Raw genomic sequence first — 61,716 nt, 5'->3', positions numbered from 1 at the left:
TTGCACATAGAAGACACACACACACACACACACACACACACACACACAATAAAGCTAGGATTAGTGGTCAGCACTGATGCCTCACAGCAAGGAGGTCCTGGGTTCACAACCCATCAGGGACCTTTCTGTGTGGAGTTTGCATGTTCTCCCTGTGCGTGTGTGGGTTTTCTCCAGGTACTCTGGTTTCCTCCCACAGTCCAAAAACATGTATGTCAGGTTGATTGGTGACTCTAAATTGCCCATAGGAGTGAGTGTGAGTGTGTGAGGTTGTTTGTCTCTATGTGGCCCTGTGATGGACTGGTGACCTGTCCAGGGTGGACCCCTGCCTTTCACCCAAAGAGAGCTGGGATAGGCTCCAGGAGATCCCTGTGACCCTGGTTAGGAATAAGCAGGTACAGATGATGGATGGATGGGCGAGTCGAAGGCGGTTTAGTAGCTCTTTGATGCCAGCCTTTCTCTTTATGATCATTATAATAACTGTTCAATGACTTTTGGTCAGGCCTTTGTTTAGTAAAGAGTGGAGTGTGTAATCTATTTAAAACAATATATAATGATGTGCACACTGCAGTGGGGGTGTGTGAGAGAAATAAACCGTGCGATTACACAGTACAACATGTGTATAAAGCATATGTGTGCCCCCCCCCCCCCCCCCCCCCCCCCCCCTTATCCTAATACCCTAATGAAATGCACCCTGCATTACTGTGATTATTATTATAGTCAAGTACCGCAAATTGACCAATGACCAGATCTATCAACACTACAGTTTTTCCCGGGAGTCTCCTGTGAAATTGGACAATTGGTCAATTTGCTGTCTCTCACCCCCTCCCATTTTGGTATTTCTCCTGGGAAGCTCCAGTAATTTGTATGGCCCAAATTTCCTTATATAAATAATCACATCAATATAATTACAAGGTTCTCCAGTTGCCAGATCTTGTATAAAACGCATCATACTCATGTCGTCGACACCTCATACAAACTTCAAACCATTTGTGATCTCAACCTGGCAACCCAGTTACGCTATTGATATTTGCGTAGGTAGAAGATGTGGGAAGTTGGATTAAGCATCACTGTTAGAAGTGGGAGGAAAAACAGAAAAAAGGAAAAAATAAACATCCAAATTTAAAAACAGCTGGGTAACAATGGCAAATTGACAATGTCCAGGCCTTTTGCCAAGTGTGTTCCACTGATTTTAATATAGGATATGGTGGGAAAGCGGGCAGCATGGTGGCTGAGTGGTTAGCACTGTTGCCTCACAGCAAGAAGGTTGTGGGTTCGCATCCCGGCCTTTCTGTGTGGAGTTTGCATGTTCTCCCTGTGCTTGTGTGGGTTTTCTCCGGGTACTCTGGTTTCCTCCCACAGTCCAAAAACATGTATGTTAGGTTGATTGGTGACTCTAAAAATTGCCCGTGAGTGTGTGAGGTTGTCTGTCTTTGTGTGTCTATATGTGTCCCTGTGATGGACTGGTGACCTGTCCAGGGTGTACCCCTGCCTTCCACCTGAGAAAGAGCTGGGATAGGCTCCAGCAGATCACTGTGACCCTGAGCCAGGAAAAGCGGGTATAGAAGATGGATGGATGGATATGGTGGGAAAAATTATGTTAGTCAGTACATTATATCACAAAGACAGTGGAGGCACAGGGCACACTGACCATTTCAACCTTCATCACTAAAGGACAGACAGAGGAAGAAACAATGGTTTAAAAAATACAATTTGTTAAAAAAAAAAAGTAAAAAGAAACATAAGTCATATTATTATCATAAGCTAACCCCCATCATATGTCGACTCCTTTTCAAAATCACCAGTATTGGTTTAAATAATCAAATTACATTTCTCTTTTGAAAGTGATGTTTTCTTATCATATATTCCACATCATATAACCTCAAATGAACAAACATAAATAAACAATAAAACAAATCTCACAGATCAGTAGACTAAAGGGTTGTGTGTCAGACACAATGTTCTGTAATACAGGGGCTGTCCTCCAGCACAATGGCCTCCAGCTCAATAAGAGTGCGACCAAAGAGTTGGTAGTGGAAATAAGCATGCCCAGATACATCCAGAGAACATCCAGGAAGTGGACATAAAGACTGTTCGTGCATCTGTATGTTTATCTAAATAATAATTTGGTCTGGACAGACAACATCACTGCATCACTATATAACAAAGGACAGAGTAGACTACAGGTGCTGAGGTCACTAAGATCCTTTGGCATGTGCAGTACACTTCTCAGGCTTTTCCATCACTCTTGGGTGGCATCAGGTTTTTTCATGCAGTGCTCTGCTGGGGGAATAGTATCACAGCAGCACACAGAAATAGACTAGACAAACTGATTTTAAAAAGGCCTCCTCTGTTCTGGGCTGCACTCTCAACTCAGTGGGGATAAAAGAATGAGGTTCACACTGTCAACCATCATGAACAGCACTCCCCCGACCCCTGCAGGACACCCTGAGTGCTCTGAGCAGCACCCTCAGCAACACAATGCTAAAATTAGCCATTCTATATTTCAGGCTATCATCCAGCAATAGTAACCAGTAAGATAGATAAGTTTCTTTCAAACAAGGAAATTGCTTGATTAGTGCAACTGATATGTCATCTATTTGGTGGTTTTCAGGATATACTGTACGCTGGAAAATCTCCTCAGCCAGCTTCTCTAGGATGTCAGATTTCAGCCCTGAACTCATCTGTAATCAGTCATGTGCCAGTTTTTCTGAAGCTCTTATTTCCACGTTGAAGCTGTAACCTGACATCATATGGAACGCTAGGAATAGGAAATTCACGTGGCCATGGAGGTGCTCTTAGCTTTCTGTCTGAATGTGGCAGAGTCAGATGAGGACAATTAGGAGACAGAGTTTTTTGTTTGCAAGCTGGTGGCCCTTTGAATTCCAAATGCTTCACAAAAGGTACTTTGTAATTCCACCAAAGTTTCTGGCATTCCTGGATGGAAATCAACGTCTTCTGAAGTCATCATCTTCAACAATGACCCTAACCTTCATATGTTGTGCCATTCTTCAGTCTAGGTTTGAAAGGAAACATGAAACAAGGGTATATTGAGATTTGGTACTGTTGTGTGACAGTTCTTCCTGAATTATCATAAACAAACAGAGAAGTAAAAAAATAAAGAGATAGATTGAAAGATATATTTTATAGACTATGCCATGTATTCCTTTACATCCACAGTTGTATGATAACTGGCAATTAGCACAGGAAATGTTAGCAGAAGGTTTTTATTATCTTAAAACTAAATTAATACTCGGGCTTGCATTTAGTGAGCCCCTTTGTTGCCATAGGTATTGTATTAGTATATGAAGTCCTGCAGCACATGAACACTATGTAAATTACCATGATCTAACCTTGTGTATGAATGAATCTTTTTAGCATCAACATTCAAATGCCTCCAGTCCTCTAATTTGTGAATAGGTAGTGGTCTACCAAGGAATCAAGTTTAGCGAGGAAGACATGATGTGGGACATAACTCAAATGCTGTAAAATGCTCCCTATACCAAGCATCCAACTCAACAATGAAGTTCAAGACCCTCCCCAAAAGTCTTCACATCTGTTTCTATGGAAAGTACTTCAAAGTGATGATCACAATAATGCATCAGTAAAGATGATCTAATGATACAAAAATACATGAATATAAGATGTGCACTGCATACCTTTGTACTTTAACTTAAGTGACATTTTAATGCAGACGTGAGTATTATTTCACTGTAATATTTATACTTTTACTTAAAGATTCCACTACTATTAAAGTTTATCTATCACTTTAGAACCGGTGTTTTCACAGGACTCCCTGTGATATGGATCTGAATCCACTCCCCCTGTACTGCTCTCGCTGTCTCTTCAGAATCCCTGCTGCTAAATGTCAAACTAATCATTTTGTAGCATTTATTTCCTCCTGTGTGTTGGGATTTTAAATAATTTCTGTATTTTTCAGAAGGTTCTTATGGGTTTCAGCTTCACTGTTTATTTATAGGATTAAATAACACACTAAAATCTGAGAAATCAGCTTGATTCAAATGTGTAACATTTAAAAGTGGTTCAAAATCATTGTGTTTTCTGTGTGACTGTCTCTATATTTCAATGAATATATTTGGGCATAAACTATAAAGTTAAATTGCCTTTTTCTAACTACAAGCATGACCTCTAGTGCCATTTATCAAGAGTGGTACCTTCAGAAGTAACATTATAGGGACTACATTGACATAATGCAAAAGTTAAGCACACCAAAGTGATTGCATGTCTGCACGGTCCATACAGGCAAGTTTAGCCAGACTGTTCTGTTGCAAGAGGGTGCACAGTGACATATGAGGCCATTTCAGAGAGAGAGATACAGGTTCAAGATTCAAAGTGTTTATTGTCATATGTACATTAAGGAAAACATGTTTCCCTGTACAATGAAATTCTTTCTTTGCTGCCCCACAGTGAAAGTAATACAAGGTATAAACTAGATAAATAAATAGAGGCACTATGTACAGAAGGAAATAATAAAATAAATAGAACAATAAAGAAATAGAAATATGGGCTATGTACAACTGTAGTGCAAAGTAAGTGTGCAATATTGGCTTATGTGCAAAGTAACCGATGTGCAAATTGAATAAATGTCCTCTGCCTGACTGTCTAAAGGCTCACCGCTCCTTACCGCCTCCCAGAGGAGCATAGAGTAAATAGTCCAATATATTCGTGAAGGTTGTCCAGTGCGCGCACTCCTTCACTGTGCCACAGTCATCAGTCCATCTCAGACAGTGTCCCCAGCCTCACAGTTGGCCATATTCTTCATTTAAACCTACCATGAGAGAAATACTTTTGCTTTACGTCCATGCAACTTTGGCTAAATTAAATAAAGCTGCACCCGCCTTTGTTCGGACATCTTTTTAAATATTAACAAGTTGTCATGTCATATCTGACTGGAAAAGGAGAGAGATTCCCTGCTTTGGTCACAGGAGCGCACTGGGTAAGTCCAATTTATATATGAATGCGATTTGTTAACATTTGTGAAAGGATGGTTTAGTGTGTATAGACTTCCACATAGGCAGAGTGCTGTTGGACTGATAAAAACACTGGGTGTGGTTACAGTTGTCTACGTCGATTCATATCTAATTTCCCACAGCCAAAGCCCACATGCATCCTTCTTATGATGATTGATTTCTCAGAGCGCAGAAGTGCAGCATCACTGTGAGCCCGTCGGCTTCCCTGCAAGTGTTACAGGAAAACACTGCCAGTCCAAGGAGCGCCCCACTCCTGAGGGTGCCGGAGGGTCCAGCGGCGACCCACATCGGAATATGTGCCAGAGAGCAGACGCCGTCCCGTCCTACATGTCCCTCCCTGGATCTGTAGCAGACCGTATCAGGAGTACCATGTCGTTTGGTAGTGGGAGCGGGTGTAGAGGATCTGGGAGTCCCGGCTTCGGGAAGTGTGATAGGAAAGTTGTGTGCTGTGAGAAGTGTTCAGCGACCCTTGTTGCTCTGAAGAAACAAGCTCTGAGTCTGGCTGTTCACCATCACTTCTCCTGCAAGGTCAGTAACCATGATGCTCTGCACGGGGCTGACGAGGGATCAGTGCGCACGTCTGCTCGTGTTTTAGCTGATGCAAACCTTTTGGAAATCAGGAATCAACAAAAGGAAATTGTTAATAATAGTAGTAATAATAATTGTATAAATTGTCTCTGGGCACAGAGAAAACATGACACGCCTCAGGACTTCTCAGCAGGTGGTAGTTAACAAAATAATAAAATATCCTACCACTGTACTTTGTTTAACGACGCGGTTTTATTTATCGACAAAAATAAATTAATGAGCTTGTATGGATGTTTCTGTTCAACTAATATGAACAGATTTAAGCATAGTAGATATACAACAATAGGCTACTACATATAAAACAATATGAATCAATTACCGGCCCAGTAGATAGTAAGTCAGGAGCAATTTTATCATTTAACAATTAAAGTATCATTTACTGCTTCCAGCCTTTTAAATGTGAGTTTGCTATATTTCCCACTCCACTATCATAATAGGCTAAACTGAAAACCATGAACATGTGAACTTAGCCTTTGAACACGGCAACAGGCATTATTTATATTATATTAAAAATATATATAAAACCAGTCATCCATTGTAATCATATGATCACACGCTTCAAATAAAACAGCTTCTTATAACACACTTCTGACAATATATGTTTACAACAATAAAAAAGTGTGTCGATGATCATGTGGGCACATAGGTCTTCCTCTGAGAGGAAGGCGTGCCCACACATTTCTGCATCCATCTGTACATCTGTCACCACTAACATCCAACAAACACACTAAAATCGACGCAGCAAACCACTGCCAGTCCTGCGCCAGTGGTTTCAAATGGGCATGAATATTTCATCTCAACATCACTGTGTCATCTCCTCCGTCCTTTCCACTGAGGGAAGACTATTTATTTTTGTCCTCTTCAGTGGGATGGGGGGCAGCTAGCGTCAGGTTCTTTTTCGAGGAAGACAGTGTAAGCAGGGGAGAGATGCGTGGTCAGTAGAAATCATGGACAGCTTGTAGGTTTATTGATCTGAAGATGCTTTATCAAAAGCCTCATCACTCTATCATGTCATCTTTTTTTAAATGGGCATGCAGTCTGACTAAAATGGAAAGTCTGGTTGCCCATCTGACCACTACACTTGCAGAAATGTAAGGCCCAAACCTGAAAACCTTAAAATGAAAGTTACAAGTATAATATTTATTTAGTTCATAAATTTGATATGAAATAAAGAGAATATCATATTAATATAAAATATTTATATTTGTCCTATATCATATATATACTACATGACGTTATACATGAAGAAACATATGTAGTCCCTTTTGTTTCAGTACCTTTGGAGTTTGAATGATTTTGTTTCATATAACATTTGGGAGCTCGTATAGTATACCTCTGGGAGAATATGGGTCACTGGCAATGTGTGCTGGCAGCTTGCAGGATGGATGAGGTGGATGGGAGGGGAGTGAGTGAGTGTGTTGGATGGTGGTAGGTGTCAAGGGCAGACCAAACAGGGATGTGATAGCAGAGTGTCTTTGTCAGGATGGAAAGCAGGACGACGGTTTGATGGTCATTTTGTTAAATTTGACAGTCTGGGTCTGTGCTGAGAAATCATGTTTTGTGGAAATGGAGCTTAAGCCAACTGCAGTCTAGTGTAAACTGTTCAGTTATTTTAAACAGCTCACTCAATTTTCAGTTTTTAAATATAAAATGTTGTCCAATTTATTTTTTTTAACTCTGCAGGATTTCAGTAACCTGTCAGCATTTCTAAATGCCAACCTTCGTGTCCATGGTCGGTCCACCATTGAATCCACGGACAGAGAGAGAGAACAGGGCCAATGTGGAGCTTGTGGTATAAACGTGAACCAGCTCAAACAGGAGGCCATTCACCTGGCTCTGAGCAGGGGCCAGTCATTAGCTAAGCCGCCTTTCAAACCCAGCCTCAGCACTGGCACACTGCTGGGACAAAGTGAGACAAAGCATGGGGACTGGGCTCCAAGGGAAGCTGCAACAGCTGTGACGCAACCACACAGCCAGACCCACAGTCCTCACAGCCCGCGGAGCCCCAGGACACCTCAGAGGACCCCACAGACTCTCAGGAGGAGGGGACCCAAGCCTCCCAATCTTGATATGGACCGCTGGGTAGAGGAGCAGCAGCAGCTGGTTGCCTCTAAATCTGTGTCCAATGCTGATCGTGTCACCATCTACCCCTACCATCAGGTACCCCTAAAAGCTTTCTCTTACCATTATGTCCCACATAACACATCCCTTAGTGACCACCCCCCTTTTAATGAGTTATATGGGTAATGTACATCTTTGCTGGTGCACATGTCAGCAAGGCAATGATTTATAGTGCCTAATCAGAGTTTACATCCAATGGCTGAGGACGTTATTTAAAAGTACATTTGCTAATGGAACGGAATTGGGTCATGATTTACCCCTGTCATAAAAGCTAGCCAGTCAAAATGCACTTGTGATCAATATGTGGATGGTCATATTTAACAGGATGGCTGGTGAAATATGCATTACTGTGATGGAGCCCCTCAGCAGATTGAACTCGTCCTCCCTAGTCCCCAGTAAAAAAAAGCTTCTAAAGTAAGACCTGCTTTATATGGTGTTGTCAGGTCCGTTTTAGTGGAGCGTTTACTGCTGATCCTTACGGGCAAGAGGGAAACTCTGTGACGTGGTTAATGTCAAACCGTTTGCTAAACCACTGCTTTGAAGAGCATTATTTCACTAATAGCCTTGCAACTGTATGCTGGCTTTGTCAGATTTCTCTATATATTAAGGTGTTCTGCATGGGGCTATAGTAAGAGTGATGCTCCACATACAAAGCACTTAAAGGGTGGTATTTTTTTTAACCTTTTCAAAACCAAAAACACAGTAGCAATAGTGCTTGTCTATCTGCCCTAATGTAAAGCCCATATATAGGAGCAACCAAACTCAGTATTACTTTCAAGGCCAAGGAGCTTTGTGAAGTGATAAGTTATGCTTCCTATAAATAATCCTATATTTTTTTCTCGTCACACTATAGAATCTGCCCTGTTAACATGCCGTGCTGAGCAAAATCTGAAATCTTGGCAGTTGCAGCAACAGTAACTGAAGCGAGGAGGGGCTTAGAAAAAAGTCAACTGGACTGAAAATGTCTCGCAAGCAATATTATAATGAACCTGTTATTCTTAATGGACTTTTCTAATTGAATCAGCAGCATCTTACTCTGATGAAACTTTCCTGGACTGTGCGGGAAAGTATCTGAAATTAAGGAGAGGAGGAAAGGAGGAAAAGTGGATTGAAGAAGAAGAGAAAGTAAATGTTTCAGATGAGTGGGAGAGAAGAGGAAAAAACAAAGAGATAATCAAAAACCCACATGAGAGCAAATACAGAGAGAAATCAGAGCAGGAAGAGAGAGAGAAAACTAGTGAAGGGAAAAAGGATATGACAGAAGACTGGAGTCATCAAGAAGAGAAGAGAGGAGGGGAAGGGCATCTGTACATCATTATCTGACATTATCTTATGGTGTATATACAGTATTATCTATCTCAGTATTGCAGTTCTCCTGCCTGTCTCTTTCCAAACCAACTATTATTGTAGTTTTCTAAATTGGCACCGTATGGTTGGATGAGCTGACATTGTTATCTTGCGCTAAAAATGGCGGTGACATTTATGAGACGTGGAGCTTGAGAGCAAGGTAGAAGAGCTAAGACGTGGGCTCTGGGGCCCGTGCCAGTGAGTCATGACATCATCCTGAGCAGCAGCAAACATATGCTGAATGGGTCATGTTTCACACACGCACACAGCAGTTATGACTATTAGTGCAAAACACACACTGTGAATCTACAGCTGAGGAAGTGTCGTGAGAACTTTAAATAAGGTGGCTGTCCTCTGAATCATGTTTAAAAGTCAGACAGCAGTCACTGCGATCACACACTCTTCCTTACATGCAATACACAGTTAACCAGATATATGACTAATGATTTATGCTAAACATACCATGTGCTCGGCCTAGATGCCCTACTTAGACACATGCACTTCATCTTCCTCCTTGGAGTAATTCCTGTGATAGCAGCTCCTTTTGGAGTTAGTGCTTGAGTGAGGGTTGTTATAATGAACCATCTCTCCTGGCAGGCTGCGGATGATGCAGCACTGGGCTGCAGTGATGCTGGGACTATACAGACAAGCTCAAAGATCCCTCACATCTCCAGAGTAATGACCATTGCCAACACTGCTGCTATGTCCTTTTTGGCCAGGTAAACATATATATGAGTACATTCAAACTGAAAATGTGTGTAAAAATCAGCTTTATCTGCAGCCTGCCTTGGCTGGTTACACCATAGGTTTCAGTGGCATGACATACCACCTTCCCACTTTCCCGCAGGGCAGCTGAGAAGCTCAACCTGACATCCAGGAAAAAAGGCCAGGCTTCTGATCCAGCTCCCACTAATTTTTCCACCTGCTTCGGAGAGATCATCCAGAAAAATCCACCACCCGTCCCCTCCTGCCTGCTCCAAGCTGCCACTAGGACAAAAGACTCACCCAATGTTGGCAAGGTAGACATCAGGGCTTCAAATTCCGGTAGATTTACAGGCTGTTTTTTTGCTAACCAAATTTGGCTTGGAGGCAAGTTGTCTTAAAAAAAATAGTAATTCTTCCATCGTTCATCCGTCGTCCATCCATCCATCATCTATACCCCCTTATTCCTTAACCAGGGTCCCAGGGATCTCCTGGAGCCTATCCCAGCTCTCTTTGGGTGAAAGGCAGGGGTCCACCCTGGACAGGTCACCAGTCCATCACAGGGCCACATAGAGACAAACAACCTCACACACTCACACTCACTCCTATGGGCAATTTAGAGTCACCAATCAACCTGACATACATGTTTTTGGACTGTGGGAGGAAACCAGAGTACCTGGAGTAAACTATTTGCATTGTAACAGTCAATATTTGTAATACTTACATTTAAATTTCCAGAGACTGATCTACAGTTTCATGAAGCAGTCATGTGACAGGCGGGAAAATGTTTCTATTGATGCTCATGCTGCAGCACAAGGTTTTTGCAGGAAGTGGGTGTTGGGGGATTGAGTTTTAGGAAGATAGATTATGGGAGATATTACATTTCAAATATTACTTAATTATTTTGGGAAAGAAGCGTATTTTCTTTCTAGCTTCACTTACTGCCTGTCCTCATGTTTACCAAATATAAACAGGAGTGGAACCAATCCCCTCACCGAACTCCTGGCAGGAAACTGAATAAGCAGATTTTCAAAAAGGCCAATTATGGAGTAACAGAGACAGGATTCTAGCACCAATCACAATCTTTGACTTGAAAAGCATTTATGTAACAAACCTGACAGCTTAAGCTGAAGCCCAAAACAATTTTGATAACAAGGTTGATCCATTATCATGATTATGGCTTGAAACACATTCATTTATCCTCTGCTTCAATTGCAACACATGTGGTGGCCTTCTGCCATTAGCTGTGCTCACAAAGGTCAGTGCAGCTTGAGTTCAAAGTTCAACACATTTGAACTCCTAACTGTGCGGGTGGGCTGCAAATCTCTTATCTACCCAGTCCTGTCAGCACAGGACAGTCACAAGGAGAAAACATACCACTTAGTTAATAATGGACAAGGCATGCAACCATTTCTTTCTGGGGTAATCTGTAGCATGCATTATGTGCTGTATGCTTTAAAGTAGACACTTCACATCTTAATATTAAATAAAATAGAAAATATAATTAAATACTCTTCCACCAACAGTAATCTTTTTACAGTCACTTGATGCAGATCATGTATCTTATATTGCCATGCATAAACACATAGAATAGGTCTGGATTGGTGGTGTATCTTTGAAAGAATATACAGTACCACCATCCTCACCCACACCTTGGAAGTGTTTTTACCACCCGTGTAGCCAAGTAAAGAGATCACAGTCAATTTGGAGGAGATCCTATATCACTCCTCCTTCATGATACACTGTAATGTGGTGCTAATGTCTCCATCTTGTTCCTCCCATCCCCTCTACTCCACTTCTCTGGGGGAAAGTGGGGGGATCAATATGGCTGCCTGCCCTCCTCACGTCCCAGATACATGGACTCTTGGGTTTAGTCTAGAGTTACAGATAAGGGCTCAGATAGATCCTACTGCCAGCCACACCTGCCCAGGCCCTCAGCACTGTCTGCATGCAAGAATATATACATGAATATGTGTAACAGGAGGGTCCTTCTCTGCCTTTAAATGGATCTCTTGAATAATTTAACCATCATAAATAGAGTTTGACACATGTTCAATAAGGTTAGTGAGCCACTTTTAGTATAAGGTATTAAAATTATAAGGAGGGGGAGTGGAAAAAAAATCCTTCACACACAATGGGCAGATGGACTTTCAGGTTTTTAAAATGTCAACGAAGGATGATGTCATCGTGGTGTAATGCAGTCCTGCACAATTTCAAGAAAACCACATTCAGTTGAGTGTCATGGCACACAGGGTAATTGCATTCTCACAGACCTGAATCATGGTTATGAATAACATTAGAAATGGTTTATGTACTGCAATACAGATTATTGTCTTTTGTCAGGTAGATGTTGTCTTATCTTTAGGTACTGAGATCTATGAGTCTTGCTAAATGGCTGTCAGAGGCTAACTTAATTTAGGACCTTAAAGCCACTAAATCCTAAGGCTTCCTGTGGAAAACTGCATTAAAGAATTCATGGCATGACGTGCAGGTATGCATCGCCATGCAGCTTTAGATGCTTGTATAGTTTCTGCACTAACAACATCAGCTGGCTGTCCACTGCAGACGCATGTTTTTGCCTCTAGTAAACAGTATGGCAATGTACTGCTCATTACGAATCAGTAGGTGGCTATGAAGCAAAATAACATGTTGTGAAGTGATTTAAGTTGCAAACACAAGAGCAAAGTACAGCATCTTCAGCTCAGCTTCCCCAAAGCTCAAATCTAATCTTTTCTGACATTTGATGCCAAGGCTTCCCTTTTCCAACTGAGGTTTCCTGCAACCTACACTGCATAAAATAGTATCTCAGCCTCCCATAGCTGAGTAGCCGGGGCTAATGTGTCCTCTTTCATATAACCACATTTGATGTGAGTTGAAGCCTTGCTTTGGTAAGACTAAAGTCTTAAACCACATTTATAAACAGATGTATAAAACACACAGTAGTTTTCTCTCTCTATATATATCCCACATCTCAACAAGGTATTACCTTTGTTTTTGGTGTGCAGGTCAAAGTTGTGTTGAGAGTGGACCCAACATTGTCAGGGGGCCAAGGCCAACCACCTGTTCTCCGGATTGACTCATCCAAGAAAACAGTCATCATAATGGAACCAGTCAGTAAATGCCAACCGCACACTACAATGACACTAGGCAGGGATGGCAAAAATCCTCTGAAGACCTTCGGCTTTGACGCTGCTTATCCTCAAGAATCAAGCCAGGTTTGGTTCTGATCCAGATCACTGTTGACCACAAATTTAAATATGGATTGAAAAGTTTTTATTTTTTATTTGCTTAATACAGTTTGACAATGGCATCAGGAAGTATCCAGACCCCTTGTGAATGGCCATCTTAAGGTGTTCTAGGGTTTTAAATCTGGACTTTGGCTGGGCCCCTCAAAAACAGTCAGAGACTTGTCCTAAAGCCACTCCAGCATGTTCATAGTTGTTTTCACTTTGTTGTTATGGGATTCACTGTAGAGTGACAAGAAAGAATGAAATTCAAACCATTTAGAATTAAATCTAATTAAATCTAAAAGGAAAGAGGTCTGAATACCTCCTGAAGCCACCGTATCTTAATTGATTTGATTTACAGATATTTGATGGTGTGACATGAGTCTAGAGAATTATATGTTTTCTCAAATATTCAAAATGTATTCTTTTACCCTCTGTACACTACACACTGCACTTGGTTTGCTATCTCTGTCTGATGACCTGTAAACTGATAGGGCCTGGATAGCTACCATAATTACACAGTCCATCAATTATATTCAACTTTCTCCAAGCTGTGCTTAGACTGTCTGAGCCTAGGGAAATCTACAGTATCAGCATGCAGCCCTCCTCTGTTTCAGTTCTTCAGTTTCACTGGATGCACTATTTCAGTATAGAGATAAACCATGGGATGCTGGTTGTCCTTTGTTCTCTCTGGCCAGGCTGAGCTGTGTGCAGGCGTCTTGGCTGATGTCATCCGTTGTGTGCTCAGTGGCAGCGATGGATGTGTTCTGGGTTTAGGATACGCTGATGTGGGTAAGTAATCGGCTACAGGTTAAAATCTTGAGATGGGATCGGGAAGCTTTTATCTATGCTTACAGGCCATCCATCCCCCTCCCCCTGCACCTCTGTCCCACTCCTGCTGTCATGCTTATCACTCAAACTCCCTCTTTCCATTTTTTCTGTTTTTTTATCAGCCTTCTTCTTTTTCTTTCCACAGTAGTGACAGAAAAGTGTTGCCATTTCAGCTCTGCACAGCTTAGTCATTCATCTTTCACCTGTAACTTTTTAAATAAAAGCCTTTTTATCAATTATTCAACATATGTGCTTGCCATTGTCTAACAGACATTTCAGCACACTGCACAGAAAACACAAATGTTTTATTTTGCTGAAGTGCACAACTCAGAGGGGACTGTAAACAAAAGGGACTGTAATATGTTGCTATTAGAGAAATAGAACCTTGCACTTAACATCAGTGAAGGGGTTTAATAGGTTTGCAGTAAACACACACACACACACACACACAGAAAGGACAGGGTCTCCTTGGAGCTGCTTTTTCACATGACGCCACTCTCCGTAAAACTGATTGAATTAGCTGGCCAATACAGACTACATGTGGCCCACAGCCAGGGGGTATCAATCTCCCTCACAGAATACTATTCTACTATTCTCCTCTCTGAATAACGGCCGGCAACTCGGTCTTTAATTGGAGTAAACCAATTGTCTTATCCTCATTCAATTAGAGTTTGGATAAAGGTATAACAGACCCATAACTCAAAACTAATGTGGGGTAAAACTGCACAAAGAGATACAGTATGGCACCAGTCTATAAGAAGATCTGGGTGGCTGTTGGTGTAAATCTTCTTCATTTGTGCATTCTTGAGTTTATGTTTTGTGTATAAGTACAATTTTGTATCCTAAAGCTCCATAAGCATCCCCATGAACATCACTGTTGTTTTAGTTGTTGTACAGTTCAAACAAATATCTCTCGACTGCTAGCTAATTATTCACCCAAGTTCATAATTCTGAATGAGGCTATCAATGGAACAAATCTCCTATACCATGAGAGCAAACGTTCTGGAAGTTGTGATGCATGTCTCATGATAAGGAGCCATTATGTTTGACTGTGTTCTAAAAAACGCATTTGATAATTGGCGAGCTCGGTATGTAGCATGGTTATATCTGTGTTCTCTGTTGTTTGTCTCAGGCTCCTGGTCCAGCATGGTAGGGGGTGATGAGAGTACACACAAGCTTGGGCTGATTCCCTGTGCCATCTCCTGGCTGTATAGTGCCATTGAGCGGCGGAGGGAAAAGACCTGGACTGATCTGACTGTATCAGTGTCTGCTATAGAGCTCTGCTGCGGAGAGGAGGACACCCTGAGAGATCTACTGGGGGAGGTCACCCCTTCATTAGGCAGTGTCCAGGACAGCCCAAAAGCCCATATCAGAGTCCAAGAAGACCCCATTTATGGAATACAAGTTGAGTGATAAAGTTGTTTTTTTTTTGTTTGTAGAAGAATGGATATTGTAAAATATGCTTCTGCTCCTGTTGTGGCTTCCTTAGTCTATTGCTGTTTTTTAGTGCAAGAACACAAGGGTTTATTCACCCAAACTGGTAGCGTATTCCTCTGAAGAACACAATCAGCCCTAAAAACACAGAATTTAAGTAATTACTATCGGCACTGTTATGTAGAGACTAATCAATCTCTGTAAAACAAGACTGCCCCAAATCTTGAAACCATGGAGACTGTGTGTGACAAATTCTTGGCTACACTTCACTGGCAGTGCATAACACACTGAATTTGAGCCTTAACACACAAATAGGTGCTAATCTCTAGAAAACAAACAAAACAAACCCATTTAGAAAAGCGTTCTCATTGATTTTCAGTAGGCACCAGTAATAGCGTATTGTATGTGTGGAGTCCTTCTAAGTTAGAGTTTAGGTCCTGTCTGGTAGATATGGTATGAGTAATGTGAATTTTTAATTAAGCTCAGTTTGTATAGTGGAATACACTGTATATGAGAAGATAAAGCTGGCAGTGAGTGCAACCCACTGGATGTCATTAAAGATTACATCTGATTTAATTATTGTGCAGCTCTCTTCTCCTTCACACTAATGTTTGCCAATTACAAGGCAGTACCACATTAGTGTAGGTGTGTATTAATCTGTGTTTCTTCATTGACACGTACTGTATGAATGGATATGATATGTCCAAACTTTCCATTACCTGGACAAATGATATACCAGTAAACACAAGGAAAGTTAATAATTGTATTTATTTAGTTCAATGATCCAGCATGCAGATCAGGAAAATGGCAGATCATTTTTATTTAAGTAGCTTATGAGATTTTACAGCTATCTTTTTCTTTATTTCCAGCTACGCAATCACAACCGGGTGAAGGCCCCCACTGCTGAACGTGCTGCTTCCCTCCTGGATGCAGCCATTACAGCCCGTCGACACAATGATTTCATTACGTACCTGTGCCACAGCTCCATAATGTTCTTCACTCTCCATGTCCAGCCCCCTCGTATGGAGAGCAGCACTATTGGCAAAGGTTGTAAAGAAACACTGGGAGGCTTGTCCCTCATAAGTTTTATGTGTTATTACTTCTTACTGCTTGTGTTAATCCTAAAGTCACGGATGTAATGCTGTTAAATCTATTTATCTTATGATTTATCTACCGTTTATTTGCATATTTGAAAACATGCAAAGCTTTTTGAAATGACACTCTCCTCTGCTCTCTGCTCTTTGTCCTTAGGGTCACGAGGCCCTACTAAGCTGACCATGATTGATGTGTGTAGTGGTATGATGGGTAGAAGCAAAACTAAATCCCATTATTCTGAACTGGGCCCTGTTGTCTTGTCTCTACTCAGTGGACATAAAACCACCCCCAGCAAGTAAGAATTAAAAATATTATTGGTGTAAACATTTTGTCAGAACACAGTCTAGAGTCTATTAATACTTTGACAGTGAGATAAAAAGAAAAACTGTACATTTTCTAACCTCCCTATGCATTTTATGCTGCCTAAAAACCAAGGCACTGCAATAATAGCCACAGAAAAAATATTTTGCTGCTTGGAAACTGAAATGACTGATGCTTTTGCTCTGTTTCTGCGCAGGGGAAGCAAATTGACTATGCTCCTTCGAGAGTCCTTGGGTAATACGAATTGCCATATCACAGTGATTGCTCAGGTTGCGAATTCATTGGCAAACCTTCAAGAGACCTTTTCCACCATCCAGCTGGCTTCCCGAATCCGTAGGACACAGAAGAGGCCAAAGGTACTGTACATGTCCTGAAATGTCTTTTGATTAAAACAACACCTAATAACGACTCAGAGTTGTTGTCTTTTTGTAAAGATGTTTGTAACATTTCATCTGATTGGCATCATGTCCTGTTTTCCTTTCGCTCCTATGAATTACTGGTTGATTTATGTTATGTACTGCATTTCCAGAAATAACACCACACTTCATGTTTATTCAACAGCAGTCCACTTCATGCTCTCCTTGTGGGAGGAGTTTGACTAAAGAAAAAAGAGGGCCTCCGTCTTTGTCCTTGCGGGCATTTCACTCCACTGATGAGGTGGATCTCGACATCTGCCCTTTACGTGTGCGTGGTGAACTAGACGAGCATTCCAGTAGTGACCAGTCCTGTGACACAGTCATCCAAATAGACTCAGATGGACTGGTCCAGTCCAAAGTAGCACCAAGGCTGGCGCAACCCAAATTTGTGCCCATCATACCTTCTTTGAATCCTAACAAGGCGGACCTGGATGATCCAGAGTTTACTGCTCTCCTCCAAGAGCTTCTGAGAATTCCACAGCTGCAGGGAGAGAAGAAGAATGAGGAAAATGTTCATGGGCATTTTGAAATGTTGAAAGCAGACATGAAGCCGCCAGAGAGGGACTGTCTTAAATGCGAAACATTTGCTGAACTCCAAGAGCGTTTGGGCTGCATTGATGGAAGTGAGATGACAATGAGTGTGCTCAAATCGTCTTTAAAAGGCCCATCCATAAACAATGTCGCAACCAAATCACAATCCCAGAAAGAAACAGAGAAACAGAAAGACACAGAATCATCAGAATCAGCACAGACGCTGAATCTGGGGTTAGGCTTCAGTCAGACATCTGGTGGATTAAAACAAACAGATGGCGCCTTCCCTGGAGACAGTTTTCAGAGAGAGGATTCAGGTTTGTACGACTGTGAGGAGTGCAGTGCAACCAGCTCCAGTGAGGAACTGCTGAATCAAACTCTCAGTCTTAACATGAACTGTCAGTCTGATCTCCCCAACACTGCAACTCCTAAGTCAGATGATAAGCAGCCTTCTCAGGACATTAAAATGGATGCTCAGGGCATGGGTATCACTGGTTCGCTTGAACTTCAGCCTACAAGCAAACAAGAGATTTCTGCAACTGCTGATTGGTTCAAACCAGACAAAAGGACCTCACCAGTTGGCAAGAGCTCCCCCATGTCACCTGCCTCCTCCTGTTCCTCTTCACACTCCCTGGCTACCAGTGTTATATATGGGGGGGATGTCTTACCTAGTGGCCCCGCAGAGGATGTGAAAGAAATGAAAGCCACTATCACAGTGACTGTTCAACAGCCACTGGACCTAAAAGGTCAAGATGAACTGGTCTTCTCAATGGTAGAGGAAGTGACCATCAGTGGAGCTTTGAACAGAGCGAGGACAGGTGGAAACATCATTTGTATCAGAGACACTGCCCAGTCACAGGAACATGTTCAAGACTTTGCCAGCTCTCAACCAATCAGGATAATCAGTAATGTCAGTGATGAAGCTGCATCTGTAGGTTGCTCTGATACAAACAAAAGCTGTGTTGTTCAGTCTGAGGCCACAAAGGCTAGCTCTGAAAAACCCCAGGATCAATTCAGAAGGGAAAAAAGGTTCTTACCTTCATTTATTAATCCCATGCTGATTAATACAGATGGGGATTGTGATTTGGATGGTGTAAAAGAAAAAGAAAGTCCTCATGACTCTTGTACCAGTGTCAAGTCAGGGTCTGATGTCAAAACAAACAATGTCAAATGTCTGGAAGATAGGAAGAGGACTGGAGCTTTTGAAACTGAGACATATATAAAAAAGGCTAATGAGGTATGCGACTTACCTTTTAGCAACATTTCTTATGACCAAATGGTCTTGGAAGATCCAGCTTTCTGTGGGGAAACAGCTGAAAACAGTATGTGTGGAAAGAGACCAAGAAATACAGACAAGAGACACCCTAGACACAAAGAGCATGTTTATTCCACTAACACTCAAAGGGGCTCAGAGGGGGGAGAAATTACCTGTACATATGTTGGAAATGCTCCCAGGAGAACTGGTGTTTCACCTGGTTGCCAAGAAACCACCTCTGCCTCCTTTAAAACGGGTAGTTTACCTAGAGGCTGGCAAAACGCCAGCCACCATGAGAGCTACCATGGCAGTCACATGGCAGACAACCACAGAGACCCAAGAGGGCTGATATCATCCACCCCATGTAGCCCAGGGGTAACTTTGGAAAGGAGGCAGGGCAGACAGCACTCCCCAGCGAGCCACAGCCTCCACGTCTCCTCTCCTCGGAAATATGGAACAGAAAACAAACAGGGTGATAGTGTTGCTCCCAAAAAGGGGGTTGCCTCCTTGTTTGATTCCTCAAGTCTAAGAATAAAATATGATAATATGAATGGGAGGCCAAATTCACCCACTGAGGGCAGTGGGACTCTTTTCAATGCCAAATTGGAGCAGTTGGCTTGCAGGACCAATTCCCTTGGGAGAACCCCAAAGGAGTTCCCAACTCTGGATAGAGGTAGTAGCAACACCTCTATGAGCTCAAAGGGGAGCTCCAAGGGAAGCACTGAATGGGCTGGTAAGAGAGTCTATAAAGGAATTAATGAGGGAGACTGTACCTTACCAAGGGCTAGCAGGAGCCCTAGGAAGAATCCTCGGTCTGATCATCATTTTTTCTCTTCTGAAGTCCCTCTAGCTCAATCTGCCAGGCACACCCATTCTAAACTCTCTGCTGTTGGGAAACTTAAGATGGCTAGCCCCAGAGTTCGTCGATTGTCTGCCCCCAGCATCAAGAACCTCACTCTGTCCCACAAAAGCCTGCGGCAGTCCAGTATTAACCGCAGTGCCAGCCTTTCCCCAGATGGTAAATGTGTTAGCTTTGAACGGACATCCTCCTTTCTCTCCTCTTCCCCTCCACGGTCTTTTCACTCCATCAGTAGGACTCCGAGTCAGAGCTCCACATGCTCATCCACTAAGTCTGCCATCCAGGGGTTTCTCAATGGTCGGATTTCAGACCTCCTCAAGGAAAGGGCTTCCAGCCCCATTTCAGGAGGAGTGGAGCAAATCAGTTCTCTTCCTTCACCATACAGTCAAGTGACTGCTCCCCGCGTGCCTGATGACCACCTGAGCGGGCACGCCAGTGACACTACCAGCGTGTTGAGTGGTGATTTGCCACCAGCTATGGGAAAGACATCCCTATATTTCTCTAACAGGAACAGCATGTTGAGCAGTGGATATGACAGCATGATGAGGGACAGTGAAGCCACAGGCAGCAGCACCTCCAACAGGGATTCGGTCAGCGACAGGAGCGGCTCTCTCCTCAGCGTGGCCCGCAGCAGCCGATCTCGGAGAAAAGGCAGCACGGGTAAAACACCTGGCCCTTTATGAACTGAACTTGGTAACTTCTCTTATGGAAATATCAAAACATAATCCAAGTGCTACTTGCTCATTATGTGTTTGATTCTAATTAAATTCTAGACTGTTTTTTAAATATGGGCATTTTAGATGAATGCCTTTATCCTACTCTAATGCAAAACAGTGATTTCCATTAATTCATAACATAAATATCAGCTGGCAGAGATTTAAAACTGGTAAACTGAGCAAACAGATTTCATTTTTATTATCATCAGTACTTAGTAATGCAGTTGACATTTTTTTGTAATAGGAATTTTGCTACAAATCAATTAAGATTCTTGCTTTAAGGTACTGAGAATCCTACTTCATGTGTAAAATGTTATTAATAATTTCATTCCACTTTTAAAGTAAATTTTTTTGTGGTAATAAAATAAATAACTTCTTATGGCTTTATATCTGACAGACTTTGCTTAAATCTGCCATCATTTCTTCTCTAGACATGATTTTTTATACACAGCCATAAATAATTTTTTTATTTGAAAACTGACCACATTACGTTTTAATGTGACATTAATTAGAGATGACATACATCTGTATGTTCCTGTCAGATCTAGTTTCCTCACTCGCATAAAAAGCCCAACTGTAACACATTAATAATATAAAGCCAGTGAAGCCACTTGTTAATGAAAGTGTAACTGCATAAAATTAAAAGTATTTATTTGGTAAAGTAAATTAATAAGATGGGCATATGCATACTAACACTTGCTAATGAAATTTTACACTGAGAAATGTTTAATAACTTTATCATCTTTTGCTGAAAACATGGTAGTGATACTGCTAATAGAGCAACAAATACAGGAGATTGCTCCAGGCGCAATATAAACTAAACTGGGCGATTTAATTCTGTCTGTGCATAATTTCCTCTTAAGTGTCCACTTATATAATCAACCCATCTACATTCAAATAAAAGCTGTACATGTACATGTTCTTAATGTCTAAAGGCCCCCGCGTCATCTTTTCCTGTATTGACAGCGTCAGCCTTAAAAGGCTTAGAATTCATGTCTCCTGTGTAGACTTGTATGAATAATATAGTAGCCCTGGCAAGCTGCTTTTGTCCTCAGGCAAATTATATTCTCAGCCCCAGAAGTGCACATGGCCTGGGCGTTGAGAACGTTACTTATTGCTACAGATGCAGCAATGCAATACTAAGTTTCACTAGCTCCACTGGTAGCCACCTTGGAGATTGATGGGCACCAGTAGTGGCAGTGAACTGTTGCAACTAAAATATAACACTAACTTTAAACACACAAATACACATTAAGAATATCTCAACAGCAGAAAGTTTCAGAAAGGGGGGAAGTCAAAGAGAACTAGTTGAGATACAGGATCTCACTGCCTCGCTTTGTTGCAGGTTCTCACCAGCGCCGTCCTTCACACGACGCACCCCTGTCCCTAAGACGCTCAGCCGGTGGTCTGCGGTCTCGCTGTGTGGATCCGGGAATCCCAGAGGCCTACGAGATCAAGGTCTATGAGATCGACAGTGTGCAGAGGATGCAGAAAAGAGCAGGTGCTGGCAAACAGGTGCTGGGTTAATTTTGAATATTTCTGGAGGTTAAAGGGCATTACATGTTATATGACCTTTACCAACCTCAGCTGCCCAACCTCTTCTAGGGTCTCTAAAGTCCCTTTCATCATAGCAGAAAACATTCAGGTAACTTAGAAAGTGTCTCATTTTCAGCCATCACTGGCTGTTGCTTCACTGACTGAGATTAATAAATACCACAGTTGACAGATTATATTTGCTTAACCTGAGGAAGGGTTGTTGTTACAAGAAGAGTGGGTATGTTTCAACTTTCTCCAAATTGTGGCCAGTTTGACTATGGGTCATACCAACTTGTCATCTTTGCTGACAGATAACTAGCAAAACAAATAAACTGGCTTCCCAAGGATTTCCAAATAAACATTTATATAATCATCAAACTGTTTGGAAACAAAGTAAACAAAAGTCAGTCCCTTGGATTCATACAGGGTTTTACATCAGGGCCAACTAGCAGAATAACCAAAATAGCTTGTCGTGTTTAAAGCATCTAGACATGTTATTGTTATCAATGAGAGACCAAAATGTCAGTGCCAAAAGCCACCACCTTACATCACAATTACTGCAGTGCAGAGGACTGTGGTTGTACGGACGCTCATGCAGATTTTGGCAGTACATAGTAAAATGAACACAGGTACATAAATGCTAATCAAAGAGCTCCACCTAGCATTTAGGGTTGAAATGTGCTTGAAAACAAGGTCAAGTGCATTTGATAACGTAATGTCCCCATGACGACGAGGTCTGGTCTCATGAGACCATTCTCCACCTCCTCCAGTCTCTGGCACAGCAAGTTTGATACAATTTTAATGACCACATGGGGGAAATTGGGTTAATGCTGCAGAACAAAGAACACTGAAAGTAGAACAAAAAAAAAAAAAAAACCACACTGAGGTCAAAGATAAGAGCAGATTTAAAAAACACATATCAGCGAATATTAAAATAACTATCACAGTTATTTTCATGTCTTTTATTAACTCTTTATAAAAACAAACAAACAAAAAAACACCAGATGCACAATTGTACAGTTGCGCTGCATGCTTGATATTTTGAATTCCTCCTTCATTTCTCGTTAAAATGTGCATGTATTGGCCTTTGAAACGGTCCCTTCTGTGTAATAATAAGGTTAGTGTAATCTGAGAGTAATTCCATTTAGTAGCCTACAGACCTGTCTTGTTTCACTCCCTTGAGAGGTTGTCCCTTCCCTTACATGGTGTTTATGATGTGGTGTGTGGAGAGATGGGTGGGGGTTGCTTTTCCTCATCCAACCTCTGTGTGTGTTTGTGTGTGTGCTATAGAGCAGAGGTTTTTAAACTGCGAGGCAGGGGGCGGGGGGTGGGGGGGTGGGGATATGTAAAGTAAAAACAGTGTGAGATAATGGGGACTGTAAACTGTAAACAGGAAACTGGTTATTGTAGTTTGGAAAGCAATTACACACGTATTTTTAGATTCAGGCTGATTTAAACCTTCCAAAGATATAAGTATTAACTCTGATGGCCATGTTCACAAATCTGCTTCGAAATCATAGAAAAAAGATGATCCTTTTACCTGAACCTGATTGAGGATCATCTTGTTTTTAAATTTTCTTCAGTATCACAGCAATCTGGTGAAAGCTGACTACATTCATGGCTACACTGAGGGAATGGCTGACGGCAAATTTGAAATACTTTAAATTACGCCAATTTGCCAACACGTAACGATATGGTTTTATGCTGATACAGAATATGAATGTAAAGTATATGATTATTATTATTAATGAGAAAATAATTTGTTTTGGAGGAGGGATTACTTTAGTCTGCAGAATATTTTCTGTACTTTTTCCACAAATGCTGTCTCACACCCTAAATAAAAATTCAGAACTGTTGTCTTTACATTTATAAGACTGGGTAATGTCTGTAGGTTGGAAACAATAATGGAATCGCCAAAGCTTGTTGGCATCTGGTTATGGAAACAACAGCAAAGTATCCTGCGCAGTTTATTTTGGGGCGTTCAGTGCCTACTATGTGCTATATGAATAGAAATAGAAGTAGTGAAATGTGTGTGTATGTGTTTGTGCCTTCAGGGGCCTGCATGCTTCAGCGCCAAGCTAAAGTTCTTGGAGCACCGTCAGCAGAGGATCTCAGAGGTCCGAGTCAAATACAACAACCTGAGGAGAGAGCTGGAGCAGGTCAAACATACCCTAATGCTGGACCCCGCCAAGTGGAACCAAGAGTGTCAGTCTAATGACTCTACCTTTGCAAAAGAATACTTGGCATATCACTTTCAAACATGCATTTTGTAGGGCCCATAGTAACATGTGCAGTAATATATTGTTTGAACAATAGCTCAAAAGTCGTATATTGAATTGAGGATGTGTGGTATGACAGCATTCTGCTATACTGTGATAATATCCAGAATCCTCACTGTCATCATTCTTATTATCCATAGCACTACTTTGATGTTACACTAGATGGGACCCTATAACCAAGTGTAGGACAGGTCAACAAGTTCAGATTGGTTAGTCTGACTTCCCTCACAAAGCACATTAGTGTTAATCTCACTGTCCTCCTCCAGTCGACCTGTGGCAGACATTCGAGGTGGACACCCTGGAGCACCTGGAGGCCCTTGAGGTGGTGACAGCTCGGCTGGAGAATAGGGTCGATGTCTGCAAGGCCAACATCATGATGGTCACCTCCTTCGATGCCACCAAGAGGAGACGGCATAGGAAGAGGCGACGGAAAGCGCCAGAGCAGAGAGCCTTCAAAGGAGTCTGAGCTGAATGAACTGAGACGTGTACTCCTCAGATGCTGATGTTTTAGTAAACTTTCTGCACACTTTATTTCTTCTAATAATACATCACACCTGATCCCTTTAAATGAAGCAAGTGTGACAAATTGGAGTGTTGTACAATACGTGTCCAACTGCATGTGCAAATTTTATACCCATGCCTACCTATGCAGCAAGGTCAAAGGTCAGAGACAGTGCTATAGCCCTAGAGCTGACAGGAGTTCTTGAGACACCTACAAAGGGCTGACACTTGTACAGTCCAATTTGTAACAACTCTTGTACTTTTCTGACATTTTCTTGCACAATTTCTTGCACTTCAGACAGTTTGATATTCATAACCATATATTTGAGTCTTTTCTGTTACCAGACATGAATCACACTACAGACATAGTTCTCTAGTTATATAACCTTAACAGGTAACTAGCTTTCTTTTTTAATTCAAAGCAACCACTTCAAACCAGTGCAGCAGTGAATGCTAACAAGACATTTCTAATGTAGCTACAGGGCAAATGTAACCTTTCCGTTCCATGTGAAGTGTTAAAAACATAACTTTGTTTTAAGGTCATGAACCAAAAGACTTTACTTGGTTCTTGGTTCTTGGTTGAGCAAAGGTTTCCTCTGGATTTAAGACTTTACAGACAATATGCTTGATATTATAGAAGCTTATACACTTCTGTGCAGGTCTGCTCTAGTCATTAAAGCACCAAAATTAAGGACTTCTGTAAATTTGTAAATGCTCAGATTTCATTGTTTCAACACACTATTACTCACACGGACTGCTTTTTTTAGACTTACAATACAATTCACTGCAAACATTATACTGTGATTATTGAGTGTAATGTTGAAATTGGTACCGATTTAATGATCGGGTAGCTAAAATCTTTTCAGTACGTCTGCATACATAACCCTGTGTGCCATTTGAACACTGAACTCTGTTTTGCAGCAAAACTTAAATCGATCTCACAATGAACGTATTAGTCGGCTTTAATGTTGTCTGTTCTTCAGGATGGTCTCACCATCATAGTTATTTTCCTACTGAGTGTTCAAAAGGGAATACCATGCTACTCCTGATGCCATTTTGTGTACAACCTTTGGTGCTAAATGCAATTATGAAAATAAAATTGTGTATTTCAGATCTTTTGAAACTAATGTAAAAATACTTTCAACACTGAAAAGGATCTTGGGTTGAGGTAAATGTTTAGCAGTTTCAGTAAAAGATGAGTGAAGACACTGAAGGACAAGGTTCAGGTTCCTTGAAGTTACTAACAGAAAGACCACTGTGAATTTTTTCCCTCTCTTCAGAGGATGGACGTTAGCGATCAATAAACTGGCTGCTAGTAAACAATTAGGGCCAGAATAAAAAAATATGGCTTCTACTTTTAGTGTAATGGAGGAGTAATTACGTTAAAGATATAACGTCATTGTGTCTGAAGAGCCTTGTGGCTCTGAAGCTATTGAGCCAATCAGAGAGGCTGCAGTGGTATCGATGGACAACTTTAGTTTTTCTTTAAAAGGATTGATGCATTTAAACATACAGGCAACACAAAACCAACGACACACACACACACACACACACCCTCACACACACACACACACACACACACACACACACACACACAGAGTGAATTTAAACATTCAGGAAAGACAGACCAAACATGTACACTGGATGTTTGTTTTGTGAATCCTATTAATCAGCATGTTGTATGTCATTGTTAATAGATGTCCACAGCTCTCAGCTGCTTTTTGTGTATAGAGACGTTACAATCTGTGCATCCTTTGGTTTGCAAACATTAAAGTCAATGTGCTGTTCCTGCTTGTGCTTCCATCGCACTTGTCTGTCTACACATTGATCTGAGAGTGTATTTCATTTTCTATGTACGCATGTTTGTGTGCTCAAATGTGTGCGTGCAAACGGAGAGACACAACAAAATTCTCCTGTAATGTTATGATGCAATGTAAGAATAACAGCATGACATTTCATGCAAGCACTATCCGGTCCTAAAACAGCCTAATTAAGTTGGACACACACATGTACTTCTATCTTTGTGAGGACATTTATTGACATAATGCATTCCCTAGACCCTTACCCTAACCCTAACCATCATAACTAAATACCTAACCCAAACCTGACACTAATTCTAACCTTAACCCTAAAACCAAGTGTTAACCCTGAAACAGGAGTTTGAAAAAGAGAAGACCGACTAAAATCTCCTGTGATAAAAAGATGCTCAAAATGGTCCTCACAAAGACAGATGTACAAGAACACACACACATGTCCACAGCTAATTTAAACTAGAATAACGTGTGTAAACATATTAGTTTTAAAAATAACAGGAAAATTATTTTTCCCTATTTGGAAGTGTGCATGGTTCTGGAAACACAAATGCCACAGCCAGTTCAAACTTTAGACATGCTATTACAGAACTGCTCCAGTGGAGATTACACAAGAAGATAATTGCCCCCATCATTTTAAGGAAAAAAGTAGGAAAATAAGGTCTGTGCCATTTCTGCCTCAGAAAAGTTTGTACTTTAAATCCTTAAAAGGTATGTACAGCACAATTTATGTCTCATAGATATCTGGGATAAACCTAAAAAAACTGCAAAAAAAAAAAAAAAAAAGAAGACATCAGGAAAAGCTCCCCATTAGCTGTATGCATAATTTAAAATTTTTTGAATTTTGACTCTTCTTTATTAAACTACCCAGACTCGGAAGGTGTGCACATTTTCATTATTCTGTGATCCAGTGTCCGGTTTATCAGCCGTCACACAGCCGCCTCATCTGCTGTTACGTAACCGCGGACACGCCGCAGGAGCCGGTCTCTGCCAGAAGGGGGCAGCCTCGGCCTCCCGCTTTAATAAATAAATAAACAGGCCATGCAGGGAAATATATCTCGCAATGAGGGGAAGCGGAGAAAAATCCCCGGATTGGGCCGTAAACAAGAAGCATGAGAGAGAGTGTGAGAGCCGGTGGACAGATGACGGACTAACGGTTCAGGCGGACCCCGCTGTGAGGCCGACGGACACCGCGACGCTGCTTCGGGGCGTCGATGTTCACCGAGAGACAACATCCAGCAGTGAGTGCACCTCCACATCCCGTGTCCTGTGCGGTCTGGTCCGACTTATGGCGTGACATCAAGTCGGCTGTGCTCCTAGCTCACCAGGAGGAACTAAGACAGGCTGACACTGGACCTTGTTGATGTGACAGCTGGACTAGGAAGTGGGTTACCGAATATAAGAGCTCAGTTACAGGGGCAGGAAAAAACGCGACAGGCTCGACCCTTCAGACAGGTTTGATTAGTTATTACCTATATGATAAATGTGATAAAGAAATTAACCTGATGTAAGCTTAAAAAAACCTTTAACTGAGCGCGAGGTGTCGTCAGCGGCACGTGCCTCCGACGCACTTGTTCACTTTGCCTGCACGCGCACAGTGGGGCCCACGCGAGACAAGAAATGAATGGAAGCCAGTGGAAAGACAAACAGTGGGAGAGATGGCAGAAAGAAGCAGCTGTTCGGGTGAAGGGGTTTGCATTGCTGCTTTTTTTTTTTTTTTTGCCCACACATCAAATCTCATCAGATGTGAGCTGCTTTTATTTTTAATCCCGAGCTGATTTTGTTATTATTTCATGAAGAGTGTTCTACTTAACATTAGTAAAGATGAAACCAAACGTTTCTCACTGTAATGGATCAGCATAAATAAAAATAGAATAACTGGGGAATGGAAATACTGACGATCAATGTACTCGTGTACTCTGCATATGAAGCAACTGCCCATGATCACTGCTAAATAACATTTTGTATCTTGTTTATTTAATCTGTACAAAAAGGAAAAAAGTAGACAAACAATATGAGGCTGCATGGAAGTTAATGTGCTTGACTACTGGCTGGGTATAGAGACTTTATAAAATTAGCTTAAGACAGAACTAGGCTAGAAGGCTCAGTCTTTAAACTAAGACAACCTTTGGATTCATATTTATTGTGTCAAATGTCAAACTATTACTTAACGTCCCTACAAGCTGACTGTCTCAGTGGAGAGAGATGTCTGACTAAAAGCCAGAGACATTTAAGATAGCACTGGAAATCAGACAGTAGTAATCACAAGTATATGCAATTTATAGTAAATAGGGGAAAAAACTGGTATTAAGTATTATTTTCAGGTAAGAGACAGCAAAGACTATAATAAAACAGTCAAAGTAACATAAGGTGCAGGAAGTCACAGGAGAAACTCAGAGATTCAAGAAGTATTTAAATTTTCTACTTAAGTAAAACTAGCACTAGTAGAAATATGCTGTTACAAGTAGAAACCCTATTTTCAAAATGTTACTTTTACAATAAAAGTACCAGAGTATTAAGGTCTCATTTTCAGAATAACGCATACTATAATAATTAGTATACAACATGTTAATATTGCAGCTTCTAAATATAGGACTCATTTTAAATACATGATATACAATACTACTGTTCAGTATTTCAACCAGAGCCATGTGGTGGAGTATAAAGTATTTTTAACTGTAAATACTCAAGTGAAGTACAACTACCTCAGTACAATACAATACAGTACAAGAGTTAGATACTTTCCACCCCAGCTGGAAGCCGACAGAACAAAGCCGTAACTACATCATACGTTTCAGCACATTGTACACAGCTCGTCAGCTTTGGTCTCAGCTGCATCATAAATTTTATCCTACACATCCTTATGAGTCATTTCCTGCTGCCAGCACTTGTACTTTGTGTCAGATTCCATGTTTCAGAGTTAAACATTCACATGCCTGCTGATGTAGGTTTCATGAAGCAGAACTATATTTATCTACAGAACATCAGCCGAACTAATTTGTGACAGTGGAGAGAGGATTCAGTGTTTGCAAACTTGTGCAGGAGCTTGAGGATAAAACTACACTAATATTGCACACCTGTTTGGGTATCTGAATCTCTGAAGCCAAATTCAAGAAAACAAATTCATGTAAAAATAGCTGAAAACACAAGATAAAAAAACATCACTAGGCATTGATGCTGCATTCCTTCTTTGTCTGCTTCAGTGCAGTGTATAGTAAATAAGATCTCATGAGGTCTTGAGGTCAGTCATTGAGGTTGAACATTTTGTTTTAGGTGCTAAATTTAGAGACAAGTAAACAGTTTACACAACACTGGGGGAAAAAGTGTAAGTCCAGGTGGACTTGACCTAATGAGAATAAACAAAATAGCACCTGTTTAGTCTCCAGATCTTCATATTTAATCTTCCCCTCTAGATAAGTTGTAATACCACTGGTCATCCAGTGCCATCATTAGGTGCAAATTTTAATTCGACCTATACCTAATTAACCAATGACATTTGTACCATTATGAATTCTAAATAGTGTCCATAGTTCTGTCTGTGCTATAACATACTCACTGCTAACTGCTGGAGTTTTTCACAGTGGGCCACTCTGCCATGCTCCAATGGACAGTCATGATTTAGGCACAAAGACAGCCCTTTCAGTCACACACATAACTGCTATTTTTACTAGCACTGTTTCTTCTCTTTGGCTTCAACTCTCTTCTTTCTCTGTTTGTGTGTCCCACCCTCCTCAGAACATCCTGCATGCATGAGGTATACATCATGGTCTGTTTTTAAAATGCATCTCATTTTTTTGACAGCGTGCTGGGGACAGGGAACAAGAAGCTACATTAACTTCAGCAAATAAAGACAGAAAAGAACCAGCACAATAAATCACAGAGAGGACTGTGGAAAGTCAGCAAGAACTGGGAACTACATAGTCCACAGCCCAGCCTTCATGGACTATGGTGAACATCTCTGTTCTCGGCCACCCAGGAGGATTAAATCACATGCTCTGTCGAGAGTGATCACAAACTGAACCTGTCGACCTCTTTTTTTTTTTTTTTTTCTCCCCAGGAGCTTAGAGCAACACAAACTCTCCCAAATAATTTTCTTGTCTCACACAGGTACTCTGATAAAGGCTAGGAACATTTTATGCTTGTTCAGTGAGGGCCCAAAAAACAGACCCAGCTACAGCTGACTGCAGGGTCTCAGAGAGGTTTTTGGGGAACACTCACTTGAACGAGAATATTGTGGAGGTGACAGCGGTGATGGGAAATAAGAACATCAGCTCGCCGAAAGGTCCCAACACTGGACCTACACAGAAAGAAGAAGGTGTGTTCATTAATAGTGCCACAGGTAAAATATTTCTCTCCATCATATTTTCATACAGCTGCTGTGTGCTTTTTGTTTTTGTGCACTTCAAGGAATTTAGATTTTTTTTTTTTGCAGTGACATGGATGCTAATGACACTATAAAATATTCAATTCACAACTCAGTCTTTATTAATCTGTCAGCATTATAGAGTAAAGTGATAACACACAGTAACACACACGTTCAGTAGCTCACTTTAAGATATTCAGAAAACATCATCCATCTATGGACCATGGTTTTCCCACAAACTGTTATCTAGCGCCGGAAAAAAACAAAGCTTAAGACGATCAGGATGATAGTAAGCTTTGAGGAGGCCACAGCCAATGAGATGCTTATCATGTATAATACAGCTGGAGTTGATAAGCTGTGTTATGTAAGAGTTGTGCTGTAGCTAAAACTAATATAGTGACTGTCAGAGCAGTCGCTGCAGGTGAGGAGTGAAGTAACAGCTTGTTTGTCACTCGGCTCTAATACGTCCTCTCAGGCTGACACCCACACCTTGGTCTTTCTACAGCTGTGAGGACACTCATTGACATAATGCGTTCCCTAACTCTTTACTGTAGTCACAACTGAATGCGTAATCCCAACCCTAACCCTCATCCAAAGCTGAGCCTACTTCTAACCTGAATCCCAAGTGTTTACCCTCAAACAGTACTGCAAAGTTAGGATGACCAGCAAAAACATCCTCATTATGATGGCCTAACTATTCACAGAAATCACAGAAAATAGAGAGAACAATATACTTTTAGCTTTTGGTTTTACAGGTGTTAAGTGCTATATGCCAGGAACAGTAACAGTGTGGTTACCTGTTCCTGACTGTCACAATCAATTGAAAAGCCAGTGTCTTTGAAATTCTTTCTGCAGTACAAAAACTCCACAGCAAAGAAGGTATCAGAGGTTCACAGACTCTAAGTGAAATATCTGAAACAATACACACACTCCTGCACTTCTTTGTTTTTTATGCGTCTCTAGGAATGGTCTCAAGAGATGGACCATCGGGCCCCAGCCCAGAGCTACTGGCCTCCCTGCAGTCTCTTGGAGAAAACAGTACAGACTACACACTCCTGCCACACTCACTGCACCAGGTGTGTGTCTGTGTGTATTTGTGACAGATGGGGAGTGGGGGGATTTCTTTCGCCCAAATCCAGGGGGAATATGTGTCTTTATTTAGTCACACAGAACAGCTTTGGGTGTGGGTGTGTATGCATCTAGCCTGTATACAGTATGTTTTTGAGTTTTGTAAGCTTGTATCCACAGTATGTGTGTGTGGGAGTGCTCCTGTGTGACCTGATTCTAAAGTCTGGTTTCTGTATTAGGTGAGACAAAATAAGAAAAACATCTCATCCCTGATCTGGTGTGTGTCAAACAAAAATAGCTTGTTGTATTTTTACTATTAGCCTGCAAATGCTCTGAAACAGCTTGGCTTAAACTTTAAAAAGGTCAGCTGTCTGGAAATTGGAAATGTTTTCTGTAAACGTACTGCTCAGGGAGACATCAGGAGTAGTTACTGAAGCAGAAGAGAATATTTATGCAACTTCTTGAGCCTGCAGGTGCAAGAATTTGAACTGGGAACCCTCTGCGCTTTTGTTCCCCTCCTGCTATATCCCCCTGCCTCTCATCACAATTACAGCATCCAAACAGACATGCTAATTAGAGGTGTGATAAATACAGCTACCCGTGGCTTCTGTGTTTAGTGAAAAAGGATTGTGGCAGTGGTTTCATGTTGCAGGGTACCATACTTTGTAGACCACAATTTCCTAACAACATCTAGACAATATGATGAATTTGTCTTAGCTATTCCAGAGCCTTGAGAAACCTGCTAGTTTACTTTGCATTGCTGCCAACTGCTGTGATCGTGGAACAAAACAGAGCTGTTTTCCTTTAAATACTAAGAAGGCGAAGAAGAGACAAATCAGTGCAATCAGGATCTGACACATTTGACAAAAGCAGTTGTATGACCTGTTATTGTAAGAGTCAGACGCATGATCAGAGTTATTATTACACAAACACACTCCACTAACAAGGGTTCATTGTTAGTGTGAGTGGTGCTACACTCTGCAGATAATTATTCTCAGCATGTAGGCCTACATTTAGCAGAAACATGGTCAGGGCATGAAGGTCCATATTTGGTCATATTTGTCAGCACCTGTTATTAGTACTTGTGTACTGAATTTCATGGATTGAATTAATCCATCTGAAAACTAAAGCTATTAAGAAAAATTCAGGAAGACAAAATAATTAATCACAGAAACACAAGAATGTTTATGTGGCCTAAATATATCTGTAAGATTAATAATACTAGGAGGCAAGGCCCATATTCATTTCATGACAAATGCAGAATACAGCTACTTACTTACAAACATAATAAATTAAATGAGGAAATTCAAGAAAATCAGTGAATCACCAGGGATCTGATCTGTGGGAGTCCAAAGGGTCAAGGAGCCCCTGTGCCAGAAACTCTTATTTGAAGTGACTCAATCAATGAGGTGAGTGTACGGATGCTTTGGTTAATGGTGATTCTGAGAAGGGAGGTTAAGGAACCCAGCCTAGAGAACAATATCCCTGTGGATTTCCTAAATCATGTAGTGGGCTGGTAGTGGAGAGGAAGGTAAAAAGCACCTGGCTGGGAGAAAAAGCGACACGTTCATCCAGAAATGAAGTGGTAACATGTGACCTCTCACAGGTTGTCTGTGTGGCTGTGCCTCTGGTGTGATGGTGTCATGTGAGCGTTGCCTTTGAAGGAATTAGCTGAATTTCAAACAAAGTCATCAGCATTTGGTTGAGCAGCTTAAATAGACTTTGATGGCATAATACTTGGATTAATGAAATGCAGTCACATGACTTGTTTTAAAGTTAAGCCACAGAGTAATGTGGTGTGAAGCAGAGTGCTGGACCTCCTGTTTAATGCTTTGTCTTTTCTTTTTGTTCAGATTGCAGAGGCCTACTCACTTAAAGAGGACTGTATCCTTTCAAGTGCACATGACCTTATTTCTCTGTGCATTGTGACATCACTCATATCTCCAGCTGAGTCGTGACTGAGCTAGAGTGGCATTTGATGATTGGGTGGGGGGTGTTTTCCAATGGACAAAGTACTTCCATCTGTGTTGGTTAAAAATGGGGTTTATTTTCAGTGCCTGTTCTGGTTTGAAGAAAACCAAAACATAAGCACAAAATTAAACACACTGTGAAATATTAGTGATGTTTAGTTTAGCTGCATCCTTGTCTGTCTTGTCACATTGTATCTGTTCATCCGTCCCTCAGTCTCAGGGTGTTCCCCATACTTTGGCTCAAAGCCCTGATGGCTGGCTCTAGTAGTTTCCTCTGGATCTCTTTGTGCTGTTGCCCTGGCAACAGCAGCTGTCTTGCCGCAAGGCGGCCGGTGTGTGTTTATGTGTTTGCGTGTAGGAGAGAGAAAGCCAAAGCACAGAGACAGAGAGTGCTTCATGCATGGGGCGGGACGAGGAGTGAGATAATGAAAGAAATATGTCCAGCAGCAAAACATCTGCAGACTGTTGGGTTACATTTAAAATATGTTGTTTTTATTTTATTGTAGTTTATTTATTGATCATAATTGCTGTAATTGGATCAGAAAGGATCTGGCTCAATCTGAGAATAAAACTGGATCCATTCAATGTTTGAAAAGTTAAATGTAGAGTATCAAATACTTCACTTCAGAAATCTAATCCATAAAGGTCTTTTGTGTGGCACCATCTCTGTCATTCTGCTCTCACAGGGACCAAATTTGCCTCTGCTAATGAGCAGTTTCCTCTGTCTCTGTGTTTGATGGTATCTGGCAAGTGGAAATGTTTCTCCTGTCGTTGTTTTTTTTTTTTTTTTACATTGTGTAGTTAGGTGGAGCTCTTATGAACAGACATAATAGTCTTACTTTTTGCTTAGAGATTATATTCATACTCTCTAGATCACTTGAGTTTTCCCTTTATTTTGTAGCCCTTTTTTATACTGATTTTATATGATTAATTATTGCAAGGTACATCCGCAACTTAATGAGTTGCGGATGTCCAATGACCATCCTCTTAAATTCATGTATTTGTGTTGTTTCCCGAGAATAATGTTTAGGAATCAGCTGCATCAAATAGGTTATTGTGTGCATCATTACAGCGGCATGTATAAATATAGTTAGGTTATCTTTAACTGACGATGCCATCAGACCCGTGGGCCATCCAGTTCCTACAGCTGGAGAAGCTCTACCACGAACGTCTGCTCTCCAACCTCGCCGCCCTGCAGGAGAACTGGGGTACTACATGCATCTGTCTCTGCCCTCTGTAAAATAATATCTTTGATCAGAAACCTAAATGTAGTTTTGTGCTACACAGAGAAAGAGTTGGTGTAGGTATTTATTTTGTGTGCACCTCCACACGTGTTCTCAGAGAGCCAGTGGAGAGAGAAGAAGAAGACTCAAAGCAGTTTGTCTATCGAGACAGATGACATCAATGAGAAACACATCGAGACCCTGAGCCAGATCTGCAGGACACACCTCAGGTATGCAAACATTACATTGATCTGAAAAAATCAAGGCACTGTGCTGTCTGAAGAACCATTGCTGACATATGGGAGGAAATCTGGATTCATTCAGCTTTTTTTATCTTCTGACCACCCCTTCCCTGGGCTGTGGCTGGAGATTAAACCAGACTTTCCACACTTTTCAGCATTTCTTTGCTAGTAGACATGTATTTAGTAATGGACAGCAGAAACTCATGTAACTCTCAGTATCTCCACTAGATTCCTCTCAAGCCTTTCACATTTCCTTCCATTACCTTCATCACTGTCTATTCTATTCTAAGTAGGGGCCAACTTTTAGCAGCCATGTTGCTTTAATGTGATCGACTGCTTATGTTTGTCTACTGTGTGGATGCACTGAGGACTTGCAGACTCAGCCACAGCATCATATTCTGTGTAAGATCCACTGAAGCACATAGGAATGACTGGGGGAAAAATATCAATATTTCTGACAGGGCAGAAAAGATTTCCACAGGATTTCCAGCAGACACAGGCAAATGTCAGGTCTGCAGGCATGACACTGTTGTGCCCCACCTATGCTTTGACTGTTCTGGTACTGTATGTTGTTTAAGCATAGGTCAGTTTGACCTGGAGAATAGATGGTAAATTCCACTGCAAATGCCTGAAGTATATTTTAGCTTTTTAGTATGTTAATTTATCACACTGTTATCCTTGTCTGACCTTTCTTTACTTCCTTGTTTTCTCTTTTTCCTGTTGTCCTTCTGGTCTTTCTATGTCCTGACTTTTCTGTGGCATCACCCAGACCATCGATCAGTGTGGAACAGGTAAGATATCCCTTTATACGTTGTGAGTAAATCAGTTTCAGACGTTTTCTACATGATACATTTTTGTCATGTGTTTGATTCAACAGGACAGGCTGAGTGCAATGCTGAAAGACCTTCAGACCCAGAACCAGACACTTCAGTCCTGTCATGGTAAACACATATTACTGTCTCTGCAGAGTGAACAAGACTAACACCCAGAAGCTGTTCTGCTGACGGACACTCTAACGTACTGATTCTTCTTCTTTGACTGGCAATGTGTTTGTCTAAACAGTAGGCACAAGTTAAGAGGTACTTGAGCAGCATGCCAGCCTGACTGTGGGCCAGGCCCTTCTCAGCCCTAAAAGTTCATCTATTCAATTTCATTCAATTCCAGCAGTCACATCCAAAATCAACAGTCATACCCACAAATAGACCGGCCAACAGGAAAGGAAGTAATGGGAGCTTGTCATCACTTTTAGTGCATCCTCTTTCACACTTCTGTTTTTTTATTTAGATGATTGACGAGTGGAGACTGACATGCAATAGTGTGAACTCTAGCACATTTGTACAGATTACGTCCTTTCTCCCTGACTGAGTTAGTGACAAACCACTTCTACTCACTAAGTAATAGTCTACAGTCAATAACCAATGTCTTTTGTTCCTCTGCCATTCCAGTAAACGAGCTTGAAACCTCGTACCAGGGTGAAGAACGAGAGCACAACACAAACTCAGAGTCAGGGTGGTCTTCACCACAGACAGGCGACTGGGAGGGAGATGAAGAAGAGGATGGAGAGGAAGAGGAGACATACGAGGAAGGACGAGAAGAAGAAAAGGAGCAGCCATCTGAGGAAACACCAGAGGAGGAGGTGAAGGTGGAATGGCCAACAGGAGTCCCCCAGGCTTCAGATAAGGATCTAGCCAAACTGTGCCATGCTGAGGGGGTAGGGACACGCTTTTTTCTTTCAATTCAATTCTATTTGTATAGCGCCAAATCACAATACAAATCATCTCAAGGCACTTTACAAAAACTAAAACTAAAAACCCAACAAATCCCTTATGAGCAAACACTTGGCGACAGTGGAGAGGAAAAACTCCCTTTAACGGAAGAAAAAACCTCCAGCAGAACCGGGCTCAGTTTGGGCGGCCATCTGCCTCGACCGGTTGGGGTGAGTGGATAGAGCAGAGAGAAAAGAACAGCAACAATAAACAACAAATAGACACTGCAGGTTGGTGGGGCCAGTAACTGCACACCAGCAATATACAGCTCCAGGACCAGGGACACCTGCAGAAGGTACAGAGAGAGAGAGAGAGAGAGAGAGAGAGAGAGAGAGAGCACAAAGTTAGTGACATTCAGTGGTGGAATATACATGTGAGGTGGGAGGAGAGGGCGAAAAGTACAAAGTAAAAGTACAGAGAGTGTCTGCCTCCTGAACCCAGGCTGAGAGCTGGTTCCACAGGAGAGGAGCTTGATAGCTAAAGGCTCTGCCTCCCATTCTGCTTTTGGAAACTCTGGGAACCACAAGTAGGCCTGCACTCTGAGAGCGAAGTGGTCTATTGGGATAATATGGTACTATGAGGTCTTTAATATGGTAGTACCATAATATGGTACTACCATAGTAGTACCATACTATGGACCTCATAGTACCATAATATGGTACTATGAGGTCCTATGAAGGAGCTTGATTATGAAGGGATTTGTATGTGAGAAGAAGGATTTTAAATTCTAATTCTTCTTTTAAGTGCAGAGTGACCAGGATGGATATGTGATGAATGTGTAAAGGAGAGCTGTTGTGATGCATACCAGGGGGATTCAAATATTTTCCTGCTCTGTATCCCTGCAACTGATATTTTTATCTGTCCTTCCTGCCTTGCTCTCTCTGATATGGTTTCACTGTCTATTATACTTTCCGCCTACAGAAAACAGGACTGCGTTTGTCTGAGGTCCATACGCTGTCCCAGAGACCTTTGTCTTTGCTAGGACACTCCCACAGAAGATTTCTAAAGTTCCTTGTTAAGATCATCACCGACTTCACTCTGTTCAAAATCCTCCACCCATGTGGTAAACAGGGCAGCCCCTCCCAAGTGTGGTCTCACACTTGGGAGGGGCTGCCCTGTCAAATGTGCTGCATTTCTGAACTGGGCCATTAGCCAAGACAGCATGTCCAGGGTCAGACGCTGAGCTGGAAGGGCCTGGTTCTTCCTAGAGGTGGGGATGAAATCAGAGCTATTCCAAATAAGCAGTACTGCTGAAGGTCTTATATAAATGTGGTCAGGATCATGGCTGCTAGTGCTAGACTCCTTTCTCTGTTAATGTTTTATCAAATTTCATCAAGGTTTGTTAGATTTTATACTAGCACATTACACTTTTCTTTCCTTTCTCTTCTTTCCTTAAGTCTGAGGGAGCCATAGCTGTAGAAGTTCTCCCTCTTGTGACCCCACTTGAAGTGTTACAATAGTCTAATCTGAAAGTAACAAACGTATAGACACAATACAAGATATAAAACTGAGTGAAACAACAATTACATGGCTCATTTTAGAAATGCACCATTAATCCACAGGAATCAGCTCATGGTGAATTCAAGTTGGCCAGAATAGACAAACCACTTTAGTTTAATGACAAACCTCTGTCAAACTTGGAGGAATAATTTAGATTTTTTTAGACAAAATGTATGATTTTAAGTGATTTCCTTGTAGCTGTAATGACACGTGCTTAAACTGAAGCAATGAGTTCAGTCCACATGTGATGGCTTTACGGACAAAAATCAACAGTACTGAGCTAACACAAACGTGAAGCCACAGTAATGCTGAAAAACAAGCCACTTAGCCTGGCAGCTCACTGCTCGTTCAGTCCTCAGCTGGCCAAAACAGTAGAGGGCAGTAGATTATACACAGTGGTGGACAAAGTACTCAACTTCATTACTTAAGTCAAAGTATAGATCCTCTTGGTCAAATATTACTCCAATTCAAGTAAAAGTTACTTGTACTTCAGTTAAAGTACTGGAGTATGTGCTTTCACAAATATTTCACAAGTATTCAAAGTATTTAAAAAAATCAGAAAATGTTTTATTTTCACAATGCATTTTCAAATGAGTGCAGTCAAGAATCTTTCTCATACTGTAGTTATCATTTGTGGTATTTATACTAGTTTACTGGATTGAATATTACATATAGTTTAGAATAACGTGACATGTTTGTACAGAATTAGTAAATGGGAAACAGAGGAAGCTTTCTTTAGTGTAACTCAATTAGAGGACCAAACAGGGACTAAAAGTCTAAAACAGATATAAAGTAGGACTAAACTAGGTCTAATCCAAATCCAATCCATCCATTTTCTAACGATTATCTGGGGGCAGGTTGCAGGGGCAGCTCCCTAAGCAGGGATGTCCAGACTTCCTTTTCCCTCCCCTCTGTCCATCCTGAATAGATGCCCGAGTCACCTCAGCTCGTTCCTGTCAATTTGGAGGAGCAGCAGCTCCTCACCCTATCTCTAAGGGAGCGCCCGGCCACCCTGCGAAGAAAGCTCATTTCAGCTCATTGTATCCGAGATCTTGTCCTTTCGGTCATGACCCAAAGCTCATGACCATAGGTGAGAGTAGGAACGTAGATTGATCGGTAAATAGAGAGCGTCGCCTTTTGGCTCAGCTCCTTCTTTACCACAACAGACTGGTACATCAACAGCAATGCTGCCATCTGTCAATCTCATATGCCATCCTTCCCTCACTCGTGAACAAGATCCCAAGATACTTAAAACACTTCCAGTTGAGGCAGGATCTCTCCCCAGACCCCTCAGGGAGAGAACTAGGTCTAAGTCAAGCCTAAAAGTAGCAATGAAAATTAGTAAATGACTAAATAGCAAAATACCACCAGGATGTGCCGCTATACAAAATCTAATGTAGTGAATAAACAAAAGCACCAGTGTTATTTTACATCACTTTTCAGCAGAAGTCACTAGGATGTAAAGACAGAGGTGGCACAGTTTCAACGAACACTCTGTAATGAGAGCCTTTATAATAGAGATGCACAGAACAATATTTACAATGCAAATGGATTCCTTCCTCTAATTTGGATCACTTTGAATATTGATCTTGTTCAATTATGCGTCCCAACACAAAGATGTTATCAAACTCAGGCCTGCTGGGTCTTTGCAACGCAGAGAATAATTTGTTCTTCTGTGGTGTTCCACCTGTGCTTGTGCAGCTCTGTTTACTTACCTCAGCCAAGCTTATTTGGCTCAGCTCCAGTTCATCTAAAAAGCTGCTGGTTGTCTGTTGATTAATACCAGACATGCAGTAGGTTTCAGCCTGCTCACAGTGGACAGCTCACTATTTCATGGTACATTTCCTGTACTGTGATCTGTGGATTGACTGTCTAACAAGATGTTGTAGTGTTCTCATGCTTTGTGTTCTTATTCTAATATTATGTATTTGAAGCTGTTGTAGAGTTTCACTTTAATTTTATAGTTTTTATAGTAGACAGCATAGAGAGAGGAAACACTGAGACAGGGAGGGGGGGCGATGATATGTGACAAAGACTCGTGGACAGAATTGAGCCAGTCTGCTGCCTGCAATGTAAAGAACATTTAAAGCTCCTTCTTCTGCCGCAGTAAGCTATCCCACTGTGTATTTTCCACCTACAGTTATTCATTCTCATGCTTTTTGGCTCGTTTGTCTCTTTAAGAGTTCCTCCCCAGACGGCCTGGTCTCCATTCTGAAGAGGAGGAGGGCGTCACTGGATGGTCTGCCTCCCCCGAACAACATCGATAGTAAACAGAACTCCAAACGCAAAGTTCGCTTCAGTGAACCGGAGGACGGGACTGAGCAAGGTACAGTTACTTTTCTGTATCCTGAGCACATTCATGACCTTTGCAGTCTGAGTCACTCTTGTCAATTCCAGGACTGGTTTAACTGGCAGTGGCTGCAGTTTGTTCAAATGTTTTGACACCATCCAGAGGCTTATTGTCTTATTGCTCTATTCTCACCTGTAGATGAGGTGGGCGGAGATTCCTGCCTGATCCTCCTGCTGCTGTGTCTTGTTACCGTGGTGATCAGCATAGGCGGGACCGCTCTCTACTGCACCCTGGTGGACACTTACTCCAGCATTTGCACTGACTTCACTCACAACGTCGACTTCTATGTCACGAATGTGAGGAGGTTCTTTGTGGGACTTGGCCACTGGCTGCCCTTCTGGACTTAGACCCTTTTGTCTTCATTCCACACCAGAGCTGTGTCTGATGTCTGAGCTGTAACGGACAGTGGGAAATAGACAGTGAGGATGAGAGACTCTCACAGTGAGACTGCACAGGCTGGCAGGCTTTGATCGGATGATGAGCTTTGATTTCTACAGCGACTGGGAATCCTATGACTTGTGAATTGGATCAAATGGGCTAAGATTTATTATGTATCAGTAATCCGGTGCTTAAAGTAACACCAAACAGTAAAACTGTCAGCATTTCTTCACCTCAGAAGAAAAACGTGTGCATGTTGTGGAAAGAGAGTTAAAAAAAAAAAAACTCCTACCACTCTCCGTGTGGACGTTTTAAGTTGAGACTGAACCTTATAGATACTACACCAGAGGGCTGACAAGTCTCAGCTATATTTATAGTTTAACAGAAGTAGATTATCTGTGTAGTACTGTTTCGCTCACAGCTGTAGCAGTGGATAGATGTGTCTTTTATTCCAGACTCTTCTCACTCTGGCAGTTGTATTTTCATATGGAGATAGAGAAGCTGTTTTAGGCATCATTAGGATCATACCTGTGTGTTGGCCAAATTACACATTTTGTCCTTTTAATTTCATGTTCCTTCTGTAGTTTGCTTTATTGATTAACCTCTGTTAAATATTTCACTGTAGTCCTATATTGTATCAGACACATTATACAGTGTGTGTATATTATGTAGATACAGACAAGCCTTTCTGATCCTTTAACTGAATAGGATCGTTTCATGACCGTGTGTTTACCTCAGTACAAGGGTTGCTCTTAACATTCCTCGTATCATCTCCAGGTGACAGGTTAGAAGAGAAGCACTGTACTGTAATAGTAAGATACTGGTACATGTGCAAAGTGCCCTCTTAAAAACAAAACATGGCATCATAAAACAGTCTGAATAAATGAGGCTGCAGATTAAAGAGGAGTGCTGAATCATGCTTATCAGTAAGCAGTACAGTCATTTAACAACTGCTCCACCAACTCAGGCATTAATCTTGCAATTGTGCTGGTGCTCAGTGATTCATGTTCATCCTTTAGTGTGTAACATTAAAATTTCTGTTCTACATGTGAATCAATCATTTCAACTTTTACACCATAATATTAAAATCCCAAAGCAGAAAGAAGATGCTTTTAGAATGTGTGAGCACTGGAACTAGATCGTATGCAACAAGCAAAAATAATGGTGGTTTCAATTTTTTTAAAATGTACACAAAGTACATTGTTACTGGCAAAAAAAAAGCTCTACTAAAATCGACATGACTCTGGTGTTTATTTCTTAAATGGTCCGTTTGGTTTAGAAAAACATTATTGAGGCTTCTTCAACTGTACTGGCAGTTGGATAGCTAGAGTGTGTGGGTCATGTGGGCTTTGTCTGGTCAAAAAAGCAGACCAATGGATCAACATCCCTGTAAAACAGACATTTTACTGGAATAGAGAAATTGAAATATGATCAGCACGCTCCTTTTTCCATCACCTCACACTGTTGTTTTTACTGATTTCAACTTTCCTTCTCAACTCCAGGTGTTTGCAAAGTGCCGAATGTTATCTCTGTATTGTCACTCTGGATGAACATTGTTTACCAACCAAGTGTTGCATCATGCAATCCACCTTTATATTTCAATAATTCTGATCAGTTGTGTCCACAAAACTATTAAACAAGGAACATTTGCTATTGTCTCCTTTTCTAAAGGCTTGTCCTAAGTGAAACAGTTGCTCAGTTAACCATCAAGGCTTGTAAACCGGACAGTTCCACACAGGCTGTCACTAACCAATTGTTCCCTCCAATTGTAGTAATACTGACACTTCACCTCAAGATGTCTCTGTTCACTGCAGAATGAGCTACCACTGTCACCACACACTGCTGCAGTCATACTGCATGGCAAATACAGTCTGAGCAGAGCAACAACTTAGTAAAGTCTGACCCACTTCTGTGTCTTATCCATTGTATTTCACATTCGCACGACTTAATTTGGGGGAAATATTTAGACTGATTCATCAGCTACAGGTGAGTTAACATGTTGAGAGTCTAGTGCACAGTGCACAGTTCCCTGACGCTACGTTTGAGGGAGGCATTTGGTCATCACCGTGTTATTAGTTTGAAGAAATGGTGAAATAGCAAACCAGAGAGATAAAGAAATCTATATTTCAATTTCAATCAATTACTCAGGTCACTGTTCCTGTTACCAGTTCAAGCTCAGCACTGCATTCAACACAGGTGTCCCATTTATTTCACGACAGTTTGTTATCAGCCCTGTATCTTTTAATAATTACAAGAGTGAAATAAAGGCAATCGGCAGATAACCCCTGTCAGTATAAAGATATTAGCTGTAATTGTCCATTTTGGCAAAGAAAATACTGCATTTTTAAATTATCGTTGGAAGAACTTAAATTGGCAGAAATAACTAAACATTTAGTCACAGTTGGTTGTGTAATGGTGTTTACTTACATCTAAGCAGTGACTTTGCTCATAACTGAGTAAGACACTACTGCAGAAACACATCAACATCTTTCACAGGCACATGTTGAATAGAGATGCCCAGATATCGTATATACGTGATACAGAATAGCCGTTAGCACTGACCCATGCCCGATTCTTCAGTTTTATTTCTACAGTGCCAAATCACACACAATAAAAAAACATCTCAAGGTACTTCTTGTGTATCCACATACTACTATGTGGAAACACTTTGTGTATATTTGTTAAACTATATCACACTTTGATCCCAAAGCATCTGTATGGGGAGATAAATGGCTGATGTATGTTTAACAGGCTGCACACAAACAACTAATTTATGAACAATGGCTGCCAAACCTCTCCACACACTGCACCGTACTGTTATTTTCAGTGCTACACAGGATAGTCCTGGCAATAGTGGTCTGAAGTAGACTGTGGCCACGCCAAGCACAGAGCAAAGCAAAGCGTCTGTAAGGAGTGGTGAACCAGGCCGCAGGGAGGCTGCGTCTGACATTACTGTAGCTAACTGGGACTGGAGTGTCTGCAGTCAGGCTGTGATTCACTGCCACAAGACACTTTACTCACTTGACTGGCAGTGGCAGCATCTCAGTTGTTGCTGTGGCTGGAAATAGACAATAAATAGGCTCCTACACTAAAACCGGTAGCTAGTGTTAGACATGCACAGTCACATTTGGTCATTTAGCTCACACAACTGAACTGCAGTCTGACTGAACAGCTAGTCAGTTTACCATAATGAACCAGTTTACAGTCCCATAGACAATATGTCCCATAGACGTTTGAAGAAAAAGGCTGGTTATGCCCACACAGAGACTAAAACCAACACTGGATTCATTGGTGAAATATACATTTAATCAATTACTGGAATTAGGTACAAATTTAAAACACTTACACTTCAGTTGAGTATTTTAATTTTTAAAAATTTTTTAATTTAATTTAATTTTAACCTTTTAATTTTACTACAGTCTAGAATTAAATACTGTACCTTTTGCTCCAGTATGTCTGTGTGACAGTTGTAGTACAACTACACCCTAATATATAATATCTTGTATAATATGATGATGCTGCAGATCAGAGTTATAAAATAAAATTGGTCTCATCTTAAGCAGCTACAGCAGTAAATTCGACATAAATTAAGCAGCTGTAACATAGAGTGGCATCTTTGTGCCATAGATCTCCAAACAACTGAAAACACATCAGCCAAACACACTGCTGCACTGGCTGACATGTTTCTTCATTACAAAAACACATGGCCTGAGAAATTGTTAAGAATGTTTCACCAAAGATTCAGAACGTTTTTTTCAGCAGACACATCACTTGACTCTTGCTACCTGCAGAATGAAAGCTGTGGATTCAAGCCACTGTAAGCTTACAGTTTGTGTTGCATTAAAAATTCACTCCATGCTTCCTTTGTCTTTCCAGTACAGAGTTGAAGGTGAACCAGTGGTAACAGCTCTTCAGAAATGGGGCTTACTACAACACTGAAGTGCCTTGTACAATAGTACTGCATTTAAAACCTCATATGTAATGAATTGTGATCTTGCTTGAAAGGACCTTTGTTTATGTTTATACTTCCTCACAATTTTCAAATATGGAAAATCTATTTATTTTTATGAATAATTAAATTAGAACAGTGATAAATTACAGTTGTTTCTATATGATGAAAATGTCAATGATTTTTCAACATAAACTTTTTGTTTTTGCATTTATTGATACAAAGACTAATAGTGGGAAGTCTAGTTGATCTCATTTAAAATCTGGAGCATTTTTAATCACAGTTGTGTGAATTGTGTTTCCAGGAACACTGACATTTGTGTAGAGCTTCCTGAGGTACCTTCTTTTGCACTGCATGATGGGAAATGTTGTCTTTCAAGTTGCACATTAGAACATGTCAGGTAGTGTCAGAGGAGGCACATACTTGAATACATTTTTTAAATCAAATATTCCATTTTACTTGTGCTGAGTATAGAGTAGAAAAGAAGTGGATTATTAAAAATGACTCCAAACAAACCTGAGTGTGGAACAGAGGAAGCAATATCACTGTGACACAGAAAGGTCATTTAACAAATCAAATATATATAGAGAGAGAACAGTTAGGGAGGCTGTGACTGAGTATTATATGACAGTTTTTAATTTCCCTTGAAACTACTGTAGATTCATTGATTCACTGACGTTTTTGTGCTACGCTGCAGTTTCAGTCACGTCTATAAAACTGTCCCTGACGGTCGCAGGTCACTCGATTCCGTCATTTCATTGGTTGCATATTCAAATTAAAGCTTCATAAGGGAAAATTGAAGGCACTTTTAGATCGAATTAGTTTCCTGCATAATAACATAATTAAATGTGCTCAACCCTCGCAGAGGTCCATGATGCCACTTGGCAATCTGCAGTGGATAACTTTACACACAATGGATCTCTGCGCCAGCTGCCGAAGATATGTGGCCTTGAGCCACTGCTGGTGACGGGAGCCAAAGTCAAAAAAAGGTAAGACTATAACGGATCAATTACTGTCTGGCTAAAATACTTCAGTTTGAGTAATAATGTTTTTTATTGGAATGTGGAGCTTGGCAGTGAAGAAAGGGGCAGGATGTGTTTCCTCTGTGTACAGCAGTGAGAGGCTTTCCCACTGAAATGAACAACTTTTCAACCTACATTTCAACTGTTTTATTCTGAGTGAAAGATTAAAGATGAACTATAATACTTTCATTTACGATACAGAGCCGTTTGGGCAAATGCAATCATTACCAAATCCATGTAATGTGATGCAATAAACATGTAGCACAGGTTATTTTACAGAATGACTGCTGGTGTTTGCACTGAAAGCCTTCATATTAACAAGTTGGGTTCAGTTTCAGGACAATAAAACATGTTGTATTGTGCCTGGGAGATACAAGGACAACTTTAAGATAATGTTTAAAAATCCAAGTACAAAGTTTCTGCAAGTTGGTGGCTACTGGCAGACTATTAGCATCTTGCAGGCAGAGTTACATCAATGTATTGATGTTTTATGGCAACATGAGCCTAGCAGGGACGAGGAGACAGCTGTAGAGGACTATCTGTGAGAGCCTATAGTGTTACTGTAGTGCTGAGGCTGTAGTACTCAGAGCCCTTCACTTTCTGCACACTTTGTGTCCTTGATTTTATTTTAAATGAATAAAACTGACATTTAAGTCCATCAGTCTACACTCCATAACCTCTCATGACAAAGTGAGCCGGTGAACTACCAGGCCCTGCTCCTCACCTCATCAACACGAAGTATAAAAACAAATGAAGGGGTCTGAATATCATCAGAAGCAAACGTAGCTTTGATGAGTGCAGATGACTTTGCTTCCTGTATTTGTAACATATGTTTGTGTGTGCATGGATCTAACAGCTGATTATGTTCCTGAAGTACAATTTAACTACACTTGACAACATGTAATCAATAGTTTGACATTTTCTGTCTGAGAAAGCAAATAACCAGGCACACACAGAAATATTCTGCTGTGCCTCAGGACCAGAAAGGGCTGCTATCTTGGTACTGTCTGTGTCCTTCAGGAACACAGGTTGGTATGCTGCATTAAATGAGACATGCACACATGTTTAATGTTTAATATTAAGAGCACGTACTCCTCCATAGCTTGACTATGTGGCAGCCTTTGTAGCCTGGCTGTGAAAAACATTTTTCCCTGCTGTACCTGTAACTAGGTCAGCCATTTCCAGCAGCTGTCACTGTTTTGATCACAGCCAGAGACACAGGCTTTAATCAAAGTATCTCATTATGTTGTTTAGACCGGCATCTACCGGCGCAGTGGAAATATGATGAGTCATCTGTAATGATTCATCACTTTCTTCCCCGGTGCTCATTATTCTCTTTGACGTCTCATATGGGCATCTCTCCCTCCTGCCTCGCTCCTGTTTCTCTTTTATACTGCTCCTCCCTGCTCCCGCAGTCTGATTCTGCATTTCTGTTCAGCCTCTTCTATTCTCTGCCTCTGCGTCCTCCTCATCCTTGCTCCTTCACTTCTACCACCTGCCTCCATTTCATCTCTCCAACCCTTTCCTTATCTACTTCACTTCATCTTTGTTCCCTATTTTTCACATTACTTTGCCTTTTTCTATCTTATATTATCTTATTTTTCTTGCCCTCCATCCCTCCATCCACAGGTCCAGTACAGCACCTATGCTGGGGTCAGTGGCCATTTCTCAGTATGTGTTGTGTTAATCTGTGGCAGCCTACTCTTTTGGTTCATGGTCCAGTTCAGCCTGGGCAGGAAACTTCTCACCACAGCAGCTGCATCCCTGCATCAACTTAATGTGACAGTTCAACTGCTGCACAACACAATAATACAGTTATTCCACAATTTATAGGCACTGCAGTTCAAGAAAAAGAAAAAGCTATGGAGTGTGAATGCAATATTTTAATCTATTAAACTAACAATGCAATATTTTTTCTGCAATATATATTGGAAAATGAAAAAATAACTGAAACAGGACCAGAATACCAGTTTTTTTTTTTTGTGAACATCATCTTTCCAGGAGCTGAAATAATTCCATACTAATGACATATCCTTCACAGAACTACACAAATCACAGACGCTCCGTGCTATGTGAGACTGCTTTTCTGCATCACTGTGTTTCTGACTGTTTCACCTAAAAATGATACTCGTTGGTCCACTCAGACAGTCAGTCAGACCCACTTGGATCTGCACAAGGCCAGGTGAGACCACAGCTGGGCAAATATGTAATTCAGTTCCAGGCTTACATACTTAGGTATAGCTGTCATAAAACTCCTGTGTCCTTCTGTTCAACATATCACCCACAATAACGGTGTGAGTCACTGGTTCTAATAACTTTTTGATATGTTGATATGTTATTAAGAGAGAGAGAGAGAGAGAGAGAGAGCACAAACTAGGGGATAGAGATTTGTATTGTGATTTGGTGCTAAACAAATAAATTGAATTGAAATTGAATTGAATTGAATATTATTGGAGGTCAGTGGCACAAAAATAAGCTCCAAGTGTTTTACACTGTCTATACACACATTATACACTTATTGTTGCTTTTGATAAAATGCCATAAGACTTGCCCTTTAGGCAACTCATAGTGTAAATCGTACCTTCTGTTGACAACATGTTTGTGCTGTAAACAGCATTTTGGATCGTTCACAGATATTTTTCCAACTTTTTATCTTCATGTGCAATTTCTTGTTATGGTCCACAGAGCCCTGTGTAGCTGTTGGTTTCTGGTGTTGTCCAGGCAGCTATAAACTTAATGAATGAACTGTACTCTCTTCCTAGGAGGTCAGCCACTTTGTGGAAGATTAGGTAGTCTTTCAATCTTATCTATGATGCTGCCTACCTACTCTATTTAAGCAGGAACATACTGAAACAATAATTCAGACTAGGATTTTAATTCCATCCCATGCCAGTCTGTAAATACTAACCAACAGGTTAACCCTAATTGTTGATATAACAGGTAGCAAGCTAGTTTTAGATTTTGCTCTCTGGGAGGAAAGTGATCTGGATTACAAAATACAAATATTTTGTTCTGTACGTGTACATATAGGGAGGAAAGTTCCCAACAGCCTGTGACATAATCTAGTGCTGCCAAATCCATGTTTTCTATTATTTAGTAGAACTAGAACATGTTGTGTTGGACTCATTGCTATAATTTAATTCCTCCATGAAGTTGGAAGATGTGCAAACTGTGTACCCTACCGGCTATTGTGTCACACTATTGAGCTATTGCTCTGCTCGGTCACTTTGTGCTGCCTTATGGATTTCCATTTCCAGTTGTTTCCCAAAAAACAAATAACGCTCACAGTATTACAACATATTGTTTCTTTTATTACAAACAGAGATTCACTCCATGTACATTGTCAGTGTAGGGGGAGCATGTTTTCATACTTTTACTGTTAACATGAATTATTGGTAACATATTTCAATAGACTATTATCACCTATCAAACATTGCTCCCAGTGCAGAATCTCTACATTGCACCACCTCTCACTCCGTGTCACATGGCTGATAAATAACCAACACAGTCAGAGAGAGTGAAAGTCACACTTGATGCAAGGATTCTGAGATGTCCATCAACTTACACTGCTACTATATAATCTCTGGTCAATCTGACTGTCCATGGGAGGCCAAACAACCCAAAGGCCACAAGGAAAAAGTCCCAGTGCTCCAACGACCTGCCTGCCACTGCAGCCAAGTATTATCTAACCCTTTCTCTCTACCTCTCTCTGTTGTTATTGGCAGGGATGCAATCCAGGACCTGCCTAGAGTGTGACTGACCCTCTCCATAGACATCAAGTTCTCAGTCAGAAACTGCCAGTAGTAGCCCGTTCACAGTAACCACACTAAACGTCACACTGCCGTCCAGGTAGAAGAAGAAGAAGAAGTACTTTATTAATCCCCAAGGGGAAATTCAGTTGTTACAGCAGTTATTAAATTTGAGATTATTTAAATTATATTGATTAATAGTAATTCGTAAAGTAATTAATAAAGTAATAAAGTAATTAACAATCTATTTGGGGTGGGTTGTGTGTGTGTGTGTGTGCGTGTGTGTGTGTGTGTGTGTGTGTGCATGTGTGCGTGCGTGCGTGCATGTGTGTGTGCGTGTGCGTGTGTGTGTGTGTGTGTGTGTGCACGTTTGCGTTATTGTTTATATTGAGGAATAATAGAGTCTTATGGCCGTGGACACAAAAGACTTCCTGAATCTCTCAGTCTTGGCTTTAGAAGGAATTAGTCTGTGGCTGAATGAACTTCCCATTCTCCACAGTTCCTCATGAAGTGGGTGGGCAGGATTGTCCAGTATGGAGTTTATTTTGTCCACCATCCTCCTCTCTGCCACAGCCTCCAGACTGTCCAGTTCCAGTCCAACAACAGATTTTGCCTTCCTGATCAACTTATTTAGTCTGTTGGCCTCACCGGCCTTGATGCCACCTCCCCAGCACACAACTGCAAAGAACAGTGCACTCGCTACTACAGACTGATAGAACGTCTTCAGTAGCTTGTTGCACACGCCAAAAGAACAGAGTCTCCTGAGGAAGAACAGTCTGCTCTGTCCTTTCTTGAAGAGTGCATCTGTATTGTTTGACCAGTCCAGTTTGTTGTTAATGTGGACTCCAAGGTATTTGTAGGAGTCCAGGTACAGGTTCAAACAAACACCTACTTCAAAAGAATAACCCTGATCATCTCCAACCTATGGAAGAACAACAATAAATCATACAAAGACCCCTTTAAAAACTAACAATATAAACTATACTAAAGCTGCAGAATACCACCCACTTGAAATGAACCCTTTTACGCCACCAGGTGCCAGTGTTTCCTGCACTCTTTGTTTCTGACAAATATTTACAACGTGCAGCCTGGCATGACAGTAGAGGTCATTTTGTGCATTTGAAGATGCAGAGACAATGCACTGCCCTGATTCAAAGGCCATGAAAAGGCCATGTGGTGAGGATGTCAAAGTGTAAAAAAGAGTATTCTTTTCCTCCTTGTTGTGAATCATTGTGAGCCTCTTTCTATCCCCGCTTACTTGTCACCACAAGTCCAGTAAAACAGTTTCCTTGCTAATCAACATTTTTTAGCTCTGCTACTCTGCTGGCAGTAAATGTCAGTGTGGTAAAAAGCTCATAAATACAGTGCAATGACAGCATTGGGGGGATGGTGGTTTCCAGTGTCAGTGTTAAAGCATGAGAAAGAGAGAGGGAGAGATTGCAGTGGTTTCCCTTTGCATAACAGAGAGCAGCCCCACCCCTCTGGCCTGCAGCTGCACATCTCCAGTCCGCCATTATAGCTGTGCAGATATTCATGTCATGTCCCTAACCCCAGCCAGTATAGAAGTTTTTTTGGCTTCCTTATTCAATTTGCAATGCATTTCACAATTGGCAATTCAATGTGCAATTTGAACATGCAATATGAAACTGTATCATCCTGCAATTGGCAATTCAATGCGCAAAGTGGCAGTTCAATACTTTGAATCATTTTTCCACTGGTTTTTGGTTTCTTAATTTCATTTTCAATTCATTTCACAATTAGCAGTTCAATGTGCAATTTGAAAATGCCATTTGTAAATGCATTCTGCAATCCAAAGAGCATGCTGACAATTTAATGTAAATGCAATCGCCTGGGGGGAGTGAAACAGAGTGAAATCCATTGCAAATTAACCCAATTTACAAAGTAAATTGTACAAGGTTTACAAATAATTCAAATTGTGTGAAAAAACACAACAAATAAACATATATGCCTTATACAGCTGTGTGACTACACAATAAGAGCAGTACATTCATAACAAAAAACTGGTTGCAAAGTTGTGAGGCAGTTCAGTTCAGAACTGCTGTTTTGACCTCAGGCTCTGACATGCCCCAACATATTTTACTGCATCTCTGAAAAATGTCAGCTTGATGTCAATATCATCTCGGAATAAATACTGAATTTGCTTTGGTCTGGGTCACATTCATTGTGTATGGGTTTTATTTATGTATAAAGCTTCTTGTGGTGCTCACTCTACCATTTGTTGCTCCAGTTTTCTCTCAAGCTTTCACTGTTACTGTTTTATTCTGTGTCTCACTTTGTTTCTGTTTGGCTTCTTTCCCAACATCCTCCCAGTGGGACATTGTGTGTGAGACACCAAACCCCAGTGTCCACCCTACACTTTCACTACTTTTACCACATCCAGTTCAGTTTACTCGTCATGGTTAATCCTATTAAGCCATCTTATGTTAGTGAAAATGTAACTAATTACTCATTTGTGTGCTAATAAGCACCACTAAAGCTCAGTTAAACCCTAAAATGATAAAGACCCCAAGGTGGATTTTACATTCAAGCCAAATCTTCATTCCTGTCTAGGGAAGGGAATTGATAAGATCTGAGTAATAATAATGTCATTACCAATTCTGTACGCAACAGCACAGTAGTTTATCTGTCTCTTGGTAAAGAATGTGCTGTTTGTTTGGGAGGGGGTGGTGCTCTTGCATTTGTTCCATCGAAAGATTTCCCACCATGTTGTGTTTTGATTATTTTACGGTGAGTGATACTGTTGGCATCTTTCTTCATTGAATGAAGCCACGAACTGGACCACTTCTCCCTCTCTGCCATATCTCCTTCTTGTTACAAGTTGGCAGCAGTGAAGCCGCAGAGTGAGGTTTAGATGCACGCACATGTTGGCACTGATTCAGGATTCAGATGGATCAAAGTGGAACTGGTTCTAAGCTACCAGTTAAAAGTCTGGACTCACTTTCTCATGCTATTTAGTGGTGAAGTGTGGCCAAACGTCTGACTGGTAGCATATGTGTGTTTGTATAAATTAGATATGCAGTGAAAAGATTCATGATTTTACAATCTCTATTTATACAGAACATTTCATTTTACTACTTTGAAACGGCCCATTCCAAAGGACACAGGCCTTAATGACCCATTCATCAGATGAAATTATTGTATTCAGCAGAAATGGGTCCTCTGATTACAGCCTGTTTTTTTTTTTTCAATAAATAAAGTGATAATTTTTTTACATTGTAAATCACATTCAAACTAAATTCTAATCATAACTAACACATACAAACAAGGCACAACGTCATTTTGGATATCCCAAATAGAACTGGGACTAGTCAAAATGTAATGTTAAGATATCTGAAAAGCAAAAAGGGACATTTAAGTGAAATCTATTTGGCATCCATAAATACTATTACAAGATCTAAATATTTGTAGGTGACTAGTTAGAACTCACTTTTAAAACACCTACAATTGAATTGTGACTACTAACATATTAGTTTTAGATATCCAAAGAGATATTTAAGATATCTGTTAAATGTGCAACATGTTAACAGTAATAAATACAGTTTCTGTTGTGCAGAGTATGAATCAAACACACTTCACATGCAAATGTGACTTTATTGAAAAGCCAAACATTGGAAGAATAAAGTGATACATCATAACATCAGTGAAGTTTGATTGATCTCACTGACAGGAAGATTAACAGCACAACCCATATACCAGATAGTTTATGATATTACCAGCACCATCACAGTCATATAATTAAACACTGTTTTTAATCAGAAAAAGAAAGAAGGCATCAGATAAATGATATGACCACATTAACGAACATGCTTTTCATTTCAGTGGGTGACAAGAATGCTCCTCTCTGCTGCCTTGATGAAGGCTCTCACTGATAAAAACACAGGTATTCAGTAGAGCCTTTTGTGCCAGCATTGAGATTTCCTTTAATAACATTGGCACCAAAACTCTCATACACCGGAGGAGCAGCTGTGTTGACCAGCAGGGTAATGGCTTTAATGGGTTTCTCAGATGGGTCTTTCCTGTACCACAGATACACCCGGTTACCTCCAGTGCCCTCGTTGAGGTCCACACTCAATGACTTGTACCTTTGCTGCAGGGCTTGATATTCACTTGAATTGGTGGAGATTTGCAAATCAGTGAGTGCTTGCTGGGGGTTGGTGGTCAGACGGTACCAGATGAAGACAAAGGGTCCTTCAGCACCTCTGTTGACATCTTCATCCAGACGGATGTAACCTTTCTGAAAGTAGTCGCCGTCAGATCCAAAGTTAAGAGTGACGATGACATCAGAGATGTATGTGTTGCTCTCTCTTTTCACCCAGGCATGGATCCAACTCCCCTCAGCTTTGCGATTCAGATCACAGGCCACCTTCTCCCAGCCAGAGACAAACTTCTGGGCTTCTTGTGTTGCATCTGTGGTGACATCTATGTCCACTATGGGAAAGTCGAATTCTGTGGGCCCTCTGAAGTACCACAGATAGATGTAATCACCTCCGGCTCCAGCATTGAGGTCTTTAAAGATCCTCGTGTAACCTACTCTGCTCAGTCCAGCACCCATGTCATCGCTGAATGTAAGCTGAATCCTGGTGATTGGTGCTGTTCCTGCCTGTGATTTGTACCACATGTAGATGAAGTTTCCTCCGGCCCCTTTGTTCAGATCAACGTTGATTTTCTTGAAACCTTTTGACTGGAGCTTTTGTTCCTCACTTTGGTTAAGGGACACATCAATGTGTGTGATGTACTGGGCCATTGTGGGTAACTACATTAAACAAATCAAACAGGAAAGAACATGGAAGTTAGATAACAGACAAAATTTAGGTAGCTTTACCTTTAACCCCTCAGGGGTCGACGAACGCTGAAACAAACTTAAATTACTCCGTCAATTCTGATTGTACAGATCAAAGAAATATATCATTCAAATCTGTAAAGGGTCTAGTATTAGTTGTCATCTCTCAGACACGTAAATAAAACAGCCAGAATTTCAGCCAATACTAGGCTCATAAAAATAAGAAACATATGGCTAGAAAGCTTGAAATGTTTTCTTTGAAATGAAACAATTCAAGTTGAAAACAAATCATCACTTTTTATTTAATCCGTATAAACGTAAGGAGAAGTCCGTTTTCTCCTGTCTCACCTCATTACAGGTGATGCGACCCCGCCTTGTACTCTGTTCACTGTTCACATGGAAATAATCTCAGGTGAACAGACAGTGTTGCCAACTCCTCAGTAAGGAAAGTAGCTATTGGCTGTCCTAAAAGTCGCTAGAAGTAAACTAAATGACGTCATCGCCTAATTTGCATAGGTGTCATTTTGCTTGTCAATTTGTAATGGACACTGTGGGAGAAAGGAATAATGTTGTGGGAGAGCTAAAAAGTGAGTAAAAGACACTAAATATGTTTAGAACTGTAAATGTATTTTAAGTTGATCCTTTGTCAGTTTGATTTTTAAATTTAGCCATTTAATAGACTATTTTTCAAAATAACCCAAATTACATATAATCAGTTTTGTCTTGTATTCTAACCCTCCTCCTTTATCTGGGCTTGGGACAAGCAAAGTGACCTAAAAGAGACACAGTGGCGGAGTTACTTTGTTTTCTTTTTTTTTGTGGATTTTTTTTTTGTGGGTTTTTTTGTGCGTTTTTTTTGTGTGTGTTTTTTATTTTTTTTATTCTTAACTTTTTATTCTTAACGTTTTAGCTCCACTTAGGACTGATGCCTGCAGTATTTTTGACTGTATAGTTTTGACTGACATTGTGAGCTAGCTAGATCTTCACAGACACAGAGTAGACGAGGTGGTATAGGTGAGTGAGAACGTCTGATGCAGCGAGTCAAATGTTGACAATGATTTATTTTACAGTGATAGTGTAGTAACTTAACATTTCCATTTACTTGCCGCTCTGTAAACAAGGCGGGCTCGGTAGCGACTTTGCGCATGCGCGATTCATTTGCCATTTGACACAACGGTGTGTGGGGGGGGTCTCCTCCCCTCCTCTCTGCTCTAACTGCAGCTGCTGCGGGAGGCCACAGTGAGACTGACCGCATTTGAGTGCTTTGGGACGGGGAGGGGCTCACAAAAGCACCCGCTGCTTGTGTCGTGTACAGTGAAGTAGAACGACACGTGCTTTCACGTCGAAGTCTCCAAAAGTTCCGAAAAGTCGCTAACAAAATCAGAAAAGTAACTAGATTTGTCGCTAGTCGCTTTTGACAAAAAAGTCACCAAAGGGGGTTGGAAAGTCGCTAAATATAGCGACAAAGTCGCCAAGTTGGCAACAGTGCAGGTGAACCAGGTAAATATGTGCACGCCCCCGAGAAATGACACAAAATATCAAACTTCATCATAGAATTTACTGACTTTTTCCGCGCGTTTGGATGATGGCGCGTTACGCACGTGAAGCAGAACGTCCTATGTTCCACACTGAGACGAAGAGTTTAGTTTGTTCTCAGAAGAACTCAGAGGAAACACATGACGAACGTTTGCATCCGCTTTGTATTGCCCAATTTCCTCTCAGCCATATTCTTGACTGAAAGGCTCATGATTTCCTGCAACCAGATGCAATCATCTTATTCAAGCATATTATTATTACATACAAAACCTATAGAAACTCAACTATCTGCATCCTAACAATTAATAATCAACTATTAACTATCCCATACTCTTATTACACAAGCAACTTATTCTTTTATGCTACCTAAATGTTTAATTTCCCTTACAGTTTTTCATAATCATATCTGATGTTTATGTTCTTCCTGACCTAGTATAGTCTGACACTAAGGGACACAGTGTTCTCAAGGATGTTGGTGAAGAGTATCTGGGACAGGGTGTCCGCGGATCCTTAAAAAGTCTTCAAAAGTCTTAAATTCCGTATTATAAAACTAAGGCCTTAATTAGCATTAAAATGTCTTAAATTCGCGTTTCAAAGGTCTTAAAATGAAATCTAACCGACCCCATATAGAAGATTATTTGAAAGCCTTTCGCGTATTTGTTACGCAGAACGAAATAGGCGGAACCAACTAAAATACGCGTTTGAGGGGAGTTTATTTAACACATGCTTTCCGGCAGCTGCGTGAACTGCGGGGAAAGTTTCAGCATTAGTCTTTTGCCATGGGTAAATGTAAATTGAATGACAATTGGTTACAAAACCCTAATTTTGCGCCGTGGTTAAGTCCAGTTCGTGGCGACGTGTTCGAGGTCCGGTGCAGGCTGTGCAAAAAAAAGTAAAACTCAGAACAATGGGTATGAAAGCTTTGGAGACCCACATGCGGTGTGAATAAGACAAAGCGGCTGCGGAAACCTGTCGGAAAACACCTGGCATTTTATTTTTGTTTTACTCAATGAATCAAACGGTGTGTAAACAGTTTATATCAATAAACAGTGTGTTATGGGAATTGGTTGTATTGTGGGATGTTTTATTTTATTTCTACAAAATTGGTCTTAAATTTCATTCAGTGTGGTATTAAAAAGGTCTTAAAAAGTCTTAAATCTAGCTCTTAGAAACCTGCAGATACCCTGCTGGGAGAAAGGTTCCTTAGGGCACCAGGTGTGAGGAAGGGACTACGCCCAGGATGAAAGGTGGTACAGACAGTCACCAACACAGTCACAGCTGGTGGAGACAATGAGCTGTTTAATGCAGGAACCAATTCAAATGTTATTGTAATGCTACTTTTTATTACTCCTTGAATCATAGGTTTAGAGAAAATGTGTTTCCCACCATTTAACAAACATAAACTCTGCTTTAAAACCACAGCACAAACATCACCTGGGTGTTTCACATTTGACTAAGTACTACCAGTTGAAATAAACGTTGCTCATTCACATATAAAACAGTTACTACTGCCTTTATTTAAATGGATGATCCGATTACTTACCTTGTAACAGCTGAAATGTTCAAGGGCTGAGCAGAGGTGATGATCTGAGGCTGCTGTGCTGCCTCTGCTTATATTCTTACAGCAGGTGGCCTCCAGGCAAACAGATCTGGAGCAAAGATAGAGACCCTTTGTGGCAGACTTTGACTCACATGGGCCAGGCCTAAGCTATTCTCCTGTAAGGTTTGTAAATTCCTTGGAATCAGCGTCAGTGTCAACATGTTGACAGTCACATCACGCTTCCTCTCCCCTGCCCCCATGATTTATTGAGAAATGGACAAACCTGATATTAAATCCACCCACTGATTCTCTAAGCATCTACATCTCTTTAAAAACGCAATCTAGAAAATCCTAAACTGTATTTTGTATTTAGCATCACACCTGCTATACACACACATATTAGTCCAGCCATTGTGAGTATGCTGGCATGCACGTCAGCATTTAGCTCGAAGCAGTTTCAAGCCTTACAGAGACGCCTCGGCTTTAGATTTACTTTAGCTGAAATCATTAAAAAGCTTGTTTTTCCATCTGCTAAACACTGTGGCTTGTTCTGATGTGGTCCAGTCAGGATAACAACAACACACACGGCTCTGGTTAGTCTTAACATCTACTCCAACACAGGCGGTGACAAAATTTTAGTCTTGGTAGTTTTGGATCACAGAGCTGAATCAACAGAAAGGACTGGATGTGCCAAAATGTGCACATTGTCTTATCTTTACTCATTTATATCTGAATAGGTTCATTCATACCAAGTTATTTTGTGTTGTTGGAATATTTCCATGCTGGTTCAGACAAATCATAAGGTGCTTGCTCATAAGGGAATTGTTGGGTTCTTAGTTTTAGTTTTTGTAAAGTGCCTTGAGATGATTTGTATTGTGATTTGGCGCTATACAAATAAAATTGAATTGAATTGAATTGAATTGAAATCATCCCTTATCTTTTCTAACATCTCAAGTCAACTAAGTAATTAAGGTAGAGTAGTTCTCTTAATATCCTATCTTACCCCAAGATCCCAAATCTGATTAATGCATTAATGCAATCCATTAAACTTTTGAAATGCCTCATTCAAGTCTTCCACTAAATGAGTCTGAACAATTTTAAAGATTCACTTCAACAAATTATATCAAACTGGTAAAATTGTTGTGTGTCTTGTAACATTTGTTTTAATACATTTCAACAGAAAATATGGTTGAGGGAATTCATTTTCTATTGTTACCTAATAACTACCCTACATGCAGACAGTTGTAAATGAAGAGGTCCTCATATGTAGAGATGTAGTTCATTATAAATCATTAGTATTCTATATTATCTCTATGAATAAAGTGCGTTGTTGATTTCTCTGTATTATCTAAAGCCAAATGAAGACCATGGAGAGGAGGATGTGTGGATTTATAGATTGATCATTTCTTTCATGTTTTAGCTGTGTATCAGTGAGCAGTTATATAATGTGGTTACCTCTGTCCGTCTTTCTGTTCTGCAGTCCTTCTGTCCATCCGTGTCCGTCTGTCAGCAACATCTCAAAATAAATGAGCTGACATCAACATTAATGCTCCAAACAGAAATAATTATTGATTTAGTGGAACATGTCGATTCTGTTATTACCACTGAACCTTTGACCTCTCACAGTATGTTTCCTGACACTTTAATGCACAGTATTTGCTTTGGACATCTCTGAGGTATAACAGTTGATTCTCTAAACATAGGTTATCCCCTGATACACACAATCCCCGTTTTAAATTCTGTTACATCTTTCATTTTTATAGAGATGAAACAAGGAAAATACATTTCATACGTTGCTTAACTTCAGAGATGATGGTTGGGCAAGTTAGAACAGTTTGATTATTTCATTAAAAAGCTTGTTTTTCCATCTGCTAAACACTGTGGCTTGTTCTGATGTGGTCCAGTCAGGATAACAACAACACACACGGCTCTGGTTAGTCTTAACATCTGCTCCAACACAGGCATGTTGACACTCAGTTATATCTATCTATTAAACCTGTTAACACAAACCAGTTAACCAGACTTCAAGCCTGTCTAACTGACATAAAGGCCTGGATGACCAGTAACTTTTTACTTTTAAACTCGGAGAAAACAGAAGTCATTATATTTGGGCCTAAAAATCTCAGAAATAACTTTTCTAAAATTATAGCTACTCTAGATGGCACAGCCCTGGCCTCCAGCACTACTGTAAAAAACCTTGGAGTTATTTTTGACCAGGACATGTCCTTTAACTCACACATAAAACAAATCTCTAGAACTGCATTCTTTCACCTGCGCAACATTTCCAAAATTAGGAACATCCTGTCTCAAAATGATGCAGAAAAACTAGTCCATGCGTTTGTTTCCTCAAGGCTAGATTACTGTAACTCATTACTATCTGGATGTCCCAGTATCTCCATAAAAAGCCTCCAATTAATCCAGAATGCCGCAGCCAGAGTCCTGACAGGAACTAGCAAGAGAGATCATATTTCTCCTATATTGGCTTCTCTTCATTGGCTCCCTGTAAAATATAGAATAGAATTTAAAATCCTTCTTCTCACATACAAATCCCTTCATAATCAAGCTCCTTCATACCTTAAAGACCTCATAGTACCATATTATCCCAATAGACCACTTCGCTCTCAGAGTGCAGGCCTACTTGTGGTTCCCAGAGTTCTCAAAAGCAGAATGGGAGGCAGAGCCTTTAGCTATCAAGCTCCTCTCCTGTGGAACCAGCTCCCACTCTGGGTTCAGGAGGCAGACACTCTCTGTACTTTTAAGGCTAGACTTAAAACCTTCCTCTTTGACAAAGCATATAGTTAGGGCTGGCTTCAGGCAACCCTGAACCATCCCTTAGTTAGTTATGCTGCTATAGGCCTAGACTGCCCGAGGACCATCGGTGCACTGCGCCCCCCCCCCCTCTTCTCTCCCACCTCATGTATATTCCACCATTGAATGTTACTAACCTTGTGCTCTCTCTCTCCCCTAGTTTGTGCTCTCTCCCTCCCTCTCTCTCTCTCTCTCTGTACCTTCTGCAGGTGTCCCTGGTCCTGGAGCTGTTTATCGCTGATGTGCAGTTACTGGTCCCACCAACCTGCAGTGTCTATTTGTTGTTTATTGTTGCTGTTCTTTTCTCTCTGCTCTATCCACTCACCCCAACCGGTCGAGGCAGATGGCCGCCCAAACTGAACCTGGTTCTGCTGGAGGTTTTTTTCTTCTGTTAAAGGGAGTTTTTTCCTCTCCACTGTCACCAAGTGCTTGCTCATAAGGGAATTGTTGGGTTTTTAGTTTTAGTTTTTGTAAAGTGCCTTGAGATGATTTGTATTGTGATTTGGCGCTATACAAATAAAATTGAATTGAATTGAATTGAATCTACTTTATTTCAATTTCAGTTTATGTTAGATTATATTTAGAGAAGAACCTAATATTTAAAACCTTTTAAGTATTTATGCATCCTGTCTCATGCAGTTTGTTGTTCCTCTACAGAATTTAGAAAATCTTTTCGTTTCTTTCTTGCAAAAATCATACCGTCAGCTGCACACAGCCTACGTTATTAAGTCATCTATCTTGTTGACTGTCACTGTATTAATCATGATTTTACTAACATTCCTTGAATTTGGGTGGACTGTCTGCCATATCCGTGACAATCTACATATACCAATGCACAATCTGAGTGGTATTCTCCGTAAAATTCTCTGGAGTTTAGAGGAGACAAAAGCCTC

General features: G+C 40.8%; 3 protein-coding genes across 6 annotated transcripts; 2 read left to right on the top strand and 1 right to left on the bottom strand.

Moving 5' to 3' along the window:
* The first annotated feature begins 4,894 nt into the window (after positions 1-4,894).
* Positions 4,895-24,712, top strand: kif26bb (kinesin family member 26Bb). Its single transcript, XM_026318902.1, has 16 exons — positions 4,895-4,954; positions 5,154-5,516; positions 7,260-7,736; positions 9,642-9,763; positions 9,892-10,063; positions 12,752-12,961; positions 13,672-13,765; positions 14,937-15,208; positions 16,108-16,285; positions 16,490-16,628; positions 16,851-17,010; positions 17,216-19,154; positions 19,191-20,375; positions 21,777-21,946; positions 24,022-24,172; positions 24,513-24,712. The coding sequence occupies exons 1-16, from the start codon at positions 4,895-4,897 to the stop codon at positions 24,710-24,712; spliced, it is 5,892 nt and encodes a 1,963-aa protein (XP_026174687.1).
* A 2,776-nt stretch (positions 24,713-27,488) lies between these two features.
* Positions 27,489-42,463, top strand: cnstb (consortin, connexin sorting protein b). 4 transcript variants are annotated; one of them, XM_026319019.1, is made up of 11 exons: positions 27,489-28,013; positions 30,360-30,873; positions 31,885-31,997; positions 33,843-33,873; positions 35,081-35,167; positions 35,301-35,412; positions 36,194-36,215; positions 36,302-36,365; positions 36,870-37,135; positions 40,872-41,016; positions 41,179-42,463. In XM_026319019.1, exons 2-11 carry the CDS (start codon positions 30,810-30,812, stop codon positions 41,385-41,387), a joined length of 1,113 nt encoding a protein of 370 aa, XP_026174804.1. In that variant the 5' UTR covers positions 27,489-28,013; positions 30,360-30,809; the 3' UTR covers positions 41,388-42,463. The 4 variants fall into 4 exon arrangements, with proteins under 4 accessions (XP_026174804.1, XP_026174801.1, XP_026174800.1 ...); XM_026319016.1 differs by having other exon boundaries at positions 27,491-27,799; positions 30,360-30,897; XM_026319015.1 differs by having other exon boundaries at positions 27,491-28,013; positions 30,360-30,897.
* Positions 42,464-53,730: 11,267 nt separating this feature from the next.
* On the bottom strand, positions 53,731-58,183 carry LOC113136890 (uncharacterized). Its single transcript, XM_026318003.1, has 2 exons — positions 58,019-58,183; positions 53,731-54,912 (listed from the first exon to the last, which is right to left on the bottom strand). Exon 2 carries the CDS (start codon positions 54,901-54,903, stop codon positions 54,022-54,024), a length of 882 nt encoding a protein of 293 aa, XP_026173788.1. The 5' UTR covers positions 54,904-54,912; positions 58,019-58,183; the 3' UTR covers positions 53,731-54,021.
* Between the last annotated feature and the right edge of the window lie 3,533 nt (positions 58,184-61,716).

This window comes from Mastacembelus armatus, chromosome 24 (genome assembly GCF_900324485.2).
Source record: "Mastacembelus armatus chromosome 24, fMasArm1.2, whole genome shotgun sequence".
Classification (NCBI taxonomy): Eukaryota; Metazoa; Chordata; class Actinopteri; order Synbranchiformes; family Mastacembelidae; genus Mastacembelus; species Mastacembelus armatus.
This window is presented reverse-complemented; position numbering and strand designations above follow the sequence as displayed.

What these genes read in the sequence shown, in the direction of transcription:
- LOC113136890 (XM_026318003.1), bottom strand. Translation starts at nt 54,903, where the DNA reads ATGGCCCAGTACATCACACACATTGATGTGTCCCTTAACCAAAGTGAG.
- kif26bb (XM_026318902.1), top strand. Translation starts at nt 4,895, where the DNA reads ATGTCATATCTGACTGGAAAAGGAGAGAGATTCCCTGCTTTGGTCACA. An exon ending in ACTCACCCAATGTTGGCAAG is followed by an intron (nt 10,064 to 12,751) that starts GTAGACATCAGG and finishes TTTGGTGTGCAG; the next exon opens with GTCAAAGTTGTGTTGAGAGT. An exon ending in ATCCTCAAGAATCAAGCCAG is followed by an intron (nt 12,962 to 13,671) that starts GTTTGGTTCTGA and finishes CTCTCTGGCCAG; the next exon opens with GCTGAGCTGTGTGCAGGCGT.
- cnstb (XM_026319016.1), top strand. Translation starts at nt 30,810, where the DNA reads ATGGGAAATAAGAACATCAGCTCGCCGAAAGGTCCCAACACTGGACCT. An exon ending in TGCCACACTCACTGCACCAG is followed by an intron (nt 31,998 to 33,842) that starts GTGTGTGTCTGT and finishes CTTTTTGTTCAG; the next exon opens with ATTGCAGAGGCCTACTCACT. An exon ending in GACACTTCAGTCCTGTCATG is followed by an intron (nt 36,366 to 36,869) that starts GTAAACACATAT and finishes CTGCCATTCCAG; the next exon opens with TAAACGAGCTTGAAACCTCG.